A 72,089-nucleotide genomic window follows, 5' to 3' on the forward strand; every position below is an offset into this window, starting at 1 on the left:
TGACTGGTTATTACAGGTTTCCTGATCATAGCAAACATGTTAACTCTGTTCCTCAAATGTAGTTCATCAATCTTATCAAGTTGCCCATCACCTTCTTGCTTTTTTCTAGACAATTTCCACAGTCCGATTTTACTTGGAGCTGCAAACATGATGCAGCTCTCTCTTCCTGCGGTGAGCTACACTTCTCTAACAGGAAGTGTCTGTAACTTCTCCAGAGTCCAGCCTCCAACCTTCACTTCAGCATGGCCACTGCCATCATCCTTGGCCACCTCTTTCCATCCACTCATGGGGAGTGCCTACCTGTGCCAATATTCTACCACAACCATGTGGGCAGGGCAGGCTGCACACAGCCATAAATCTCCAGCTCAGCTGCCTCCTATTCCAGGATTTGGGAATGGGTCATGCTAGGCCACAACACTGTGACTCTCACTCACTGGGGCACAGTGGTCTATCAACTTTGACTGGCCAGTACTCAACATGTGCACATGCCAGAGCCATAGTCTCTTCTTATCCATCACTGTCTCCCAGCTTCTCCCATGGGAAATAAAGAGGATAGTCTGTCCCCTTCCTCTTGGGAAAGAAGCCAAGGCTGTTGCTATCACCCCCACACACTGGGGCCCCTGGTCACTGGAGAACTCAGTCCCTGCCTGTAGCCTTATGGCTCTGTGTCCTACATGAGGACACAATCAGAAATGGTGATGGAGCTCAAGGATGCAGCCCAAAAAGGATTTACCACCAGTTTCCACCTCCAGAATGTGCTATTCTGAGACTGGTGAACCCATTGCAGTAATACACGTTCAAGGTGAGTAAGAGAGCCAACAGAAACTGGATTTGCAACATCCAAAAAAAGGGTCTCTTTGTTCTTTATGTAAGCAATGATGAGGCCATAGATAGATAGAGTGGAAGTCCTGAGCCACAACCAGTACCTTCACTACATCCTTTCCATGATTTGACATGAGGAAGAGCAGACTAACAGCAAGGCTTAAGTGATAAAGCTTTGACTTAGAAAGCACAATGTTCTGTGTACAATGCGCAGTACTAAGAAATTATCCATTAATTATTAAAGGAGTAACTACGAAAACTTTCATGGCCATGTGAACTGCAGGAGATGACCATAGGCATATAAAAAGGAAGTGATGCTTTTTACTCTCCTTGAAAAACCACAAGACTGGAATTATTCCCAATCATTGATTTGTTAATGTGGGTTCTTTGAAAAATACCTCAAAACTTTGGGGGTTGTGACAGTTAAATTTTCCTTGTTTGTAGATGCAGTTAAATGCAACGAGGCTCTGGATATGTGCTTTGTGTGTATTTAAAGTCTTCTTACTGGGTTCCAGTGGCTAATGCCTGTATTCCTAGCTACTTAGGAGGCTGAGGTCAGTGTATATTTAAAGCTAACTTTGGCAAACATGTTCTTGTGAATCTTGTTTTCAGTTAACCAGCCAAAAGTTGAGGAATGGCTCAAGAGGTTAGAGCAACAACATTGAGGAAAAGGCACAAGCCAGAGCACAAGGCTCTAAACTAAATCCTTAATGTCAATGTCCATGTGGACATATACATACATGCGCACACACACAAACATGTAAACTCACATGCACACACACAGAAAAACACAAAAGGAATACATTAAACATTCTTTTTTCTTTCTTGGTCCGTGAAGGAACATGAGACATGTTATAATAACAGGACAGTGACAAGCATACAGAACCCTGCAGTGGAAGTAAGAAATTAATTGTGTGTTGTAAGTTTAAAGATTGAAATGTTGGTCTGTGTTATCTTGAGAAAGGTAAAGTCATCTTCTAAATAAAATAGCCAAATTCTCATGAGGCATCAACTAAAACATATTAGGGGCTGGACATCGGTAGCTCATCTCTATAGTCCTAGCTACACAGGAGGTTGAAAATTGACCCTGAGTCAGAGTAATCTTTGTTATACATAAGTCAAGCTAATAAGCCAAAAGCCAGAATGAATCTGTGACTCAAGTATTAAAGCACCAGTATTGTGTGAAAACTGAGAACACATTAGCCCTTCTATCACAACTACTGACATATCATACACATAACACAGAGTACCAACTCCTACAGATATGAGGTATCTAAGATTAGTCTTGGGACAGTTAAATATAAAATATGGGGGAAACTTCCCACAGAGATGTCAGTGCTCAAGATTATCCTGGTGGCAGAGGCTAACGTGGGGTCTTAGCCAAGTAAACTTTCACAGCACAAAGTCTACCCAGAACATGGCTGACCATAATTATCATGTATTTTCTCAACATGTATGCTCAGAGCAACAAGATGTACAACTTCAATTAACCTGCAAACACATTAGTCCCTATCACACTTTTACTTTACTAGTGAGGTACAGCAGTGGGCTGGGATCACATTATAGGCAAAGGCTTATTATGGCCTCCATTTTAGGGCTGAGTATCTGAAGACCTCAGAGATTGCAAGTGCTCCTAGGTGTCCAACTTGGTGTTCTGAGAGCTTAATCAGACCTTGTAGGTGAATGAGATCAAACATCTGAAGGGGCCTACCTACAGAATAAGGAGCCACATCCTTCTTCCCTCATGCTGGTGGGTACTTCCTTTCCTGACCATTCTTACCAAAGAAGCACAGGAGAAAATTCTGCTGCCAATGTCCATTTCAACCCATATTACTAAGTGTTTGCACATATGCAGTGGTTCACCCTCCAAGCTGCAGTGGCCTGAGCCCTTCTGCAGACTTGAATCAAGGTACAGGTAAAGGAAGAGTAGATGGTAATGATGGAAGGTGGGAAAGTATTACAGAGTAGGAGAAGGAGATTGGATGGAGGGACACCTTGTAAAAAGTAAGTTGTGTTTTTAAAAATTTGAGATGCAATTCCTCAAATTCCTCATTTAAATGTACAGTTAAGTGCTAAGAACCATTAGAGAATATTCTCTAAAAGAAAACAGCTCTATTCCTCACTTTGTGCTTGGATGGCACCTGAACTCAGGATCTGGACACTTCCCTTCAGCTTTTGTACACTAGGCCAGCTCCCTTCCACTCAAGCCACAGTTACACTCCCTGAATTTTCCTGAATTTTGCTGGTTAATTAGAAATAAGAGTCTCAGGGATTTGTTTGTGAACCTGACATGGATCTTGGTCCTTAGATCTCAGCCTCCAGAGGAGCCAGGCTTACAGACATGGCTGCCAGTGCCTAGATACTGTCTCACTTCTGAACTTCTGAATGAGACTCATACTTATCATTAGTAGTATGCACAAAGACTTTGCCACTGAATAAACTGATAGAAAAACCCAGAGTTATTGAATAATGAACAGCATAGATAACTATAACAACAACAATAACAAAACTGTTTTAATTGTAATGTGCATATTTTAAGACCTTTAGGATGATATTTTCTAGGGTTTGAGAATGAAAATAGAAAATTTCAAAATCTTTTTGAAGACTTTTGTGTTTATGCTTATATTAAAATAACTGTCAGGAGCTATTATTATCTATAAATTGGTCTATAATATTAAGAGAAATATGAGTGTGTATAAAATAGGATTTGTTTATATTTATAGTACTCTGCTTATTTTTGGGTTTTATGCTATTTTGTCCAAACTGATCTCAAACATTGCCACACAATTGGTGCTCCAACCACTGCATGCCACATGCTAGGAATACAGAAGTTTCTGGCTATCTACCAATTTTTATTAAAATATTGCACTACATTAATTATGACTTTAAAATTGAACATTAGAGCATTTTGCTGCTTTTTCACATAGTTTTTACAAATATAGTTTTCCTCTCAGTATATAGTGGTTCAAGTGGTAGAGCACTAGCTTTAAATAAAATGTTCAGGGACATTGCCCATGTTGAGTTCAAGCTCTAGGACCAGCATTAAAGAAAAAAAAGAATGCTCTCCGAAGTAGTAAGCTGGGCATCTGTGGCTCCTTACTGTAATTCTAGCATACACAGGAGGCTGAAATCTGAGGATTGCAGTTCAAAGCCAGCCCGGGCAAGAAAGTTAGATAAGACCCTTATCTACTCAGAAAAAGGCAGAAGTGATGCTGTGGCTTAAGTGGTAGAGTACTAGCTTTGAGCAAAAGAAGCTCAGAACAAAGCTCAGGCTTAGAGACCAAGCCCCGGAACACCTCCCTCACCAAAAAATGCATAGTAATGTACTGAATAAAAAATAAGCTTGGGGGGGGGGTGAAGGGAGGGAGAACGTGGGCAGGTGGGGAGGAAGGGATGGTAGGGGAAAAACAAAGGAGGAGGTAACATTGCTTGATTGGAAATGGACTCATTACCTTACTCGTGTAACTGTAACCCCCTCTGTATATTATTTTTACAATAAAATATATTTTTAAAAAGTATAACCAAAGGGGCTGGGAAGGTGGCTCAGTGGTAGAGCACTAGCCTTGAGCTGAAGAGCTGAGGGACAGTGCCCAGGCCCAGAGTTCAGGCCCCACGACCAGATTCCCCCCCTCCCCCCCGCCAAAAAAAAAAGTATAACCAAAGGGCTGGGAAGGTGGCTCAGTGGTAAAGTGCTTGCCTTGCATGCCTGAGGCCCTGGGTTCGATTCCTCAGCACCACATAAGCAAAAAGAAAAACCCCAGAAGTGGCGCTGTGGCTCAAGTGGTAGAGCGCTAGCCTTGAGCTGAAGAACTGAGGGATAGTGCCCAGGCCCAGAGTTCATGCCCCACGACCGGATCCAAAAAAAAAGTATAACCAAAATTGTATTGGTTCAAAAAATTGGATCTAAATAGAAAAAAAAATCTGGCTAGAAAATGATCAGCAATAAATCTTATGAATAATCAAAAGAGAAGTAAGGATATTTAAAACAGCAGTTAAATAGTTTATACTAACAAAATGTGTCAATTTCTGGTAGAATGCTTTATACCATACAGGGGTGTGCATATTGCTAGTCTTGAATTAAAATCTGAGAGAGAAGTATAAGGGTGGGGGTAGGGTGATGACTCACATGTGTAATTCCAGTTGCCCAGGAAACTAAGATCTGAGATGAATTTGTGAGAAAGGAGGGATGACTGGATTAATTGGTAGGCAGCTATTCTAGAAGAAAGCTTAATAGGTAAGAAAAATCCAGAAAAAGAGTTAAAAATGAGGGAGGACAAAATAGGAAAGATTCAAAGAATTAAGGAGTATAAAGACAATTTGTGAAAAGAGGTGGTTTGGAATGGAAGGTTGAAGAAAAACAAAGATTTTTAAATCAACACAAAAGAAGCTATGGGTTTTTTTTTCTCAGTTGACTCAGAATACAGATGATGCTGGACATTGAAAAGTGTGAGCCAGGGCCTTAGCCTTTTCTGTTTCAGTTATGTTTACTGGTCTATGTGGGAGTTTTAACTCAGTCCGGCCTTGAACCATGATCCACCTTCTAATGCCTCCCTTGCATCTAGATCACAGCTATGACTCACCACATGGGGTTCATTTGATCCAGATGAGGTCAAATTAACATTTAGGCTAAAATGGCACCGAACCTATACTTGCTGTTTATCAAGTAGTTAGGTTTACAGTTGCTGAGTCGAGCCTTGACATTACTTAAGAATCTTTTAGACATATATGTTAGAAATAACTCATACTATAAACATACCAAGAAAAGGGATTAAACAAAAGGCTGGGAAACAGCATTTTCAGTATTATTTTTTATTCTGATTTTAAACTTCATGGATTTTTGTTTTAGTTTGTAGGTCTTGAGGCCTAAACTCAGGGTCTGGATACTGTAGCTGATCTGTTTGGCTCAACGCTATTATTCTTCCACTTGATCCTCAGCTCTCCTTCCAGCTTTTCCATGATTAATAAATGTCTAGGACTCTCTGACTTGGCTGGCTTTGAATTTCAGTCCTGAGATCTCAGCCTCCTGAATAACTAGGATTATAAGTGGTAGATAACAGAGCCAGAATAGCCAGGCATAGATTTTTTTGTAGTGAAGTACTTCAAGTTTCCTTAGAAGTAGATTCAAGTAAAAGCTGGTTTTTAATTGTTAAAATAATTTCCCACAAAAATCCATTCTTACTAAGACCTACAGCTTAAACTTCTTTAAGGATATAAAGCAAAACAATCCCCATATCTCTAGTTTGACATTTTTCTAAATCAATTTTTATGTCAGTTTGGACATTCTAAATTTAAAAGTGTTATTTGGGGCTGCATGTACCACAGGGTTATACTTCAGGCTTAATGCATATTAGGCCTTGATCATCTCTTCAAGATAGAGCATAACAACAATAATAACATTAATAGTAAAGCTGATTCAACTGGATTCTAGAGCTGGTTATTGTTCACACTTGTGGGGTGATATTTTGCTCATGTTGAAGATGAATATAAGGTAGGATTTGAGAATGAATATTCATATTAAACTTCATAATTTTTAGATTAGCAGCTTCTGTTTATATTAATGAAAATATCAATTGAGAAGATTGATATTGATTATTGTGAAATATAAAGAGAAATATAGATGGGTACAATAAAAATTCTTTTAAATGTATTAACTTCCTTTCAACTGTACCATTTTTTCTTGTTGTTCCTCTGCTTTGCTTATTTTTTCTTTGCTATGTCCCCAAACAGGTCCCAAACATTGTGACACAATTGATGCTCTCGCCTCATCATCCCCAACTGCTAGGCATACAGACGTGCCCAGCTGCCTACCCATCTCTACAAAACTTGTGACAAATTAAGAATTTGCGTTTAGTGCATAGTACTGCTTTTTACATACTTTTTTTTTCCTTTGGTCAGGTCGTGGGGCCTGAACTCTAAGCCTGGGCGCTGTCCCTCAGGTCTTCAGCTCAAGGCTAGCGCTCTACCACTTGAGCCACAGCGCCACTTCCAGCTTTTTCTGCTTATGTGGTGCTGAGGAATTGAACCCAGGGCCTCAAGCATGCAAGGCAAGCGCTCTACCACTGAGCCACCTTCCCAGCCCTCACATACTTTTTACAGATATAGATTTTTTGTCCATATATAAGTGCTACAAATTGATTCTAAAACAAGCCAAGCGGGTAGCTTGTAATTCAAACGTGCACAGAATATCCACTACTGAAAAGGTTAAAGTGGAAGATTAAAAATTGTAAGCAAGCTTTGGCAACATACTGACAAATTATCTCAAAAATACATCTTAGCAAGGCACTGATGGCTCAAGCCTGCAATCCTAGTTAATAAGTAGGTTGAAATCTAAAGATTAGTGTTCAAAGCTAGACTGGGCAAGAATCACCATGAGACTCTAGCTCACTTAACTACCACAAAGTAAGAAATGGAACTGTGGCTCAAGTGGTAGAGCAGTAGCCTTGAAAATTATAGTGAGGAACAATACTCAGGCCTTGAGTTAATGGTCTAGGACCAGCACACAACCACAAAAATTCTTAATTATTACTTTCCACCTTTGTGCTTGTTTTGGACTAAAATGAAGTCCATGATGCTCATTTTTCATCATATGGCATGTGTGCTAATATAACTTCATTTAATATCTATACGATATTTGGATGCTTTACACATATCCAAATTTTCATATTTTATATTTTTTCTGTAAGTCATATTTTTCATTTTTGTATACTCTGCACCATATACTGTATCTTCCCACATCATGCCACTTTTATTCATTATCAGTTACTAACATCACTATAATTATTATTTTTACTCTATTACTGAGGGGTAAATGGAAGCCCAGAAAGTTTAACATTTTTCTTGCTAAAAGCACTTCTTGAGAACCTACTTCTCAGGATGTATTTGTGACTTTGGATCAAAATCAGTTGTGAAGACCTTAAACAATTCTTCTTTATTTAGCATCTTGTCTGTGCTTACAGTAAACTCTAGAACATGGCAAGTGAATTGCACAATTTAGAGAGACCCAAATAACAGTAATGGAAATATTAACACTGTTTCATTTGTGTTTGTGTGTATGTGTGTGTATGTGTGTGTATGTGTGTGTGCCAATGCTGTGTGTTGAACTCAGGGCCTGGTTCCTGAATTCAAGGCACAGGTCCCTTTGTTTTTGCACAAGGCTAACACTATACTACTTAAACCAAAGCTCCACTACTGGCTTTCTGCTAGTGAATTGGAGATAAGGGTCTCAGATCTCTCTGACCTGGCTAATACTCAGATCTTAGTCTACAATACAATGACCAACATGTACTGCTTCTCACGAGTAACATCAATTGCTCTATAGGAACATTTGTATTTCTCCCGAGTTGTGGTCTTTGCTCAGAACACAGAGTCTGTCATAGGTGTCAGGCTCAGGAACCTGATACTAATGTTAGCATTATGGAAGAACCTGAACCATCAGGCTCAGCTCTGACCCTCAGTTTGTTCATTCCTCAATTGGTGATGTTGGAAGTTCTCTAAATATATCCTACACCCGAAATACTTCTATATAAGAACATAATCATGATGTAGTCCAAGTGAAGACTCAGGAGATGAAGAAAAAGGAATGAAGATGCCTGTTTCTCACCTAGGCAATAACACATAAGCCAGATCACTTGGGGTCTTCAGTTGTCCAGCTTGCAAGGGTTCATCAAAAGAACACCAAATGGCTCCCACCACTTATCACCATGCTAAACTGAATGTTGATATGTCAGTGATGATTGGTATTAGAATGTTCTTGATCAGAGTAAACTTAAAATAACCCTTTTCATCCAAGGAAGTGAGACTCTATCAAGCTCATCAAATTTTCCATTACCTTCTTCCTTTTTCCAGGTAATTTCCACAATCCATTTTTACCTAAAGCTGCAAATGCTCTGAAGCTCTCTCTTCCTGTGATGAGTGACATTTCTCTAACAGGAAGTGTCTATAACTTCTCCAGAGTCCAGCCTCCAACCTTCACTTCAGCATGGCCACTGCCATCATCCTTGGCCACCAATTTCCATCCACTCATGGGGAGTGCCTACCTGTGCCAATATTCTACCACAACCATGTGGGCAGGACAGACTGCACACAGCCACATCTCCACTTCAGCTGCCTCCTATTCCAGGATTTAGGAATGGGACATGCTAGGCCACAACACTGTGACTCTCTCTGACCAGGGCACAGTGATCTCTTTGTCAACTTTGACCAGCCAGTACACGACATGTGCACATGCCAGAGCCATAGTCTCTCCTCATCCATCACTGTCTCCCAGCCTGGTTCAGGTGACCCCAGCTCCTCACATGGGAAATGAAGAGGATAGCCAGTCCACTCCCTATTGGGAAGGAAGTCAGGGCTGTTGCTGTCACCCCCACACATTGAGGCCTCTGTTCTCTAGAGAACTTGGTCCCTGCCTGCAGCCTCATGAGGACACAATCAGAAATGGTGATGGAGCTCAAGGATGGTCAGCCCACAAATATTTTACCACCGATCTCTACCTCAGTTATCTGCTACTCTGCGTCTGCTGAACCCACTGAAGGAACAAGTGTTCAAGGTAGAGCATCTAGAGTAATATAACTAAGAATCCAAAAAGGAGGTGTATTGGCAGCTGAACATTGATGAGTCAATAGATAGGTAGAGTGGAAGTCCTAAGCCTTAGTCACTACTGTCACTCTGTCTTCTCCACATGCAGCCCCTATAAAAGGCAAACAGGGTTGAGGACATCGCTCAAATGGTATAGCACTGGTCTAGTAAGCAAAAGGCCCTGGATTCAAACCTCACTACTATCTTAATTTTAATTAAGTGAGAAAAGATGTCAACACCATTTGAGCTGCACTTTGAGCTGAACTCCCACTGAATGCATGATAAGGATATGCATGTTTCCAAAACTGTGCTCAAAACCCCATCCACTGTAATGACGCCATTCCTTTGCATTCTTGGGAAAATACTTCAGAATTGAGGTAGTGACAGTTACATTTTTTTTGTGCTCAGAAATCATGCTCAGCCTATGACTTTTCTGTGTACTTCATGAACAAAAATTCTTCTCTTGAGTTGGGTGCCAGTGGCTAATGCCTATAGTCGTATCTACTTAGGAAACTGAGACCTGAGCAAACATATCCTTGTGACTCTTGTTGCCAGTTAGCCAGCCAAAATCTGAAGTAGAGACATGACTCCAGTAGGCAGAGCATAAATAATCAAGAAAAAGAGCCAAGGTTATACACACACGAATACAAAAAACAAGTGAGAATACACAAAATTATCACCTTTCTTTCTATTTGTCTTTATGCTGAGAATAAGGTATACCCACAGGAAAATGGCAACAATTGAGTACCATCTGTGGGACAGAAATGTTAGGCTTTATAATACATTTTTTAAGTTTGTGGAGGATACTTGAATTTGAACCTAGTGTCAAGGGAATAGTAAAAAAGTGCTCAACCACTGAGTCTCACCCTAACTCCAAAACATTTCATTTTTTTTTTGTTTTGTGTTTTTTGTCGATCATGGGGCTTGAACACTGGGCTTGGGCGCTATCCCTCAGCTCTTCTGCTCAAGGCGAGTGCTCTACCACTTGAGTCACAGTGCCACTTCCACATTTCATGTTTTTAAAATAACTTTCCATTTTCTTTGACTTCCAATAATAGTCTGAAATACAAAGATGTAAAAAAATGGCATTATGTTATATCACATATGGCAACTAGAGCCCTAACCATCCCTATCACAAGATTCTTGTTCATCATTCTAATGTGAGCTCACAGAAACACATTCCTTAGTGTTGGCAGACACCCGCTTAATAGGTGAAGAGGTAGAGGAAATCACTAGCCAGGGACTAATTTCTTCCATTCAGGGTTAGTGATGGAAACTTTCCTGGAGACAGATATGTCCCTAAGAATGTGACCTCCAATCTATACATGATGTATGCAAGACAGTGCCAAGATCTGCAGGAACATAAATTTTTAATAAATTGAGAGTATCCACCCATTTAGTTAGGGCACATTTGAATAATAACTGCAATCTAAGAGGCTCCCAATATCTCAAGTACAGTCTAGCTCCAAGTGAGTAACAAAAGAAGAAAAAGTATTTGGGAGAAATTAAAAGCAAGCTTCTGAAGCTTCTGGATGCCTTCAAGATCTCTATAGAAAGCCACAAATTTCCATGATTTCCTTTAACAATCCATGACATTCTTCAGCTTCTGGCCTTCATGAATCTTTTGGGCCAAGGGGAAAAGTCTTTCAGTGATAGGACCAATTGGGAAAAGAGAAGCCTGAGTTTGGATGACCAAAAAACAATTGAAAAGGGAATTGAATGTGGCATGATCTTGCAGACATTGCGACCCTGAGGTACAACATTTACTGTAATTTTAAATATATCTTAATTTTAATTTAATTAACTCATTGGCAGATTTTGACAAGTTGATAGTTGACACAACAAACCAAGTAAAAAGTATAAGAACCATCAATGTCACCCCAGTGTAGGAAAACTCAAGTGTCAGCAATCGTCCCACTGTTCAGGAAAGAACAATCATGAAGGTTATTGAGGTTATTAATGATACTCCTAGGGCCAAAGTCCAGCGTCAGAACCCAGAGCACCTGTTGGAGAAAGAAGTGGTTGTGTGCATCCAACGAGGCAGTGTCAGGACTCCTGTGAACACAGTCAAGCACTCAAGTAGCAAACCTCCTAATGTGGCATCCAGTAGGGCCAGAAAAACTAAGAGCCATGGTCATGAAAACACAAAAGCATGGGAGAAAACCACCCAAAGAATGGTGGATCAAAGAAACATTCTGGGAACAAATTGAAATCAGAAGAGAAGACAACTAGTACAAAGAAAAGGCACAAGCAAAACCAAACCAAGCCTTACCAAGAGTCCTTGAAAAGGCCTCAAAGCAACCTAGCCATGCATATGATGGAGTCAGTGCAGGTTTTTCACGCACTGGGGAAGAAGAATGAGAGGAAAACTGGGCTGCTTTCCTCCGGGGCCTGGGGTAATGTAAGCAACTCCAAAGACACCAAGTTTTCTCAAGCTAACCAATCAAGACCGGATTCTACTCCTGTGAAAGTCCTAAGAAATTTCTGGTAAAGAAAACAAAGAGGCTTTTGTTCTCAGCCGCCAACCTGTCATCCAGACTGAAGAAGACCCAGAAACTTCAGGGCCATGTGAGCCATGGCCACGGCCGCATCGGCAAGCACTGGAAGCACCCAGGAGGATGTGTTAACGCTGGTGGTATGCATCACCACAGTGTCAACTTTGACAAATATCACCCAGGTTACTTTGGGAAAGCTGGGATGTGGCATGACCACTTAAAGAGGAACTAGAGCTTTTGTCTAACTGTTAACCTTGATAAATTGTGGACATCAGTCAGCGAGCAGACACGGGCAAATGCTGCCAAAAACAAGACTGGAGTTGCTCCCATCATTGATGTGGTTCGATGGGGCTACTACAAAGTTCTGCGGAAAGGAAAGCTTCCTAAGTAAACTGTCATTATGAAAGCCAAATTCATCAGCAGAAGAGCTGAGGAAAAGATTAAGGGTGTCAAGGGTACCTGTATCCTGGTGGCTTAAAGCACATAGAAGTAGCTTCATTAAATGCTTAACATTCTTTGATTTGTGGTTTGAGTGCAGGTTTTAAAGTGGCATCTCTCCCTTCCTGTCTGTATATTGGGATCCTGTCAGATGGATCTTAGAAATGAGGGGTGTGTCCTCTGCTGATACCTGTCGACAATTAAAATTTGTTTTAAAAAGAAAAAGAAAACAAAGAGCAGTGCAGAAAACCAGTGTCCCTCCCCATGCCAGAGTGAACTGCTGCCTCCACCTTGGAAGGTCAAGTTGGTGCCTTTGACTTTTCTCTCCCCAGAGAAGCCTCGAGTTCGATCTGTTTCTCATAGGCCACAGTCTCTGGCCTCCCGCAGACCCACTGGAGCTGACCCTGCCCGGCCTCCTCCTAACACAGCCCAGCCTGTTCCAGTCAATGCAGCCCAACCAGCTACTGACAACTCATGTCTGATAGTTCCAATCAAACCACCTTGGCCTACTTTCAGCAATTCCACTCTGGGGGCAATCAACCACCCTCCTCAGTCTGCTCTTTCTAGGAGGCCTGCACCCTACAAAACCTCATCCTTCACATCTCTGCAGTACAATCCCCTTTCCACTACTGCCACCAAGCTCAGCTCAATACCTAAGCCTCCACACCAATATCTCCTGCAAGACTTCAGCTTGAAACCCATTCCATGGAGGAAATCTCATGTTCCTGGGCCAGTAGAGTCAGATTCCATCAGCAAGGAACAGAGGCCAGAGCGCAAAGCCATGAAAAGGTGGGCTAAGCAAGAGCGTGACAAGGCTGCCAAAAACACCTTTGTGGGGAAAATCCCATTTTACCAACAGAGACAAACAGACATGGAGATTACCCAATACTATGGTTATGCAATATGAGATCTGCAAAGACTGTGAGTTCCACATTATTTACTAGATGTTTTCCCCCATATATATGAAGAAAATATAGGCATTTATATATATATATATATATATATATATAAAAATACATTGATACAGACAGTACTGATAACAAAAGTCTTCTCTACCTGATATATTTTTAAACAACAAAACCGAATAAAAGAATATAAAGCAACTGATTTAAAAATGGTTAATAAAGAAGCTATTTACATTTTGAGTAATTCTTAAGGCTTGTGGGGTATTTTTTTATTGTGAAAATACTGTACAGAGGGGTTACAATTACATGGGCAAGATAATGAGTACATTTCTTATCAAGCATTGAAGCCTCCTTGTTTCCCCTTCCCATCCCTTCCCATCCTCCCTCTGCCTTAGGTAGAGGTTGTCGTTAATGTTTGCACTGGAAAGAAAAACAACGTTGCATGGTAGAACAGGGCAGAGAATGAACATCATTAACTACAGGAGAAGGAATATATTCCAGGAATAAGAAGGTGCAGAGTATCTGGAGCTTATAAAGAGGACAAGATCAAACATCTGAAGAGGTCTAAATACAAACGAAGGGCTGCCACCTCCACTTGTGCCACCTCCCCTAGCATTCCCAGTAATGGAACAAAACGAACAAAATCTGTGTCCATTCCCACCCAGAGTAAGGTGGGGGCAGGGAGGAGCATGCATACATGCGCAGTGAGTCGTCCCCCAAGCTGCAGAGGTCTGAATCCTTCTGTAGGCTCAAATCAACGCACAGCCCGAGATGGGTAGAGGGAGGATAGAGTAAGGAATCATGGAAAAACAGCATTTTAAAAATTATTTCTTGAGATACAATTAATCAAATTCAGCATTTTAGGTGTACAATTCAGCGTGATCATAGAATATTGCCCACAACTAAACACCACGATTCTTTATTATTTGTGCTTATGGAGGGCTGCACTCAGCTTCTGGTTTCTGTCCTTTAGGTTTTCATTCAATACCAGCACCCTTCCACTTATGCCTCAGCTCCACTCCCAGCATCTGGCTGGTTAACAGCAGATAGGAAATTCAATGATTTGTCTGTGCTACCTGGTATGGATGATTTTCCTCAGATCTCAGCCTCCTGAGCAGCTAGAATTATTGGCATGAGCCACCAGAACTTGCTTAGTTCCTAACTTCTAAATGGCCCTCATATTTACTGTCAGTAATCTTCACAAAGATTTTACAACTAAACAAACTGATAGAAAAGCTCAGTGTTTTGAAAGAGATGAACAAAGGAATGAAGGGAGAAAGGAAAAGAAATACCACTAGCTTTAACAATTTCAGAACAGTAGCAGTCTAACCAATGCTGAATAAGCAAACATTTATAATTCTGAAAAATGTTCCCTAATCAAAAAGTCCAATATTAGTAAGTTGTTAATTAGGAAAAGAAAAAATAGAATTAGCAGAACCTAGTTTGGAAGTTTGTAATTAGGCTAACTCAAAATTTGACTTTACGTTATTAACTATTCTTTTGAAATGTATGAAAATATTTGATAGTTACATAGTGGTCAAAAGTGTCTCAATATTTTAAACCTAAATGATGCATATGAAATTGGTCATAAGTAAGGCAGAAACCAAAAATTCTAAATTTGCCTTGCACTTGACATTTGCCAAAAAGACATAAACTTACAGAGAAAATTAAGTTATGTTTGAAACAAGAAATCCAGATCAGAGCAGAACTGAGTTTCTAGAAAGTATGGCAAAGAGTATCTTTTGTATAGAAATAGTTCTACTGAGATTAAAAGAATTTCTCCATCAGGTGCCAATGGTTCATGACTGTAATCCTAGCTACTCAGAAGGCTAAGATCTGAGGATCAGGGTTCAAAGCCAGCCTGGAAAATAAACTACGTGAGCTTCTTATTAAAAAAAAACAGATAGAAGTAGAAATATGATTCAAGTTGTAAAACACTAACTTACACAAATAAGTTCAGAGACAGCACTCAAACCCTGATTTCAAGCTCCAGAATCAGTAAAAAAGAAAAGAAATGACTTCGCAATTACATAATACTGTATTGAACAGAGCATAAATGATCAAGGGATATGTGGAACAACATAAGTTAAATGCTTTACAGTAACATAATCAGTCCAGCTATGGTAGAATGCCCCAACCATAACTAGATATAAGGGTTTCTGGTCTTGAATTAAAATCTAAGAAAAGCCAGCACCGGTGGCCCATACCTGGAATCCTAGCTACTAAGGAGGCCGAGATCTGAGGATTGAGGATTGAGGTTTGAAGCCAGCTGGGGAGAAAAACTTGTGAGACTCTGATTAATCACAGAAAATACCAGAAGTGGGGCTGTGGCACAAGTGGTAGAGTGCTAGCCTTTAGCAGGGATAGTGCGCAGACCCACAGTTCAAGCCCCAGAATCAGCAAATTAATTAGTTTTTTTTTGTCTGTCATGGGGCCTGAACTCTGGGCCTTGGCGCTGTCCCTCAGCTCTTCAGCTAGAGGCTAGTGTTCTACCACTTGAACCACAGCACCACTTCCAGATTTTTCTGCTTATGTGGTGCTGAGGAATCGAATCCAGGGCTTCATGCATGCAAGGCAAGCACTCTACCACTGAGCCACTTCCCGGTCCCAATTAATTAATTTTTTAAACCTAGGAGAGCAGGACTTGGTGGCATAACAGTTCAAGCATGTCATCTCATCTACCTAGGAGGCTGAAATCTGAATATTGCAATTCTAAAAATCGCAGGCAAGTAAGACTATGAGATTCTTCAATAAACCACCCAAAAGCCAGAATTGGAACTCTGGAACATCAGAATTGGATGCTTGTCTTGTGCCTACCTAGAACATAATTTTTAAAAATTATTAATGGGCTCTCACCTTGTTAGCCAACCTCTGTGGAATGCTTCCCGAGGTCATTGATTGCTGCCATGATATCTAATAGAAAATATTTCTTCTGTAGAGTCTTTCTGGATGGAATCCACTCACCTTGAATGGTCCCTAGAAATTATTCATTTGGCTTGTATTTATAATTTGGCCTCTTAAGTGGTGACTTCAGTTTTTATGACTGAGTTTCACATTATGAGTTACAAGTTTTAGTCCTTAAAACTAGGAAAACAATGCATAGATAAAACAGAACATATGAAAATAATGAAGAGTCTATACATATACACCAATCAATAGCATAAATGAGATATTTGACATAAGGGCATGTAATATGTAATTATAATATTTACTATTAGGACATGAAATATGAGAAAACTGTAAATGACTTTATTCATGAACATGTAAAAAACACTAAGATGATATCCTCCATATAAGAGCTGTATAGTAAAGGGAATGCTATTTCTGTCTTGTAGGACAGATATCCCTAGAGGCCAAATATTCAGGAGCTATTAGAGATCTCCTGCCATTCTCTACCCAATCCCATTATCTTCTTCAGATTCAGATCTTGTGATTGGCCACTTCAACCCATTAAACTGCACTAATGTATGACATCATTCTCCCACCTAACCTATCACCACCTAGTAGAATCTTGATGTTTCCATGGAGTTGTCTGTAAAAAAAACTTGGACCCTTGCATGTGACCAGTGGACAGCAAGCAGTGTCCAGTGAGCTTCATACTGGACATGTGTGCAATTTAGTTTTAGCTACCCACACACTTCTCCTGTCATCCCCTCTCTCTTCTATCTCCATTTGATGTGAATCATCTCACAATGTCAGGTAAGAAGATAAACTTCTTAAGGTTTGTCTAGTAGATATTCCTGACCCTTAAATTCAGTAGTAGAATCAAGTCCGCTTCTATTAATCAAGGGCAATACTGAATTAGAAATCTGGAGACTTAAGTTCAGATTGGGCTGTGATAATTACTAGGTTTGTAAAAATACATGGCTTAATATTTCAAAAACCTGTTGCTTCATTTGCCACATAAGGACAGAGGATTGCCCATCCTCTAATTCCTTCATAATTGTAATACTGAGTCTTAGAAGATATGTGGGTATAGAGACAGAAGATACAGGCTCCTTCAGAGTGTCGATATTATCCAAATTAATTGAGAAAGATACCTAGGTGAACCAGAAAACAATATACCAACATACTTAATGTAACACTCTCCTTCCACTAATAATTCCACTTAAGGATTTCAATTTTAGAACTTCGAAATATGTAAATCAGTTTTGAAGTCAGTTTGGGTTTTCTATATGTAAAAGAATTGTTTGGCATTGGGACGTAGCTCATTGTCACAGTTCATGCTCAATGTATACAAGGCCTTGGTCCCTTCCCAGTGAAGATAATAATAAATAACAACAACTACAATAATAAAGCTATTTTAATTCTAATGGTGCCTATTTTTTAGGACTTTTTGGATGATATTTTCTAGATGTTAAAGGTTTGAGAATGGATATGGAAAACTTCAAAATCTGTTTGAAGACTTTTGTGCTAGTTGTGTTTATATTAATTAAAATACTAGCAGGTACTATTAATATCTATGAATTAGTGTGTAACATTAAGAGAAATATGAATGTATATAAAAATAGGATTTGTTTACATTTGTTGTACTCTGCTTTATTTTTTGGTTTTATTCTGTTTTGCCCAACCTGATCTCAAACATTATAACACAATTTGTGCATCCCACACTCTAGGAATATAGATTTACCAATCTTTATTAAAATATGGTTCTACTTTATGACTACTTAAAATCTAGCATTAGAGGGAGCTGGGAAGGTGGCTCAGTGGTAGAGTGCTTGCCTTTCATGCATGAGGCCCTGGGTTCGATTCCTCAGCACCACATAAGCAAAAAAAAAAAAAAAAAAGCCAGAAGTGGCACTGTGGTCAAGTGGTAGAGCGTTAGCCTTGAGCTGAAGGGCTGAGGGACAGCATCCAGGCACAGAGTTCAGGCTGGACCAGACTCTTCCCCCGCCCCCCAAAAAAATCTAGCATTAGAGCATTTTGCTGCTCTTCACTTATTTTACACAGATACACTTTTCCTTTCAGTATGTACTGGCTTGGAATTCATTCACACCAAGCCAAGTAGGTGGCATGTAATTCCAAGTTACTTGGAATTGAAGCTACTCAAGAGGTTCAGTTGCAAGGGTACAAATTTGATTCTAGCACTGGCTATTTAATGTTCTCAAATGAAATTCTTAGCCGGGTGCTGGTGGCTCACATATGTAATCTTAGTCACGAGGCTGAGATATGAAGATCTCAGTTCAAAGCCAACCCAGGCAGGAAAGTCCTAAGAACCTTATCTCCACAATTAACCATCAGAAGTGGAAGTGTAACTCAATAGGGAGAGTGCTAATGTTAAACCAAAAGTTCTGAGACAGCTCTCAGGTCCCAAGTTCAAGTCCTAGGACTCACACACACACATACACATGCACACACACACACACACACACACACACACACACACACACACACACACACAATTCTTAACTTACAATTACCTTCTAATTGTGTGCTTGTTTCTGGCTAAAATGAAGTAGATAATGATCATTTTCATACTATAGCATGTGTGACACCCTGTCCTCAATTATTAGTAAATATACATACTTGAATACTTGAAACATATACAAATTTTCATTCATATCTTTTTTATTTTATTTTTTACAGTATTTTTTATTGTGAAAATACCGAACAAAGGGTTTACAATTACATGGGCAAGGTAATGAGTGCATTTCTTATCAAGCATTGTTGGCTCCTCCTTTGTTTCCCCTTACCATCCCTTCCCATCTCCTCTCCCCCTCACCCCCTCACCCTGCACCAAAGTTGTAAAGTTCATTTTTGACATAACATCTTGTATATTTCATTGGTGCAATGGGTCCACTTGTATCCCTATTTAAACAATTTGTTTATTCCCTTCCCCTCCACAAATTATACCAACACCAGATACAGTGAAAACAGGGGTTATACCATGGGGGAGGGACATACAAAGCAACAAAGAAATAATCTTATAAATATGTTAGACACAATAACAAGAAAGAAAAAACATTTGAGTCCTTAACTTGGGGTTCATTTCTCTTAACATCAACTTATCTGACCATTTCTGCTTATCTCAGTCATATACTCTTTATTGCAAATAAGGGAAACCATGGGACCTGTGTTTCTTTGGGCCTGGCTTATTTCACTTAATATAATTTTTTCCAAGTCTTTCCATTTCCTAACAAATGGGGCAATGTCATTCTTTCTGATGGAGGCATAGAATTCCATTGTGTGTATATACCATATTTTCTTGATCCATTCATCTACTGAGGGGCATCTGGGTTGGTTCCATATCTGAGCTATGGAAAATAATGCTTTGATAAACATAGTTGTCCTGGTAGCTTTAGTACGGTCTTGTTTGTGATCATTTGGGTAAATGCCCAAAAGTGGGATTGCTGGGTCATAGGGGAGCTCTATATGGAGTCTTTTGAGGAACCTCCATACTGCTTTCCAAAGTGGTTGAACAAGTTTACACTCCCACCAACAATGCAGTAGGGTTCCCTTCTGTCCACATCCCCTCCAGCATCTGTTGTTATTAGAGTTCTTTTTTCTCTTTTTTATTTATATTTTATTGTGAAAATACTGTACAGAGGGGTTACAATTACATGGGCAAGATAATGAGTACATTTCTTATCAAACATTGTAGCCTCCTCCTTTGTTTCCCCTTCCCATCCCTTCCCAGGCTCCCTCCATCCCCCCACCCAATCCTCCCCCCCCCACCAAAGTTGTAAAGTTCATTTTTGACATGACAACTTGTACTTCTCATTGTTGCAATGGGTCCACATGTATCCTTATTTAAACTACTTGTTTTTCCCCTTCCCCTCCACAAACTATACCAACATCAAATACAGTGAAAGCAGGGATTATACTGTGGGGGAGGGACATACAAAGCAACTAAGAAATAATCTTATAAGTGTGTTAGAAACAAATTCATGAAAGAAAAAAACATTTAAATACATATCTTAGGGTTCATTTTCCTAACATCACCTTATCTGACCTTTTCTGCTTGACTCATACATATACTAGATATTACAAATAAGGGAAACCATGGGACCTATGTTTCTTTGGGCCTAGCTTACTTCACTTAATATAATTTTTTCCAAGTCTTTCCATTTCCTAACAAATGGGGCAATGTCATTCTTTCTGATGGAGGCGTAGAATTCCATTATGTAAATATACCCTATATTTTTGATCCATTCATCTACTGAGGGGCATCTGGGTTGGTTCCATATCTTAGCTATGGAAAATAATGCTGCGATAAACATAATTGTGCTGGTAGCTTTAGTATTGTCTTGTTTGTGATCATTTGGGTAAATGCCCAAAAGTGGGATTGCTGGGTCATAGGGGAGCTCTATATGGAGTCTTTTGAGGAACCTCCATACTACTTTCCAAAGTGGTTGAACAAGTTTACACTCCCACCAACAATGCAGTAGGGTTCCCTTCTGTCCACATCCCCTCCAGCATCTGTTGTTATTACAGTTCTTGATTTTTGCCATTCTAACTGGGGTGTGGTGGTATCTCAGTGTTGTTTTGATTTGCATTTCTTTTATGGCTAGGGAGGTTGAGCATTTCTGCATGTGTCTATTGGCCATCCTTTCCTCTTCAGAGAAGTTTCTCTTTAAGTCTTTAGCAGTTGTTTCTTTGAAGATTTGTTGTTGGGGAATTTAATTTTTTGAGTTCCAGGTATATTTTAGATATGAGACCCTCTTCCATTGTATGGCTAGTGAAGATCTTCTCCCAATCCGTAGGCTTTCTATTGATCTTACTAGCTATGTCCTTTGCCATGCAGAAGCTCTGCAATTTCATGCAGTCCCATTTGTCCAACCTTTTTCTTTGATTTGTTGTGTTTCTGAGTCTCTTTTATGAAAATTTCGGCCTGTGCCAAGGAGATCCAGGGTTTCTCCTATTCCATCCTATAATGTTTCCAGAGTGTCTGCTTTCATATCTTTATATTTTTAGTTCTATAAATCATGTTTTAATTTTGTCTATTTTTCCAGAACCTAGTATATCTTCCTATCTGTCCTGTATAATATGCCATCTTTATTCAACTATCACTGCTATTATCATAATAACTACTATTATTTTTACTATATCACTGATGAGTAACTAACTAGAAACTGAAACAGTTTCTTTTTTTTTTTTTAACAAAAAGTATTTCTTGAGAAATTAACTCCCGTGGAGTCGTTGTGAATTTGGATCACAAGTCAGACATGAAGAGGTTAAACAATGCCGTTTAATTGAGATATTGTCTGGGTTTTAAGTGACCTCTGCAAAACAATGTGTGACTTGCACAAATTAAGACCACAACAATACCTATGAAAATCATAGCCTCTTTGATTTTTTTTAAAGTGCCAGTCCTTTGGCTTGAACTCAGCACCTGGGTTATAAGCCTGACATTTTGTGCTCAAAGCTTAGGCTCTACTGCTTGAGCCAAAGCACAGCTTTTGAAACAGGATTATCACAGTTTATTTTGCTGAAGCTGGCTTTGAAGCACAATCCTCCAATCTTCCACTCCTGTGTGGCTAGGATTATAGGCCACTGAAGCCAGGGGTGAATTTTTTTTAAATGACATATTCTAACTTTCATGAGAAGTTGATTTCTAGTAAGAGGTGCTTCTTATCTTTACAATAAGTCTTTAGTAAAACAAAACATGAACCCTAAAGATCATTGATACTGTTTTAGTCCAAAAAGACAAAGAAAAATATTTCTAAGGATGAAAATCAAAAGTTAATCTCCATATCTCTAGTTCTACACGAAACTAAATCAATTTTTTGTTTCAGGTTGGATTTCTAAATTTAAAAGTACTATTTTGGGCTGGGGATATACTTCAGTATCACAATTTAGCTCAACATAGATAAGGTATTGATCATGCCCCAGGACAGATAATAGCAATAATAGTAAATTAATGAAAAAGTTGATTAAATTACATTCTAATGCTGGTTATTTTTCAAATTTTTGGGGTAATATTTTGCTCAACTTGAAGATAAGTGTGAGGTAGGCTTTCAGAATAAATATAAATATGAAAAGACAATGTATTAGACTTTTATGATGCTTCTTATGACTATATTAATGTTTAAAAGCTATCTAGTAAAGTTGATATTTATGACTTGGTCTGCAATATTAAGACAAATATGAATGTTTCAATAATCGAAGTCCTTTAATTTATTAATTTGCTATACATTCTTATCATTTTTTGTTTTTTTGTCTCTACTTTGCTTATTTTTTGTTTTCATGCTCTCTTACCAAAACTGTTCTCAAACATCATGCCATAATTTATTCTCCAACCTCAGCCTCCCATATGCTAAGAATAAAGAAGTACCCAGCTACCTACTCATTTTTATTAAAATATTGATCAATGTAAATTATGACTGCTTAAAAACTAGCATTTATTACATTTTCCTGTTCTTTACTTTCTTTTTACAGATATGGTTTTCCTGTCAATATGTACTGGCAAGAAATTCATTCCAAAGCAAGCCTAGTGAGTTTCTTATGTTTCAAAATGCCAGACATTTCAGCTATCAAAATGTTGAGGTAAAAGATTCCGTGTTGGATACCAGCCTTGGCAATTTACTGACACATTGTCACAAAAAAAATCTGGTAAAGTCACATCAGTTATCCTAGATAGGTAGAAAGCTGATAAATGAAGATCATGGTTCAAAGCCAGCCTGAGCACGAAAAGTCATGAGACTTTAATCTCCAAATAACCACCAAAAAGCCAGAAGTTGAACTGGGACTCAATAGTAGACTACTAGTTTGCATCAGAATTTTCTGGAACAACACTCAGGCTCTGAGCTAAAGTCCCAGGACCTGTATATAGACACACTAAAAAAATTCTTAATGCACAAACAGTTTCTACTTGTGTGCTTGTTTTGGCTAAAATGAAGTAGATAATATTCATTTTTTCATAATATGGCACATGTGATGATCTAATTTCTTTAGTAAATATAAAATACTTGGATGCTTGACACATTCAAATTTTCATTCATATCTTTATATTTTTTAGTTCTATAATTCATATTTTAAATATTGTACACCTTTGCAGTATATACCATATCTTCCTCCATGAGTCCCATATATGATATTTTTATTCATTATAAATTATCATTATTATTTTTACTCTTATTTTTGCTATATTACTGATGGATAACACAGGCTCACAAAGTGTAACACTTTTCTTGCAAAAAACATTGCAATGTCTCAGGGAGACACTGTGATTTTGGATCAGAAGTCATATCTGAAGAGGGTAAACAATGCCCATTTATTTAACACCATATCTGTGTTTAAAGTGAACTCTAGAATGTGGTGTGAGTTGCACAAGATTAAAACTCAACAATATCCATGAAAACACAAGCAATGTTTCCTTGTGTGTGTGTGTGTGTGTGTGTGTGTGTGTGTGAGAGAGAGAGAGAGAGACAGAGAGACAGAGAGACAGAGAGAGAGAGAGAGAGAGAGAGAGAGAGAGACAGAGAGAGAGACAGAGAATGCTAGTTTTATGTGTTGAATTCAGGGTCTGATTTCTGAATTCAAGGCACAGGTTCCAAAGTTTTTTGCACACAAGAGGATTCCAGATTTCGACCCAGGCTGGGATTGAGAAATGCTACTCAAATCTCAGCCACTGAGTAGGACTGATTTTATTTTTGAATCACCAGCACCTGGTGATCACTGTTTCTCATGAACAAAACCAACTGCCCTATGTGAAAAGCTGCATCTTTCCCTACTTCCAGTGTTTTCTCAGATTGAAGTCCTGGCAAAGGAAGCAGGCTCTGGAACCTGGTGCTGATACTACCACCGTGGAAGTACTTGAATCAATCAGGCTGACCTCTGACAATCAGTTTCCTCACTAATGAAGTGAAGTTACAGTTTTTGTAAACATATCCAAGGGAAGATGCAGGGGAAGATAAAGCAGTGACAGAGACACTTGCTGGTGTCCCAGACAACAGCACATGAACCTTGTCTTGTCTTCAGTTGCCCAATAAAGGAAAGTTCATCAGAAGAATAGCAAAGGTCTCTCTGCATTTATCACCCAGCTAAACTGAATGTTAATATGGCAGTGATGATTAAGATTAGAGGGTTTCTGATCCAGGCAAGGGTAGAGAAAGTCCATCAATCTCATCAAATTTTCCATCATGTTCTTGCTTCTTACAAGATGAACACTCCATACTTACATAGAGCTGTAAATTTGCAGCTCTCTCTTGCTGTGGTGAGCAATGCCTCTTCTCTAAAAGGCAATGCCTACAACTTCTCGAGACTCCAGATTCCAGCCTTCACTTCAGCCTGGCCACTGCCATCACCCTAGGCCTCCTCTTTCCACCCACTCATGGGGAGTGCCTACCTGTGCCAATATTCTACCACAACCGTGTGGGCAGGGCAGGCTGCACACAGCCACATCTCCACCTCAGCTGCCTCCTATTCCAGGATTTGGGAATGGGACATGCTAGACCACAACACTGTGACTCTGACTCACCAGACCACAGTGATCTCTTCGCCAACTTTGACTGGCCAGTACACAATATGTGCACATGCCAGAGAGATAGTCTCTCCTTATCCAAACTGTCTTCCAGTCTCGTTCAGGGCACCCCTGTTCCTCCCATGGACAATGAAGAGGATAACTGTCCCCTCCCTACTGGGAAGGAAGCCAGGACTGTTGCTATCACCCCCCAAAACTGGGGCCCCTGTTCTCTGGAGAACTTGGTCCCTGCCTGCAGCCTCATGGGGAGTAGGCCCTCTACCCCTCAATCAGACATAGGGATGGACCTCGAGGGTGTTCATCCCATCAATGTTTTTCCACTGGTCTGCACCTTGGGAATGTACAACTCAGGGACTACTGAGCCCATCTAAGACACAAATGTTCCAGGTGAGTAAAAAGAGCCAATAAGAGTAAACTTGGGAACACCTATTCTATGTTTGAGCAAGGATAATTACACACACAAGTTGATTGGACTCCTGAGCCACAACCACTACTTTCACTACATTCTCTCAAGCTGTACACTCCATTTGAGGCAGTGAGGACTAAAGATATGGCTCAAGGGGGCTGGGAAGGTGGCTCAGTGGTAGAGCGCTTGCCTTGCATGCCTGAGGCCCTGGGTTCGATTCCTCAGCACCACATAAGCAAAAAGAAAAAAGCCAGAAGTGGCGCTGTGACTCAAGTGGTAGAGCGCCAGCTTTGAGCTGTCTTAAGAGCTGAGGGACAGCGCCCAGGTTCAGAGTTCAGGCCCCACGACCAGACTCCACCCCCCCCCCCAAAAGATATGACTCAAGGAGTACAGCATTGACCAAGAAACAAACTGTCCTAGATGCAGAGCTCAATACCAACACAAAATTGAGCAATCAATTATTAAGCGAAGGAATATTGGAATGATAATGGCCATTTGAGCTGCATGTAAGAGAAGATCACAGGCACATACATGGAGGTGATGCTCTTACCTCTACTTGAAAAAACGCTGCAATGGACTCTTCCCATTCATTGATCTGTTAATATGGATATTTTGGAAAATACATCAATAATTTTGGGCAAGTGACAGTTATATTTTCCTTGTTCAGAGATGCCGTTAAATACAACAAGGTTCAGGATATGTCCTATCTGTGCGTGTAAAGTTTTTTCTTATTGGGAGCCACTGGCTAATGCCTTGAAGCCTAGCTACTCAGGAGGCTGAGATCTGACCATTGATAATCAAAACTAATCCCAGCATACATGTCCTTGTGATTCTTGTTGTCAGGTAACCAGCCAAAATAAAAAAATAGAGGATTGGTCCATGAGGTTAAGAGCACCAAAATTAGAGGAAAATGGCCAAGCCAGAGAGTAAGATTCCAAAAGGAATCCCAAAAATCTACCAGCATATGGAGTTATATGCACACACACACACACACAGTGAAAAATTAAAAAAAAACAATACAGAAAGCATTCCTTGCTACTCAATGTTGGAATATAAAACAGGTATTACTCACACGACGGTAACAAGAATTCACTATCCTCTAAGAGAATACCTGCCCTTCCACTATGTTTGGCTTACCTCCATAGGGGATGACTGGGTTTGAACCCAGAGCCAAGAGAATGGCAAACAGATGCTCAAACATTGAGTCACATGCCAAGTCAGAAATGTTTCATGTTCTTTCAGTCACTTTTATTTTATATTCCATATAATGAATGACTAAAGTAACACATGGAAAGAAACAATGACATCACATTGTCACCATTGATAGCTAGAGCATTCAGAACCCAACTGAAACACAGGGTCCTGCCCGTGGTCCAAATGTGGGCCCACAGGAGGACATGCCCAGTGTTGGCACAGACCTGCTTCATTGGCTGGAGAGAAGGTGGGACATCTCACTTGCAGGGGACTAACTTTTCCTTCATTTCTTGGAATTCATGGAGACTCTCCAGGAGATGGACACGGCCCTAGCATGGAGGCCTCCCATCCTCACACTGTGTCAGCCAGACATTCCAGACTAGGCCAAGGCCTGCAGGAAGGTAAGTGCTAAATCCACGGAAAGCAACAATCCACCTAGCTTCAACACATTTCAATCATTATTCCAGTCTAAATCACTACCATTTTCTAGGCCTTGCTTCCAGGTCTAAGCCAGAAACAAAACGAAGGTAAATGTTTAGGAGATTTTCAAACCAACTGTGCAAAGCCTATGGATGTTTCTCAGATCTCTGTAGAATGGCATGATCCTTTAAGAATCCACAATATCATTCCCTACTGATTGGCATGTATGAGTCAGTTGGGCCAAGAAATACAGGCTTGTGATTTGGTCCTTTTAGAAAAGATCAGCCTGAGCCTTGAAAAACTAGACATCTTTGAAAAGGGAATTAAATGGAACATTGCTCTTGCTCACATTTCTTTGCTGGGGGAGGGAAATCATACTATTTGGATTCACTTTAATCTAACATTGAATGTTAGTGTCAATTCACTTTAATTTTTAATTCATTGACAGACCTTATGAAATTGAGAGTCGACACAACAACCCAATCCCAAAATATCAGAACCCTCCAAAGGACCCTGAAAATGAAGAATCCAATTGTCAGCAAAGGTTCCTCAGTTGAATGAGGAAAGAACAAGCATGAAGCCCTTGAGCTTGCTGATGAAGCTCCCAAGGCCAAAGTCCAGCGCCAGAACCCAGAGAAGCAAATGGAGGAACAAGCAGTAGTGTGCACTCTCCCACCCAGTGACACTGGAAATTTATGCAGGCCTTCTACCAAGAAACGGCCAAAACCACCACACAGCAGCATCAGCAAAACGAAGACCCAGGGGCATCAAAAGAACAAACAGGTTAGAGAAAACAACAGGAAGAGAATTGGAACGACCGAACAGTCAGAGAACCAAGTGCAAACCAAGAAGACCAGCAATACAAAGGAAAGGCGTAAGAGAAACCAACCTGAGCCTTCCCAAGAGGCCTTGAGAAAGCCTCGAAGCCACCTAGCCATGCACATGATGGAGTCAGTGAAGGTTTTCACGCACTGGGTGACAAGAGTGGGAAGAAAACGAGGCTGCCTACCTCCAGAGCCTTGGGAAAGGAAAACAATTCCAAAGACACCAGATTTTCAACAGAGACTCAATCAAAGCTGCATTCTAAAAGTCCTCAGAAATTTCGAGTAAACAAAACAAAGAGCAGTGCAGAAAACCAGTGTCCCTCCCCAAGCCAGAGTGAGCTGCTGCCTCCACCTGGGAAGGTCAAGTTGGTGCCTTTGACTTTTCTCTCCCCAGAGAAGCCTCGAGCTTGATCTGTTTCTCACAGGCCACAGTCTCTGGCCTCCCGCAGACCCACTGGAGCTTACTCTGCCCGGCTTCTTCCTAACACAGCCCAGCCTGTTCCAGTCAATGCAGCCCACCAGCTACTGACAACTCATGTCTGATGACTCCCATCAAACCACCTCGGCCTATTTTTAGCAATTCCACTCTGGGGGCAATCAACCACCCTCCCCAGGCTGCTCTTTCTCGGAGGCCTGAACCCTACAAAACCTCATCCTTCACATCTCTGTGGCACAATCCCCTTTCCACTATTGCCACCAAGCTCACCTCAATACCTAAGCCTCCAAACCAATATCTCCTGCAAGAATTCAGCTTGAAAGCCATTCCATGAAGGACATCCCATGTTCTTGGGTGAGTAGTGTCAAATTCCATCAGGAAGGAGCAGAGGCCAGAGCGTGAAGCCATGAAAAGGCGGGTTCAGCTAGAGGGTGACAATGCTGCCAAAAACACCTTTGTGGGGGAAATCCCATTTTTCCATCAGAGAAAAACAGACATGGAGATTGCCTAATACTATGGCTATGCCGTATAATATTTTTATGACTGTGAGTCCCATTTTCACTACCTGCTTGTTTCTTTAATCCCTTGTATGAGATAAGAGTTATACAAACTACAAAACTTATAGAAATATATAGATATAGTCTTATAGCTTCATGGTTAATGTACACTAAAATTCTCTCTATATGTTAATAATTCTTCAAAGTGAACAATGGAACATTGTAAAATTAATAGATGATTAATAAAGGAACCATTTCTGTTTTCACATGCATCTAAACTTTTGTTCTTTTTGGGTATTTGAGAAACACTCTCATAGCTTACACCACTCAGTCTTTATTGTTAGAAGGACCCATAGAATAAGGTTCCATACCATAAGGACTAAAGGTTACTTGTCTTGAAATGTAAAGGAAAGGGATTGGAGGAGGAGTGGGCAATGATTCACCCATGTCATCACAGCTGAACAGGAGCCTAAGATCTCAGGATCAGTATTCCAACAGAGTCTGTGTGTGCAGGTAAGTCCATGAGACATTGATCTCCAAAGAACCAGCAAATGGCAGGCAGTGGAACTGTGGCTCAAATGTCAGAGCACTAGTCTTAAGCAAAACAATTCAGGGATGAGATCCAGAACTTGAATTGAAGCCACAAAACTGTCACAAATCATCTAAAAAGCAAACAAAATCCTAAAAGAAGAAGAGAGGACCTCAGGAATAGAAAGTCTGCTTAACTTATGCCCAGGCAAGTTCCAGGTGCTCTGATGAAAATGAAATACAGAAGTGCATCCCTGTGAAATAGAGGTGTGGCTTCATAAGTAGAGCAGTAGGCTCGATAAATAGAGCACAAGGACATAGCCCATTTTCCAATCCATACTCTAGAATCTGAGGGAGCACATGCAAACACACTGAAACACTCACAATAGGTAAGACTGCATCCTAGAATTCAGAGGCTATAAGTATTAAAAAAAAAAAAAAGAATTAACTTGGTGCTTGACTGGTAACCATAGCACATCTAGTTGCAAGTAGTGCATTCAGATATAATAGGTGCCACTGTGATAGACAGACAGGGACCATTACTATTTTATCCATTGGGACCAGTAAAGCCAGGAAAAGAGCCAACCCAATGGCCATTAAGCATCCTGCAGCTCTGAGTATATGTCAGGTATTTCTTCCTATGTTGGGACACTGTACCCTCCTAACTTGGTCAATTTGTGATATGATGCTCTATGGTCTTGGGGACAAGGCTAAAGAAAATATCTGAGGCATCAGAGTTGGCCTCCTGTCTTGCATGTCCCTCTGTCATCACTTTTAGAAATCACTCATGGATTCCTATCTTGTAGCCAACGTCTGGTATATGCTGCCTGTGTCAGTGCTTGCTGCCGTACTATCAAGCAGAAACAATTTCTTCCATATTCTTGCTCTTACTCATACAAATGATCAGAAACTCACTCACTTTATCACTGCCCTTATTGCTGAATAGTAAGAAGAGAAGTCACAATCCTGACAGAGATGGGCTGGACACAAAATGTCTTCCTTACCCTTGTGTGTACACTACCTCCTCAAATAGTGCGTGTTCTCAAAGACTTAGTGATGGGTTTTTGTTTCTCTTCAAAAAATCAACCTTTGTTTCTTTTTGTTTGTTTTTTAAATGTTTTTTTCTTTTAAAATTAGTGGCAGGATAAGAAAGTGGCAAAGTTTGTTCACCGTTCTTCAAATATTACTTTGATGAATGGGAAGTCCTTTGTACAACTATTTAAAGACAATGTACATATGAAAATACAAACTAATAATTACATGTCATTGGAAGTGTAGCTATGGCTCAAGTATAGAAAACAGCTTTTAAAAAAGAAAACACACAAAATCTAAGCATCAGTACTAGGATGTCAGTTCAATCCCAGTTAAAACATGCCACCAAAATGAGAGTTTTACAGATGGCAATGAGAACAGCCAATATGGCTAGCTACACAAGGAGTTAAGATACCAGGATAAAAGTCCAATGCCAGACCAGCAACCAAGTCCATGGCACTCTGATAAACAATTGACCATGTCTCCCAAAGACAGTTGTAAATTAAAATGTAGTTGCGATCCAAAAGTTGTGGGATCACTACATAAAGCTGTACATCAATACATATACATATATATATATATAGTAACTACTATCCATTTATAATTGTATATATAACAATGCAAACCCATATATATATATATTCATCATGTATCTAAAAATGGATATAAACATACCCTTTCACACACTATGAATGAATAGTGTTGGATTCCACAAAAATAAAACAAAAGGCATAAACAAAATAGAACCTCTGAAAAACAAACCATAGAAGACAAGCATACTATCCAATGGCATAAATACTCATTTTTGGACTTTTATCCTTTAAGTGTATACAGTGGATAAAAGATTCAGAACAAAAGGGCTGAATTGTATACTTGGTAATACAAAAGACTGTGGTAAGTGGAGTAAGCCAGGCCCAATGAAACATAGGTCTCATGGTTTCCCTTATTTGCAGTAATTAGTATACTACAACACGTAGTATTCTACAACACGTAGAAAAGGTCAAAAGCTATGTGCATATGAACATATAAAGCTGATGTTAAGTGAACCCCAAGAAATGGAAACAACTTTTTTCTTGCTATTGTTTTAGCTTATTTAAATTGTACTATGTGATTTTTTGTGCTTCTTTTTTATGTGCTTCCCTCACTATATTGTTACAATGAGATGTACAAAACTATGTTGAAAATAAACCTTACACCTTGTAGGGAGGCTAGAGTTGGGGAGGTGGAAAGAGGAGGGATGGTAGAGGATAATCAAAGGAGGAGGTAACAATGCTCGATAGGAAATGTACTCATTACTTTACTCTTGTAACCGTAACCCCACTGTACACTATTTTTTAAAAAAATCATTACAAACGGTTGACAAAAGAAAAAAAAAGAAGTTGTTTTGAATTGAACAGAAAATTTGAAAAAAAAAACAAAATTAACCTCCATAGAAATCTTTTTTCTCCTACCCCTTCACTTTCCCTGTGTTCCAGTGAGTAGTGTCTCTATTTTACTCTCCATTTTTCCTGACTTTCTATCTGGGCCCGGAAGAATGTAAGAGACCCCAGATTCCATAGTGGATGTTATTAAGAGGAAGAAGGATACGATAAATGCCACACTGGTTTTATATTTAGAAGCAGAGACAAATTGTCCATTAGGCTTCTGACATGTCAAAGTCCCAGAAGGTGGGTGTTTGCATGGCCCAGAATCACAGGCAGAAATGGTGGGTAAATAAATGTGTCCAAACACAGTAAGAAGAAAGTTTTGAGGGCACCTGGACCTTCGTCCTCTCAGTTTTTTATTCTAATGAGGTGAGACCATTTTTCAAAGCCTGAGAGTGCTGCAAAAGATGCTGCTTGAAGCAGTTGACATCCAGAAACCTAACAATGCAATACTACCAGGAAACTTAGAACTGACACCTATTATCACCGACATGCTGGAGATTCTTATCTGAAGATATTGATTGCAAGACAGGCAAGGCAGGAATATCTGTGACTTTTTTTAACTTTCATTATTCTTATTAGTTACAGCAAAGTGCCCACTAACAAAACATTTTATGAATACAACAATATCACTCCTTTCCACATGAAACACTTAACTTCAATTAACAACAAAGCAGAAAAAATGGAAATGGTTATTAAAGTATGAAAGCTCAATCCCTGAGCAAAAACAAAGTCCTAGAACAGTGCCCTGTGCTGAGTTCAAGGCATAGGACCAGCAAAAATCAAAATAATAAGAAATAATGCATACCCAATGTTTGTCTGAGAAAATTACCAAAAGGTGGGAGAGAAAAAAAGATGAGAAGAGTGGTCCAAGTACCTACTGGAACAGTCAATCCCTGCTCAGACGTCTCAAGTGGAAAAATCGACACGGGAAGTGCTTACAGCACAAGATTCACTACAAGGTGCCTCCAGTGAAATGCACTCTACTCTTCACCCAAGCCATAAGAGCTTTTGAATTCTTCCTTTGGAGTTTGAAAGTTCATCAAAGTTCAGTGATTGAGTGAAATTACCACAACTATTTTCAATCTCAAAGTCCCTGTCCTTCTTCCCCAAGCATATTAACTGCACAAGGAAAATCTAATTTTAATATTCATTATGAGAATGTACAATATATTGAAAAGTGTATACAAATTTTATTCACAAACACAAAAGAAACAATGAGATGAGGTCCTCAGCCTAAGAACTGATGGGAAAGCAGATGCCATATCTGACTTTCAGACCTCAATTTCCCAGAGCTCAACCACTCAGGAGCTGTTAGAGGTCTTACCCAATCCCATTTTCTGGTTCACAATCCAATCTTGTGATTGGCTACTTCATGCCTTTAAACTGCTCTAACAGATGACATCATTCTCCCACCTAGCCTATCACCACCTAGTAGAATCTTGGGGTTTCCATGGAGTTGTCTGTAAACAAACTTGGATCGCAAGTGACCAGTGGACAGCTAGCAGCATCCAGTGAGCGTCCTACTGGACACGTACTCTCTTAGCTTCAGCTATCCACTCTTCTTCTTCTAATATCTCCTCATCCATTCTATCTCCATTTGATGCAATCTCTTCTCCCACAATGTCAGGTAGGAAGTGAAACTCTTTAAGGTTTTCCATCAGATATTCCTGTCCACTTAATTTAGTAGAAGAAACCAAACAGCTTCAGATAACTAAGGGAAGCATTGATGTGAATTTTGGACAACTACCTTCACTTTTGGCTGTGATGTTTACTATGTAGGTGATGTATCCAGTAGGTTCAGTCTCTCACAAAATTGATTGCTTCACAGGCCACATGAGGAGAAAGAAGTGCCCCAACTCAGGTCCTTTCATATTTCTAATACAGAGTCTTTAAGGATTTTGGATAAAGACAGGGAGACCAGGGGTTTCTTCTCAGTGTCAATTTAACCAAACTAATTCAGAAAGAAACCTATGTGGGAGAGAATATATACATCACCTGAAACGGTCTCTTTCCACTAATATGTCCACATAAGGATTCCACACGTAGTACTGTTCCAAAAATAAGACTTTTGAACTCTCTGTAATATTTTTTATTGTGATTTATCTGTAAATCATTGGAAAAGGAAAGATTAGGAGTAAGGAGGGAAGACAGGCAGATATGCTAGAAGAAAGCATTCAACAGGAAGCAAAGGGCAGTAGAAAAGTAACAGATAAGGATATATGAGCAAAGAACCCAAAGAAAGAACAGCATGGAGACATTTCTTAAAGAAAGTGATGGTTTGGAATGGAATGTTGCATCAATGTTAAATCAAGACACAGAAAGCATAGAGTGAACTCTACTTAGAGCAAGCAAAATGAAGTTAGTATGAGCCAAAGCTTACATTAATGGACTAGAGAGAAAACGAAGGATAGAAAAGAGCATTAGTAAGAGCAGTTTCAGACAAGGTGGTTGGCGTCATTCTGTATGTTGGCTTTGTTGTGGACATTTTCAGTTACACATGATGCTGACAGATTCTTTGTTCATAGCCCAGTTCATACTTGTGTATCAGAGCATGGCAAAACTTGAAGCCGTGGCCATAGCCTTTTATTTGTCAGTTATTTTACCAGGTTTGTTGGGGAATTTTAGCTCAGACAACCCTTGAAGCTTGATCAACCTATCCATGTTCCCCTATATCTGGGACCTCAAGGATGATACACTACATGGGGTTCATTTCATTCACGTGAGATCTCATCTAACTGAGAATGGCCTGGAATTCTCTCTTTTTCCCAACTAGTTAGAATTATAGCTACTGAGCCTTGCCTTAACAGTTCTGAATAAGCACCATATATATTTGAAGGAATTCCAACATATACACATGCTAAGATGTATACAGGGGCTGGGAAACAGCACTCTCCCTATTCTATTTTATTCTAATTTTTAAACTTCATGGATTTTCTGTTATGCCAGTCTTGGATCTTGGAGGGAGGGGACTAGTTGCTGTTCTTGAACTTTTCAGTTCAAGGCTAGCATTCTACCACTTGGTCCACAACTCTACCTCCAGATTCTCAGTAGGTAATTCGAGATTAATTTTTCTGGGATTCGCATAGCCGAGTTGGCTTTGAATTGCAATCTAGAGGTCTTAGCCTCCTGAATGCCTAGGATCACAGCTCTGATCCTGAAAAGTCCCACATCAATATTTTTTCACCAAGTAGTCTGTTTCTTTAGAAATAGCTTTCAACTAACAGCTGCTTTTTATCTTCTCGACTAATACAACACATAGTTACTAGGAGTCAGAAACAAATACTTAAGTATAAAAAGCAAAATTCAATCTCCATATCTCTAATTCTATAGTTACCTAAACTATATTTTGCAATTTATCTTTTCTACATGTAAAATAACTGTTTGGGTCTGGGGATGTACCTCTCTGTCACAGCTCTGGCATAATATATACAAAGCCTTCGTTACCTCTTCAATACAGATATTTATGATGATGATAATAATGATAACAGTAATAGTAATTCTAAAATTGGTATAATTGGTTTGTAATTATTATTATTATTTTTTTTAATTTTATTTTAATTTATTTGAGAACATACTGTACAGAGGGGTTACAATTACATTGGCAGGATAATGCATACATTTCTTACCAAGCATTGCAGCCTCCTCTTTTGTTTACCCTTCACCTCCCTTCCCAGCCTTCCCCCTCCCCCCCATGTAATTATTATTTTTAAGACTATTGTGATGATAGTTATTAAGTGCTGAAGATATAAGCTAAATTTTGAAAATGAATATGGAAACTTTCAAACACATTCTAAAGGCTTTCAACTATGGGTATATAAATTAAACTTCCTTTCAAGAACATATGTTATGACAGGAGCTGTTTAAATGTATTGATTTGATGTCTACCATGTCAGTTTATGTAGTTTGATACTTTGTTTCACTTTCATTTGGATATGTTTATTCTGTCGAGCCTGAGCCTTGAACTCAAGATATGGGTACTATGCCTGAGTGCTTTAGCTCAAGGCTAGATAGAGTTCTACCACTTGGAAACACAGGGTCACTTCTGTTTTCTGGTGGTTCAAAAGAGATGAGTCTCACAGACATTTTTGTCCGGGATGACTTTGAACCACAACCCTCATGTCTCAGCCTCCTCAGTAGCTAGGATTGCAGGTATGAGCTTCGAGCACTAAGCCCTGTTTGTGTTTTTCATGTACTTCCCTTACTATTTGTGTTTATGCTCTTTTGCCCAAACTGGTCTCAAATACCATGAAATAATGATTCCTGAAACTCAGCATCCCATGTGCTAGGAAGACAGAGGTGATTCACTTCAAAACCAATTTTTGTTCCACTCTCACGATAGGTAAATGATGACTGCTTAAATACTGGTAATTCCTTCAGGTTAAAGCTTTTCACATACATTTTACAGATATATTCTGTCAGTAAGTACTGGGAAGAAATTCATTCAAAAACAAGCCACATGAGTGGCTTGTAATAACATGCAAATTGGAATTGAATCTACTGAAAAATTGAGTTGGAAATTTTCAAATTTAATGCCAGCATCGCGAGTTTCTGTAAAAGTTTTTCCAACATGCACACACACACACACACACACACACACACACACACACACACACACACACACACAAACACACACACACACATCTACCTTTAAAGCAAGCTACAACAGGCTGACATTTGTAATCTTGTTTACTCACAAGACTGAGATGTGAAGATCACAGTTTAAAGCCAGTCAGGGCAGGAGAGTCCCAAAAACCTCATCTACAATCAACCATCACAAAGTCAGATATGAAGCTGTGAATCAAGAGGAAGAGGGCCAGCCTTAAGAAAAAAAGCCCTGGGACAGCACTCAGGTTCCAAGTTCAATGCCCAGCACCAGAACACCTCACAGAAACTATTCTTAAGTCACAGTTATTCACTCATTGAAGCCTGTTATTTTTTTTTTTGGTTGTTGTTAAAATGAAGTAGATTTGTTCCTTTTCATAAGATTGCAAGTGTGATATATATTTATTAGTAAATATAGAATACTAGAATGCTGGACACATATCCAAATTTTCCTTCATATCTTTATGATTTTAGTTAGATATTTCATAGTTTAGGTTTTTTTTGTCTAATGTTACAGAACTCATTTTTATCTCTCGTCATATCAGTCCTGAAGTAAATCCCACTATTATACATTATCTGTGGTTTTCTTTTATCATGGTTACTAGTATATTCATCCATCACTGATAAGTTACTAGAAGTTCAGAAATTTAACCATCTTTCATCCAAAAGTCTTTTCTAGAGTAACTCACTCTCAGGGAGTCATTGCAAGTTCAAATCATAAGTTAGACCTGAAGGGGGTCAAATACCCCTTTAGTAATCATCTTGTAAAGCAATTCAACAGAACTGTGCAAAATGGTGGGAGACTTGACAGGGTGAGAACCAAACAATGCTATTGCAAATATCAGCCCTGTTTACATTTTAAATGCCTTTCATGTGGCTCCAACTTGTGGCCTGGATGCTTCCATGACCTTTTGTGGTTAAGGCTTGGGTTCTGATTCTTTTGTCACAACCTCACACCTGGCTTTGCAGTGGTGACCTAGAAATAGAACTCACAGATTAACAGAGCCAGGTGTCTTTGACCTGTGATCCTCAGATCTCAGTCTCCTTGTAGCTAGGAATACAGGCATGTCACTGGAGCCAGGCACAATTTTGTTTATCCTTATGCAATATTTTAACTGTATAATAATTTTCAGAAAAATGCATGCTTAATAAAAGTCATGGATTTTAGATAAAAACAATGTAGATAAGTTTAATTTTAATATCTGAAATAATTGACATTTCTTAAATACGACGTTTATCTAAATCAAGTTTAATATCAGTTGAGGTTTTCTAAATTTAAAATTGTTATTTAGGGCTTGGGTTATACTTCAGTATCCTAGTTCACCCAGAATACACAGAAGCTTTCCTCATGGGCCGAAAACTGATCATAAGAATAATAATTACAATAAAGTGGATTTAACTGGACTCTAAAGCTAGTTATTGTTCATACTTTTGGGGTACTCTTTTGCTCAAGCTAAACAGGAATATAAGGTAGGCTAGAACATGAGGAAAATTATGTGAATTTTCACAAGTTTTTCAGTTTAGTTGTAGTTTCTGTTTATGGATGAATTAATTAAATATCTGCAAAATTACTATTTGTTACTTGGTTAGTAAGATAAAGAGAAATATGAATTGGTCAACTAAAGAATTATATTTATTAAGTTCCTGTGAATTGATCATTTTTCCTTGTTTTATATTTTCCTGCTTTGATTAGTTTGTGTTTTAATGCTATATTGATCAAACTGGTCTCAGAGGTAGTGATATCATTGGGGCTCCCACTAATTGGAGATAAGTGTCTCATGGATCTTTCTTTGTGGAAACATACTCAAATCTCAGTCCACATAAAGCTAAAGCTTTAGGCAAGCAGAGCCAAAGTTCTCTGCTTCCTCATGAACAACATCAACTGCCCTGATGCAAATTGGTATTTCTACCGAGTTCTGGTCTTGGTTCAGATACAGAACCTTGGCATAGGAGTCAGGCTCAAGAATCAGGTTGACCTCATACGTCTCCATTTCCTCAATCCTAAAATGAGGCATATCTTAGTAAAACACCTCCCTGCTAGGACAATCACCAGTTACTCCAAAAGATAACAAATTACATTAAAAAACTATTTCTCGAGATACTATTGGTCAACTTCATTCTTTGAGGGATACAATTCAGTGGGATCAGCAATCAGAGATTATTTCCTTCAAGAAAACACCTCTCTTCTTTACAATGGTGTGCTTGTAGGGGCCTGAACTCAGCACCAAGGCTCTGGCCTTTAGCAGTTCTACACGAAGCCAATGCTCTTCCGCTTAAGCCACAGTTTCAAACCATCCCATTAGCTACTTAATTGGAGATAAGAATCTCAGGGATTTCTCTATGAACCTGACATAGATGGTGATCCCTAGGTCTCAGTCTCCTGAGGAGCTTGTCCTACAACCATGGGCTGCCAGTGCCTAACACCTTTCTCACTTTTGAATGAACTCAGAGTCACCATCAGGAGTATGCACAAAGATTTTTCCCTGAATAAACTAATAGAAAATTCAGAGCTTTGAATAATCAACAAAGTAATCATTGAAGAGGACCATTGACCCATAGACAGAAACTCACTCACTTTAATACAACCCAACGAGACGTACTGAGTAGTAAGGAGAGAAGTCACAGGAGAAGTAGTAATAACCAGGGCATGGAAAGCACACACAATCCTGACAGAGGTTGGCTGGACACAAAATGTGTTCCTTACCCTTGTGTGTGCAGCACCACCTCAAACAGTGTCTGTGCTCAAAGATTTAGTGATGGGTTGTTGTTTTTTTTATTTTTTTATTTTTTTTAAATTTAATTTAATTTTATTTGTGAACATACTGTACAGAGGAGTTACAATTACATGGGCAGGATAATGCGTACATTTCTTACCAAGCATTGCAGCCTCCTCCTTCGTTTACCCTTCACATCCCTTCCCAGCCTCCCTCCTCCCCCCATCCCAATCCTTCTCCTTCCCCCCTCTCCCCCCCCCCCCCGCACCGACCTTGGAAAGCTCGTTTTGGACATGACAACTTGTACTTCTCATTGTTGCAACAGGTCCACCTGTATCCTTAAACAACTGGTTTTTCCCCATCTCCTCCACAAGTTATCCTGACATCAAATATAGTGAAAGCAGGGGTTATACTGTGGGGGAGGGACATACAAAGCAACAAAGAGATAATCTTATAAATGCATTAGAAACACATGCATGAAAGAAAAAAACATTAAAATACACATCTAAGGGTTCATTTTCCTGACATCACATTATCTGACCTTTTCTGCTTGACTCATACATATACTAGATATTACAAATAAGGGAAACCATGGGACCTATGTTTCTTTGGGCCTGGCTTACTTCACTTAATATAATTTTTTCCAAGTTTTTCCATTTCCTAACAAATGGGGCAATGTCATTCTTTCTGATGGAGGCATAGAATTCCATTGTGTATATATACCACATTTTCTTGATCCATTCATCTACTGAGGGGCATCTGGGTTGGTTCCATATCTTAGCTATGGTAAATAATGCTGCAATAAACATATTTGTGCTGGTAGCTTTCGTGTGGTCTTGTTTGTAAGCATTTGGGTAAATGCCCAAAAGTGGGATTGCTGGGTCCTAGGGGAGTTCTATGTGAAGTCTTTTGAGGAACCTCCATACTACTTTCCAAAGTGGTTGAACAAGTTTACATTCCCACCAACAATGAAGTAAGGTTCCTTTCTGTCCACATCCCCTCCAGCATCTGTTGTTGTTAGAGTTCTTGATTTTTGCCGTTCTAACTGGAGTGAGGTGATATCTCAATGTTGTTTTGATTTGCATTTCTTTTATGGCTAGGGATGTTGAACATTTCTTCATGTGTCTATTGGCCATCCTTCTTTCTTCTTCAGAGAAGTTTCTGTTTAAGTCTTTAGCCCACTTATTTATTGGGCAGTTGTTTCTTTGAGGATTTGTTGTTGGGGGGTTTAATTTTTTGAGTTCCAAGTATATTTTAGATATGAGACCCTTGTCCGTTGTATGGCTAGTAAAGATCTTCTCCCAATCTGTGGGTTTTCTATTGATCTTGCTAGCTATGTCATTTGCCCTGCAGAAGCTCTGCAACTTTATGCAATCCCATTTGTCCAACCTTTCTTTGATTTGTTGTATTTCCAGGTCTCTATTCAGAAAATTTTGGCCTGAGCCAAGGAGACCTAGGGTTTCTCCTATTCCATCCTGTAATGTTTTCAGAGTGTCTGCTTTGAGTTCAAGGTTTTGATCCATTTGGAGTTGATTCTGGTGCAGGGTGATATATAAGGATCTAGCTTAAGTTTTCTACATGTAGTTAACCAATTTTGCCCAGGACCAGAACACCCCATATAAACTATTCTTAAGTCACAGTTACTCACTACTTGATGCAAAACTTCTCAACAAAATTTTGGCCAATCGACTTCAACAATTCATCCAAAAAAATCATACACCATGATCAAACAGGATTCATTTCAGGGATGCAAAGCTGGTTCAATATACGCAAATCAATTAATATTATTCATCACATCAACAGGAGCAAGAATAAGAACCACATAGTTATCTCAATAGATGCAGAAAAAACATTTGACAAGATCCAACACCCCTTTATGATGAAGGTTTTGGAAAAATTAGGAATCCATGGAACATTCCTCAATACAATAAAGGCTGTATATGACAAACCTACAGCCAGCATTATACTCAATGGTGAAAAACTAAAGCCATTTCCTCTTAACTCAGGAACAAGACAAGGATTCCAACTCTCTCCACTTCTCTTCAATCTAGTATTAGAATGCCTAGCTACAGCAATAAGACAAGATGCAGACATAAAGGGGATCCAAATAGGGAAAGAAGAAATAAAACTCTCCCTCTTTGCAGATGACATGATCTTGTATTGAAAGAATCCCATAGACTCCACTCCCAAATTACTCAAGCTGATTCAAAACTTTGGCAAAGTAGCAGGTTATAAAATTAACCCCCCAAAATCAATGGCTTTTCTGTATGCCAACAATGAGAAAAGTGTGGCTGAAATTAGGAAAGCAACTCCATTTGTAATAGCCCCACAAAAAATAAAATACCTAGGAATTAACTTAACTAAAGAAGTGAAGGACCTCTATGATGAAAACTTTAAAATCTTAAAAAAGGAAATCAACACAGAACTTAAAAAATGGCAAAACCTCCCATGCTCCTGGATTGGAAAGATTAACATTGTGAAAATGGCAATTCTTCCCAAGGCTATCTACAAATTCAACGCAATACCTATCAAAATTCCAACCTCATTCTTCAATAAAAGACCCCGAATAGCAAAAACGCTCCTCAACGGAAAGAACACTGCTGGAGGAATATCAATACCAAACTTCAAACTCTACTATAAAGCCATAGTAATCAAAACAGCTTGGTATTGGCATAAGAACAGACCTTAGGACCAATGGAATAGAATTGAAAACCCAGAAATGAACCTACAGACCTATAGCCATCTAATCTTCGATAAGGGAGCTAAAACAATAGAATGGAAGAAAGACAACCTCTTCAGTAAATGGTGCTGGCAAAATGGGTTGTTGGTTTTTTTTAAATAAATTCAACTTTTATTTTTTGTCTGTTTTTTACAGTTTTTTTTTTCTATTAAAATTAGTAGCAAGATAGGAAAGTGGCAAAGTTCATTTATCACTCTGCAAATATTGCTTTGGTGAATGGCAAGTCCTTTGTACAACTACTTAAAGATAATATAAATATGAAAATACAAATAACAGTATCATGTCATTGTAAGTGTAGGTATGGCTCAAGGAATAGAAAACAGCATAAGAAATGCACTCATTACCGTGCCCAAGTAATTGTAACCCCTCTGTACAGTATTTTCATAATAAAATACACAAAAAACAAAAACAAACAAACACACACACACTAAACATCAGAACTAGAATGTCAGTTCAAACCTGGTTAAAACACTCCAGCAAAATGAGTGTTTTTCAGATCAAAATGAGAAAGGCCAATATTGCTACCTACACAGGGGACTAAGATACCAGGACAAAAGTCCAAAGCAAGACCAGCAACCAAGTCCATGGCACTCTTATGAACAATTGACCATGTCTCCCAAAGAGACTTGTAAATTAAAATGTGGATGTGAGCCAAAATTTGTTATGACACTGTGTAGATCTATCTATCTATCTATCTATCTATCTATCTATCTATCTATCTATCTATCTATCTATCTATCTATCTATCTATCTTGTAACTACTATATATAACTGTACATATACCTATGCAAAACTATATGTAAATACATTTTGTATCTATTATATTTATGAATAAACTCTTATACTATGAATCAATAATGTTGGATTCCATAAAAATACAACAAAAACCATAGACAAAATAAAACCTTTGAACAACAATCAATACAGGACAAGAATACTAAAAGCAATGACATAAATGAGATATTTGACATAAGACAGTCTTTAAATATTCATTTGTGGGACTTTTATCCTTTAAGTGTATACAGTAGATAGAAGTTTTAGAACAAAAGGGCTAAATTGTATAATTTTTAATACAAAAGACAGTTGTAAATGAAGTAAGCCGGGCTTCAAAGAAACATAGGTCTCATGGTTTCTCTTATTTGCAATAACTACCATACATCAAGGACAAGCAGAAAAGGTCAAAAGCTATGTACGTATGACTATATAAGCGGATGTTAAGTGAAATGAAGGACAAGAAAAGGAAACAACTGTTTTTATGTGGCCTGCTATTGTTTTTACTGTATTTAAATTGAACTATATGATTTTTGTGCTTCTTTTGTATGTGCTACCCCACTGTATAACCACTGTTTTCACTGTATATGATGTCGGTGCCCTTCCTCTTTGTATGTACATTTTTCTAATTTGGGCAGAAGAAGGGAATAAAATGCTGCAATAAAATACAGGCTTACCCATTGGAACAATGAGATGTACAAGACTCTATGTCGAAAATGAAATTTACAACTTGAGAGGGAATTAGAAAGTCAGGAGGTGGAGGTAGGAGGGATGTTAGAGGATAAACAAAGGAGGAGGTAACAACACTCGATACAAACTGTACTCCTTACCTTACTCTTGTAGATGTAAACCTCTGTATACTATTTTTGCAAGAAGAAAAACATTAAAAAAAAGAAGAAAAAAAGGACGTTGTTTTGAATGTAAAAGAAATGTAGAAAAAAGCCAAAATTAACCTGCACATAAATTTCTCTTCTCCTACCACTTCTTTTCCCTGTGTTCCTCCAGTGAGTAGTGTCTCTATTTTACTCTCCATTTTTCCTGACTTTCTACCTAGGCTCAGCAGACAGAGATTATAAAAGGCCCAAGATTCCATAGTGGATGTTAATAAGAGGAAGAAGGAAGCATAATTGTAAAAGGCCCAAGATTCCATAGTGGATGTTAATAAGAGGAAGAAGGAAGGATAATTGCCACACTGGTTTCATATTTAGAAGAAGAGACAAATTCTCCATTAACTTCTGGCATAACAAAATCCCAGAGGGTGGGTGTCTGCATGGCCAAGAATCACAGGTAGAAATGATTGGCAGAGAAATGTGTCCAAAGACAGGAAGAAGAAAGTTCTGAGGGCACCTGGACCTTTGTCCTCTCAGCAGAGGCCATTTGTCAGAGCCTGAGAGTGCTGCAAAAGAAGCTGCTTGAAGCAGTTGACATCCATAAACCTAAAAATTCAATACTACCAGGAAACATAGAACTGACACCTATAATCACCGACATGCTACAGATTCTTTTTTTTTTTTTTTTAATGTTTAAATTTATTCTTTATTATAAGGGGGAACATGAGATATTCTTTAATCTTTATATATTTTTAATATATATTACTTGATACATTTTGCATATTAAAGTTTATGTATAGCATAAAACTATGAATATTTTTACATATAGAAAACTGTCCCAAACTCTTATCACTTGCTTTTGCCTTTATATACGAATATACAATTCATAAATTATATATAATTTACATATTAAATATAGATATAACTTAGGACTCAGATCTTTTAAACCATTTATAATTCTCATAATGTGAAATATTAAACCATCTGAGGATTTTTATTTGGGACTTTGATTAGGCATTATAAGGATTTTTTTTTTTTAAATTGTATTTTATTTTATTTGAGAACATACTGTACAGAGGGGCTACAATTACATGGGCAGGATAATGCATACATTTCTTACCAAGCATTGCAGCCTCCTCCTTTGTTTACCCTTCACTTCCCTTCCCTGCCTCCCCCCTCCCCCCACCCAATTTTACCCCCCTCCCCCCACCCAATTATACCCCCCTCCCCCCCCACACCGAAATTGTAAAGCTGGTTTTGACATGACATTTTGTACTTCTCATTGTTGCAACAGGTCCACCTGAATCCTTAAACGACTTGTTTGTCCCCATCTCCTCCACATGATATACTGACATCAAATATAGTGAAAGCGGGGGTTACACTGTGGGGGAGGGACATACAAAGCAACAAAGAAATAATCTTATAAATGCATTAGAAACACATGCATGAAAGAAACGAAAACATTAAAATACATATTTAAGGGTTCATTTTCCTAACATCACATTATCTGGCCTTTTCCGCTTGACTCATACCTATACTAGATATTGCAAATAAGGGAAACCATGGGACCTATGCTTCTTTGGGCCTGGCTTACTTCACTTAATATAATTTTTTCCAAACCTTTCCATTTCCTAACAAATGGGGCAATGTCATTCTTTCTGATGGAGGCATAGAATTCCATTGTGTATATATACCACATTTTCTTGATCCATTCATCTACTGAGGGGCATCTGGGTTGGTTCCATATCTTAGCTATGGTAAATAATGCTGCAATAAACATAGTTGTGCTGGTAGCTTTAGTGTGGTCTTGTTTGTAAACATTTGGGTAAATGCCCAAAAGTGGGATTGCTGGATCATAGGGGAGATCTATGTGAAGTCTTTTGAGGAACCTCCATACTGCTTTCCAAAGTGGTTGAACAAGTTTACATTCCCACCAACAATGAAGTAAGGTTCCTTTCTGTCCACATCCCCTCCAGCATCTGTTGTTATTAGAGTTCTTGATTTTTGCTGTTCTAACTGGAGTGAGGTGATATCTCAATGTTGTTTTGATTTGCATTTCTTTTATGGCTAGGGATGTTGAACATTTCTTCATGTGTCTATTGGCCATCCTTCTTTCTTCTTCAGAGAAGCTTCTCTTTAAGTCTTTCGCCCACTTATTTATTGGGCAGTTGTTTCTTTGAGGATTTGTTGTTGGGTGGTTTAATTTTTTGAGTTCCAAGTATATTTTAGATATGAGACCTTTGTCCGTTGTATGGCTAGTAAAGATCTTCTCCCAATCGGTGGGCTTTCTATTGATCTTGCCAGCTATGTCATTTGCCCTGCAGAAGCTCTGCAATCTTATGCAATCCCATTTGTCCAACCTTTCTTTGATTTGTTGTGCTTCCGGGTCTCTATTCAGAAAATTTCGACCTGAGCCAAGGAGACCTAGGGTTTCTCCTATTCCATCCTGTAATGTTTTCAGAGTGTCTGCTTTGAGTTCAAGGTCTTTGATCCATTTGGAGTTGATTCTGGTGCAGGGTGATATATAAGGATCTAGCTTTAGTTTTCTACATGTAGTTAACCAATTTTGCCAGCACCATTTACTGAAGAGGCTGTCTTTCTTCCATTCTATTGTTTTAGCTTCCTTATCGAAGATTAGATGGCTATAGGTCTGTAGGTTCATTTCTGGGTTTTCAATTCTATTCCATTGGTCCTGAGGTCTGTTCTTATGCCAATACCAAGCTGTTTTGATTACTATGGCTTTATAGTAGAGTTTGAAATTTGGTATTGATATTCCTCCAGCAGTGTTCTTTCCGTTGAGGAGCGTTTTTGCTATTCGGGGTCTTTTATTGTTCCATATGAATTTTTGGATTGCCTCCTCTATTTCCTTGAAGAATGAGGGTGGAATTTTGATAGGTATCGCGTTGAATTTGTAGATAGCCTTGGGAAGTATTGCCATTTTCACGATGTTAATCTTGCCAATCCAGGAGCATGGGAGGTTTTGCCATTTTTTAAGTTCTGTGTTGATTTCCTTTTTCAAGATTTTAAAGTTTTCATCATAGAGGTCCTTCACTTCTTTGGTTAAGTTAATTCCTAGGTATTTTATTTTTTGTGGGGCTATTACAAATGGAGTTGCTTTCCTAATTTCAGCCACACTTTTCTCATTGTTGGCATATAGAAAAGCCATTGATTTTTGGGGGTTAATTTTATAACCTGCTACTTTGCCAAAGTTTTGAATCAGCTTGAGTAATTTGGGAGTGGAGTCTATGGGATTCTTTAAATACAAGATCATGTCATGCTACAGATTCTGATCTGAAGATATTAGTTGCAAGCCAGGCAAGGCAGGAAAGTCTGTGAGACCTTTTTCTTTTTAACTTTCATTATTCTTATTAGTTGCAGCAAACGTCCCATTAACAAAACATTTTATGAATACATCAATATCACTCCTTTCCATGTGACACATTAACTACAATTAACAACCAAACAGAAGAAATTGAAACGCTTACTAAAGTATGAAAGTTCAATTCCTGAGCAATAACAAAGACCTAGAACAGGGCTCAGGTCCTGAGTTCAAAGCACAGAACCAGCATTAATCAAAAAAATAAGAAATAATGCAAACCCAATGTGTGGATGAGAAAAATACCAAAGGTTGGTAGAGAAAAAAAGATGAGAGGTCCAAGTACAAACTGGAACAGTCAAGGCCTGCTCAGATATCTCAAGGAGAAAAATCGCCACAGGAAGTGCTCACAACAAAACATTCACTACAAGGTGCCCTCTGAAATGCACTCTACTCTTCAACCAATTCATAAGAGCTTTTTAATTCTTCCTTTGGAGCATGAAAGTTCATCAAAGTTCAGTGACAGAGTAAAATTTCCACAACAATTTTCAATCTCAAAGTCCCTTCCTTCTTCCCCAACCATATTAACTGCATATGGAAGATCTAATTATAATATTCACTATAAGGATGTACAATATATTCAAAACTATACAAATATATTCATGAACACAAAAGAAATAATGAGATCATGTGTTCAACTTAAGAACTAATGGGAAAGCAGATGCCATATCTGACTTCCAGACCTCAATTCCCCAGAGCTCAACCAGTCAGGAGCTGTTAGAGGTCTTACCCAATCCCCTTTTCTGGTTCATAATCAGATCTTGTGATTGGCTACTTCATGCCTTTAAACTGCTCTAACAGATGACATCATTCTCCCACCTAGCCTATCACCACCTAGTAGAACGTTAGGGTTTCCATGGAGTTGTCTGTAAACAAATTTGGATCATCGCAAGTGACCAGTGGACAGCAAGCAGCATCCAGTGAGCTTCCTACTGGAAACTTGCTCTCTTAGCTTCAGCTACCCACACTTTTACTCCTGATATCTCCTCATCCCTTCTATTTCCATTTGATGCGATCTCTTCTCTCGCAATGTCAGGTAGGAAGGGAAACTCAAGGTTTCCCCTCAGATCTTCCTGCGCCCTTAATTTATTAGAAAAATCCAAACAGATTCTGGTAACCAAGGGAAATATTGATTTGAATTATGGACAACTACCTTCCCTTATGGATGGGATATTTACTATGTAGGTAACATATCTAGTAGGTTCAATCTCTCACAAAATCAATTTATTCACAGGCCACATGAAGAAGTGCCCAAACTCCCTTACTTTCATATTTCTGATACTGAGTCTTGAAATGTTTGTGGGTAAAGAGAAGAAGACCATGGGGTTCTTCCCAGTGTCATTTTAACCAAATTAATTCAGAAAGAAACCTATGTGGGAGAGGATATACTTCACCTGAAACTGTCTCTTTCCACTAATATGTCCACATAAGGATTCCACACGTAGTACTGTTCCAAAAATAAGACTTTTGAAATCTCTGTAATTTTTTGGATTGTGAGTTGTCTGTAAATCAATGGAAAAGGAAAGATTAGGAGTAAGGAGGGAAGATAGGCAGATATACTAGAACAGGAAGAGATGGCGGCAAAAAAGTAACAGATAAGGATACATGAGCAAAGAACGCAAGGGATGAACAGCATGGAGATGTTTTTTAAAAAGAGTGATGGTTTGGAATGGAATATTGAAGAGAACCAAAGATTTTTAAATCAATATACAGAAAGCATGGGGTGAACTCTTAGAGCAAGCACAGTGAAGTTAGTAATGGACTAGAAAGAAAACTAAGGGTACACCAGAGCATTATTAAGAGCACTTTCAACCAATGGATTTGCATTGTTCTGTATGTTGACTTTGTTGTGGATTTTGTTCAGTTACAGATGATGCTGACAGTTCCTTTGTTCATAGCCCAGTTCATACCTGGGTATCAGAGCATGACAAAAGTTGAAGCCAAGTCCTTAGCCTTTTCTCTGTCAGTTGTTTTACCAGGTTTGTTGGGGAATTTTAGCTCAGACCAACCACCCTTGAACCTTGATCCACCTACTAATGCTTCCCTTGTATGTGGGACATCAAGGATCATCCACTACATGGGGTTCATTTCATTCAGATGAGGTCTTGCTTACATCTAGAGGAAAATGGCACAAATGCTCTCATTTCCCAATTATAGTTAAGATTACGGCTACTGTGCCTTGCCTTAACAGATCTGAATAAGAACCTTCTAGATATATATTTTTGAAGGAATTCTAACATTCACATACTAAGAAAAGAAGTATACATAGGGTTGGGAAACAGCACTATCCATGTTCTACTTTATTCTGATTTTTAAACTTCATGGATTTTCTGTTATGCCTGTCTTGGGTCTTGGAGTAGGGGTCTCTTTGCTGTCCCTGAACTTGTCAGTTCAGGGCTAGCATTCTACCACTTTATCCACACCTCTAACTCTAGATTCTCAGCAGGTAATTGGAGATCAATTTTTCTGGGACTCTCCTAGCCTGGTTGGCTTAGAATTGCAATCCAGAGATCTTAGCCCCCTGAGTACCTACCATCAGGCTATGATACTGCAATACCCACATGAATTTTTTTTCACCAAGTAGTCTGTTTCTTTAGAAATAGCTTTCAACTATCAGCTGCTTTTTATCACCATAATAATTTCTCAGCTAGTACAACATATTGTTACTAAGAGTCAGTTGTTTATAGACCAAAACTCAGAAACAAAAACATAAGTATACAAAGCAAAATTCCATCTCCATATCTCTACTTCTATAGTTACCTAAATTAGTTTTGGCAGTTTGAGTTTTCTACATGTAAAAACTGTTTCCGTCTGGGGATGTACCTCTGTGTCACAGCTCAGGCATAATAAATACAAAGCTTTCATTAACTCTTCAATACAGACATTCATGATGAGGACAATAATGATAACAGTAATAGTAATACTGAAATGGGATCATTGGATTTTAATGGTTATTATTTTGAAGACTATTGGGATGATAGTTATTAAGTGTGAAAATATGAGCTAGGTTTTGAAAACGAATACAGAAACTGTCAAACTCGTTCCAATGACTTTCTACTACTTTTGCTTATGGGTATATAAACTTTTTCTAGGACAAGTAACATCTATAAACTGGTCTATAATATTATGAGATATCTAAATGTATATAATGACAGTATTTGTTTGAATGTATTGATTTGATATCTACCATGCCATTTTGCCTTGTTTTTAAGCTTTGTTTTGCTTTGCATTGGATGTGATTTTTCTGTTGGTCCTGATCCTTGAACTCAAGAAATGGGTGCTGTGCCTGAGCGTTTTGCTCAAGGCACGAGTTCTACCACTTGGAACCACAGGGTCACTTCTGTTTTCTAGTAGTCCAAAAGAGATTGGAGTCTCAAAGACTTTTTTGCCCGGGCTGGCTTTGAACTACAGCCCTCACGTCTCAGACCCCTCAGTAGCTAGGATTGTAGGCATGAGCCACAGCACCCAGCTCTGTTTGTGTTTACAATATACTTCCCTTACTATTTGTGTTTATGCTCTTTGCACAGATGGGTCTCAAACACCATGAAATAATGATTCCTGAAAGTCAACATCCCAGGTCCTAGGAAGACAGAAGTGATTAACTTCAAAACCATTTTTGTTCATCTCTCACGATACATAAATTATGAATACCTGCAATACCTGCAGGTTACTACTTTTCACATGCATTTTACAGATATATTCTGTCCGTATGTACTGCGTAGAATTTCATTCAAAAACAAGCCAAATGGGTAGCTTGTAATAACATGCTAATTGGAATTGAAGCTACTCAAAAATTGAGTGGGAAGATTCCAAATTGAATGCCAGCCTTGGCAAGTTTCTTCAATGTTTCTCCAACATACACACATACACACACACAAACACACAAAGACATACACATACACACACAAACATATACATCTAAGTTCTTAGCAAGCTCAAAGAAGCTGACATCTATAATCCTACTTGGTCATGAGACTGAGCTATGAAGATCACAGTTTTCAAGTTAGTCCAGGCAGGAGAGTCCCAAAAACCTTATCTACAACAAACCATCAAAAAGTCAGATATGAAGCTGTGAATCAAGAGGAAGAGGGCTAGCCTTAATAAATAAGGCTCTGGGACAGCAAGCAGATCCCAAGTTCAATGCTGAGGACCAGAACACCCCACACAAACTATTCTTAAGTCACAGTTACTCACTCCTTGAATCATGGTTTTGTTTTTTCTTTTTGGTTGTTGTTAAAATGTAGTAGATACATCCCTTTTCATAAGATTGCAAGTGTGATATATATATATATATATATGTATATATGTTAGTAAATATAGAATATGAGAATGCTGGACATATATCCAAATTTTCATTCATATCTTTATGATTTTAGTTAGATATAACATAGTTTAGATTTTTTGTCTAATGATACAGAACTTATTTTATCTCTCTCCATGTCAGTCCTGAAGTAAATGCCACTTTTACACATTAGCCATGGTTTTATTAATTCACCGATACTATTATATTCATCCATCACTGATTAGTTACTAGAAGTTCAGTAAGTTAAACATCTTTAATACAAAAGTCTTTTCTGGAGTAACTCACTCTCAAAGAGTCACTGTAACTTAGAATTGTAAGTCAGACCTGAGGGGATCAAATACCCTTTTAGTAATCATCTTGTAAGCACTTCAACAGAACTGTATAAAAAGGTGGGTGACCTGGACAGGGTGAGATCCCAACAATGGCAATGCAAATATCAGCCTTGTTTCCATTTTTAAAATGCCTTCCATGAGGGTCAAATTTCAGGTCTGGATGCTTTCCATTAATTTTTTGTTCAAGGCTTGGGCTCTACTTCTTGGGTCACAACCTCACATTTGGATTTGCAGTGGTGACCTGGAAATATAATTCACAGGTTATCCAGAGCTAGCTGACATTGATCTGTGATCCTCAGATCTCATCCTCCTTGTAGCTAGGAGTTCAGGCATGTCACTGGAACCAGGCACAGTTTTGTTTGTCCTTATGCAAAATATTAACTGTATAATGATGTTCAGAAAAGTTCATGCTTAATAAAAGTCATGGATTTTAGATGAAAACCTATTTGGATAAGGTAAAGAATAAAAATCTAAAGTTCATTTCCATTTCTAAAATTCGAGTTTATTCTAAATCAAGTTTAATTTCAGTTGAGGTTTTCTAAATTTAAAATTTTTGTTGGGGCTTGGGTTATAGCTCAGTGCCCTAGTTCACCCTAAATACACAGATGGCCTTGTTCATGTCCCCAAAGCCGACCATAAGAATTATTATTAGGGCAAGGCTGTTTTCATAGATGCCAATGCAAGTTATTGTTCATACTTTTGGGGTGCTATTTGGCTCAGCTGAAGAGGAATATTAGGTAGGTTTGAAAAAATTATGTAAATTTTCCCAATATTTTAGTTTAGTTGTAGTTTCTATTTATGGCTGTATTAATTATAATATCTAAAAAGATTCCTATCTGTTACTTGGTTAGCAAGATAAAGAGAAATATGAAATGGCCAAGTAAAGGATTATATTAATTAAGTTCCCCTGAATTGCATCAATTTGGCTTGTTTTACACTTTCCTGCTTTGATTAGTTTGTGCTTTAATGCTATACTGCTCAAACTGGTCTCAGAGAGAGTGATATCACTGGTGCTCCACCTAATTGAAGATAAGTGTCTCATGGATCTTTCTATCTGGGAAGATACTCAGATCTCGGTCCACATATAGCTAAAGGTTTAGGCAAGCAGATCAAAGGCTCTCTGCTTTCTCATGAACAACATCAACTGCCCTCTATGCAAATTGGTATTTCTACCAAGTTCCGTTATTTGCTCAGAACACAGAATCCTGGCATAGGAGTCAGGCTCAAGGATCAGGTTGACCTCTCACCTCTCCATTTCTTTACTCCTAAAATGAGGTTACAGCTTCCCTAGGGATATCCTAGTAAAACACATTCCTCTTAGGACATTCAGCAATTACTCCAACTGCTGACTGAGGCGAAGACAGAACGAGAAAGACATGCCTGCTTTAGCCCAGGCAGCGATATCTAACTAGACCACTGGGTGTCTTGGGGTTCCAAGCATGGCTTGGGAAAGTTCTCCAGAATAACACCAAAAGAATCCTACCACTTCTCACCATGCTAACGTGAATAGTGACATGTCAGTGGTAATTGGGATGAGAGGATTACTGATAATAGCAAACTTCAGATAGCCTTGTTCCCAAATACAATGAGAATCCGTCCATCTCATGAGTTTTGAAAACACACTCTTGCTTTTTCCAGATAATTTCTACAATCCATATGTCCTGGGAGCTGCAAACTCAGGGCAGCTCTTTCTTCCTATGGGGAGTGATGCCACATATCTAACAGCAAGTGCCTACAACATCTCCAGACTCCAGGCTCCAGTCTTCACTTCAACATGGCCACTGCCATCACCCTCGGCCTCCTCTTTCCACCCACTCATGGGGAATGTCTATTTGTGCCAATATTCTACCACAACCATGTGGGCAGGGCAGGCTGCACATAGCCACATCACCAGCTCAGCTGCCTCCTCTTCCAGGATTTGGGAATGGGACATGCTAGGCCACAGCACTGTGACTCTCACTCAGCAGAGCACAGTGATCTCTTCATCAACTTTGACCAGCCAGTACACAACATGTGCACATGCCAGAGCCATAGTCTCTCCTTATCCATCACTGTCTCCCAGCCTGGTTCAGGGAACCTGGGATTCTCCCATGGGACCTGAAGAGGATAGCCTGCCCCCTTCCTACTGGGAAGGAAGCCAGGGCTGTTGCTGTCACCCACACACACAGGGGCCTCTGTTCTCTGGAGAACTTATTCCCTGCCTGCAGCCTCATGGCTCTGTGTCCGACATGGTGTGTAGGGGCTCTACCCCTCAATCAGACATAGGGAAGGACCTTGAGGTTATACATCCCACCAAAGATTTACCACCAGTCTGCACCTTGGAAATGTACTACTCAGAGACTGCTGAACCCGCCCAAGACACAAATGTTCCAGGTGAGTAAAGAAAGCCAAGATGAGTAAAATTGGCCACACCTATTCTGTATTTCAGCAAGGATAATTACACACACAGGTTGACTGGACTCCAGAGCCACAACCACTACATTCACTATATTCGCTCAAGCTGTACCCTCCACTTGAGGCAGTGAGGGATAAACACATGGCTCAAGGGGTACAGCATTGACCTAGAAACACAGTGTCCTGGATGCACAGCTCAATACCAAAGCAAAATTGAGCAATTAATCATTAAAGGAAGGAATATGGAAAGACCATGGCCATTTGAACTGCATTTAGGAGTAGAACACAGGTAAATACATGGAGGCTATGCTGTTATCCCTTGAGAAAACACTGAAAGGGAACCAACCCAGTTCATTGATCTATTAATATGGGTATTTTGGAAAACACCTCAATAAATTCGCGGGAGTAGTAGTTATATTTTTCTTACTCAGAGATGCAGTTAACTGCAACAAGGCTCAGGATATATCCTTTCTGTGCATGTAAAGTTTTTACTTGTTGGGAGCAAGTGGCTAATGCCTGGAAAACTGGATACTCAGGAGGCTGAGATCTGAGCATTGATAATCAAAGCTAACCCTGGCACACATGTCCTTGTGATTCTTGTTGTCTATTAACCAGCCAAAATCTAAAAATACAGGATTGGTCCAAGTGCGTAAGAGCACGAAAACACTAAAACTAGAGGAAAAGGGTCAAGAAAGAGTAAGATTCCATAAGGAATCCTAAAAATCTCAGTTCATGGGCAGTTATGTATACTTACACACAAACACCACCCCCCCCCACACACAAACAAACACACATACACAATGAAAAATTGGAAAAGAGAATACAGAAAACATTCCTTGCTGTTCAAAGTTTCAATGTTAAACAGGTATTACTTACAGGTTGGGACAAGAATTGACTACCCAATAAGAGAAAGCCTGGCTTTCCACTACTGTTTTGCTTACCTCCTTGGGGACTGAGTAGGTTTGAACCCAGAGCCAAGAGAATAGCAAAAAGATGCGCAAACATTGGCTCACATTACAAGGCTGAAATGTTTCATGTTCTTTCAATCACGTTTACTTTTATATTCCTTATAATGAATGTCTAAAATAAAAGATGGAAAGAAACAATGTCAACACATTGTCACCATTGATAGCTAGAGCATTCAGAAACCATCTGAAACACTGGTTCTTGTCCATGGTCCAAAGGTGGGCCCACAGGAGCACATGCACAGTGTTGGCACAGACCCGCTACATTGGTTGGTGAGAAGGTGGGACATCTCACTTGTAGGGGACTAACTTTTCCTTCATTTCTTGTAATTCCTGGAGACTCTCCAGGAGATGGACCCGGCCCTAGCATGGAGGCCTCCATTCCTCACATTGTATCAGCCAGACATTCCAGACTAGGCCAAGTCCTGCAGGAAGGTAAGTACTAAATCCACGGAGAGCAACAATCCACATAGCACTGGCACATTTCAATCATAATTCCAGTCCAAAATCACTACCATTTTCTAGGATTTGATTCCACCTGTAAACCAGAAACAAAAGGGAGGTAAATGTTTACGAGGAATTCAAACCAACAGTTCAAAGCCTTTGCATGTCTCTCAGATCTCTGTAGCATGGCAGGATCTTCATAACTTCCTTTAACAATCTACCACATTCCCCAATGATTGGTATGCATGAGTCAGTTGGACCAAGGAATACAGGCTTGTGATCTGGTCATTTTAGAAAAGATCAGCCTGAGCCTTGAAGAACTAGACATCTTTGAAAAGGGAATTAAATGGAACATTGCTCTTGCTGACATTTCTATACTGGGGGAGGGTAATCATACTATTTGGATTCACTTTAATCTAACATTGAATGTGAGTGTCAATTCACTTTAATTTTTAACTCATTGATAGATCTTATGCAATTGAGAGTCGATACAACAACCCAACCCCAAAATATGGGAAGCCTCCAAGGGAGCCTTCAAATGAAGAACTCAATTGTGAGCAAAGGTCCCTCAGTTCAACCAGGAAAGAACAAGCATGAAGCCCTTGAGCTTGCTGATGATGCTCCCAAGGCCAAACTCCAGCGCCAGAACCCAGAGAAGCACTTGGAGGAACAATTAGTAGTGTGCACTCTCCCATCCAGTGACACTGGAAATCTATGCAGGCCTTCTACCAAGAAACGGCCAAAACAACCACACAGCAGCGTAAGCAAAACGAAGACCCAGGGGCAGCAAAAGAACAAACAGGTTAGAGAAACCAACAAGAAGCACATTGCAACAACCAAAGAGTCAGAGAACCAAGTGCAAACACAGAAGACAAGCACTACAAAAGAAAGGCATAAGAGAAACCAACCTGAGCCTTTCCAAGAGGCTTTGAGAAAGCCTCGAAGCCACCTAGCCATGCACATGATGGAGTCAGTGCAGGTTTTTCATGCACTGGGTGACAAGAGTGGGAAGAAAACAGGGCTGCCTACTTCCAGGGCCATGGGACAGGCCAACGCTTTCAAAGACACCAGATTTTCAACAGAGACTCAATCAAAGCTGCATTCTAAGAGTCCTCAGAAATTTCGCGTAAACAAAACAAAGAGCAGTGCAGAAATCCAGTGTCCCTCCCCAAGCCAGAGTGAGCTGCTGCCTCCACCTGGGAAGGTCAAGTTGGTGCCTTTGCCTTTTCTCTCCCCAGAGAAGCCTCGAGTTCGATCTGCTTCACGCAGGCCACAGTCTCTGGCCTCCAGGAGACCCACTGGAGCTTACTCTACCCGGCCTCCTCCTAACACAGCCCAGCCTGTTCCAGTCAATGCAGCCCAACCAGCTACTGACAACTCATGTCTGATGGCTTCAATCAAACCACCTAGGCCTATTATCAGCAATTCCACTCTGGGGGCAACCAACCACCCTCCCCAGTCTGTTCTTTCTAGGAGGCCTGCACCCTACGAAATCTCATCCTTTACATCTCTGAGGCACACTACTGCCACCAAGCTCTGCTCAATACCTAAGCCTCCACACCAATATCTCTTGCAAGACTTCAGCTTGCAACCCATTCCATGGAGGAAATCCCATGTTCCTGGGCCAGTAGAGTCAGATCCCATCAGCAAGGAGCTGAGGCCAGAGCGCGAAGCCATGAAAAGACGGGCTCAGCAAGAGCGTGACAAGGCTGCCAAAAACACCTTTGTGGGGAACATCCCATTCTTCCACCAGAGACAAATAGACATGGAGATTGCCCAATACTATGGCTATGCCATATAATACCTTTAAGATTGTGAGTCCCATTTCCACTACCCAATTTTGCTTTAATCCCCTGTATATTATAAGAGTTATAGAAACTACATAAACATATACAAATGTATTGATATTTTCACATAGCTTCATAGTTAAAGTACACTAAAATTCTTGCTTTCTATATTTTAATAGTTCTTCAAAGGGAACAATGAAACATGGTACAATTAATAAATGATTAATAAAACATATCTCTTTTCCCATACAAGTAAACTTGTGTTCTTTTCAGGTATTGTTAAGCATCAAAAGCTGTGATGGCAAAAGAAAATAGTGTGCTATGGGAGAACAAGGAAGAGGCAGCAGGACTAACCCATAGGAAGGCAAAGATTCATCAAGGAAAATGGAGGCCAGAAAGGAGAAAGGCTCTAGGTTTTGTAGAAGAATCATGAGTCAGCCTCACAACAGAAGGGGGAAATGAAATATGATGTCCATGTTCAAAGAACAACAGTTAAATCAGTTGGAAGGCAGACTTAGTGGATCTTGAGAAGTGTAAACATTCTCCTGTAGATAATAGTGATATGTCTCAAAAATCACCAGCTCAACTCCTGTAGGAGACACACTGAGAGCCCACCTACAGAATACCAGGTAAATAGGAGACTGAAAACAGGATCGGTGACTTTGTCAGTAGGATAGGGTAATCCTTCTTACACTTACGTGACAACCAGCCAAAAGCCAGAAGTAGACTTGTGACTCAAGTATTAAAGCCCCAGCATTGAGCGAAAAAAACGTGGCTTCTATCCCCACTACTAGAACACAATATCCACAACACCCTCCACTCCTCCATTCCCCCCCCACACACACACATGTGATTCAGTATACAACTCTTATAGCTCTGACTTATCTAAAATGATTCATGGGAGAGTCATATATATAACTGTGGTGGAAACTTCACACAGAGGAGGCAAGGATTCCAGGTTATACTGACAGCAAGGGCTAAGCTAAGGCCTGGCCCACTAACTAGAGCAGCGTGAACGCCAGCCAAAATGTGGACTGACCACGTACCATTCATTTGCTCAACACCCATGCCCATGTCAGCAAGGTGCACTACTTAAATTAAACTACAAATACACAAGGCTATAACACCACTCTACTTGTCTAGAGAGAGTCAGCAGTTGTCTGGGATCCCACTAGAGGCAAAGACTCACAGTGTCTTTTAGAGGCACCAGTCTCTGAAGATGTCAGAGATTACAAATGCCCCTGGTGTCCAACCTCTCCTTCTGGGCAAAGGAATCAGACCTTGTGAGTGGAAACGATCAAATGTCACAAGGGGTTGAGGGACAAAACGAGGTGGAGCCTACCTTCCCAACCATTCCTAGTTATAAAGCACAGGCGATAAATCTTCTTCTAGTTTCATTCCCACCCATGTTGTGTAGCATCCATGCTGGTGCAGCTGGTCACACTCCATAATACAGAGTACTGGCCTGAGCCTTTCTGCAATTTCAAGGTGCAGGTGAAGGAATACTGGATGGGCAGTACTAAGAATAGTTACGAAAGTGGGAGGAGAAGGATATGGTGGAAGGACATTGTCAAAAAAACTAACTAATTACATTTAAAAATATTTCTTGAGAATACTATGGATCAAATTCATCCTTTGAGGGACATAATTCAGAGTTATCAACTATCAGAGATTATTTTCTTCAAGAAAACACCTCTCTTCTTTACATTTTTGTGCTTATAGGGGCCTGAACTCAGCACCAAAGCTATGGCCTTTAGCAGTTCTACACAAGGCCAATGCTCTTCTGCTTAAGCCCCAGTTTCACTCTTGCCTTTTAGCTACATAAAAGGAGATTAGAGTCTCAGGGATTTCTTTATGAACCTAACATAGATGGTGAACCCTAGGTCTCAGCCTCCTGAGGAGCTTATCCTACAACCATGGGCTGCCAGTGCATAACACCTTTCTCATTTCTGAATGACCTCAGAGTCACCATCAGGAGTGTCCACAAAGATTTTTACTACTCCATAAAGAATAGAAAACTCAGAGCTTTGAATAATGAACCAAGAATCAATGAAGGGGCCCATAGGAAGACTATGAACTTTAACAGAATGAACAAAGTCATATTCTAACAAGCTTCCATGAACACACATGAACAACTATGAAAAGTCATCCTTAATTGGAAAAGGTTACTAGTGGAAATTGCTCATGAGAAAAGGAACAAAGAGTTATCATAATAGAGTTTGACAACTTATAAGCAAGCATATTTAGCTTGAATTTATATCAAAAATCTTTTGGAAGATAGGAAAATATTGGGTAGGCTCATAGTGCCCCAGTTTACAAAGAGGTCTGAATGGACATGAAGCGGGTCATGAATAGTCCAGAAAAGACAAACCTAAATTTGGCTTGCATTTCAAATTTGCTATCAAATCACTTACTTGGCATGAGAACAAGCTCAGTTATGTTGAACAATGCAGAATCTACATGACAACACAAGCCAATTTCCACAGGGCATAGCAAAGTACATCACTTTGTGTGGAAGCAGGTCTACTGAGAGGTAAAAGAATGTTATCACAGCCAGGGTTTGTTGGCACATATCTGTAATACTGAGAAGGCAGAGATTTGGGGATTGCTGTGTGAAGCAAGGCTGGCCAGGAAAGTCCCTAGACTTAGCCCCAACTAAGCACTGAAAACCAGAAGTAGAACTGTGGCTCTAGTGGTAGAACACTGGTTTAAAAATAAACCTTACAGACATTGCCCATGTCCTGAGTTCAAGACCCAGGTCCTGGATAAAAAAAGATACAATTCCTTCTAAAGACATAGTAATATACTGACTGGAAAATCAGAAGCCAGCATTTTTAAAGTGAGAAAGACTCACATAGCTTACAACAATGAAATCAGTCTTTTGTTGTTAGAAGCACCCATATGGTTTGGGGTCCCAAACCATAGGGACCATACTTGTCTTGAAACTTGAATGAGAGGGATTGGAGGAGGAGTGGGTGATGACCCACCTATGTCATCACAGCTGAACAGGAGCCTAAGATCTGAGGATCACTATTCCAAGAGAGTCCATGTGTGCAGGTAAGTCCATAAGACATTGATTTCCAAAGAACCAGCAAATACCAGGCATTGGAACTGTGGCTCAAATCTTAAGCACTAGTCTTAAGAAAAACAATTCAGGGACAAGACCCAGAACTTGACCTGAAACCACAAGCCTGTCACAAATCCAACCAATAAGCAAACAAAATCCTAAAAAAGAAGAGAGGTCCTCAGGAATAGAAAGTCTGCTTAAGTGATGTCAATGTAAGTCCCAGGTGCTCTGATGAAAATGAAATACAGAAGTGCATCCATGTGAAACAGAGGTGTGGCTCCACTGTTGGGCCAGAAGGCTTGATCCATAGAGTCCAAGGACATAGCCCATGTTGCCAATCCAAACTCTAGTACCTGAGGGAGCACATGCAAACACACAGTAATACCTTACAGTAGGTGAGACTGCAGCCTAGAATTCAGAGCTATAAGTATAAAGAAAAAGAATTAACTTCATGCTTGACTGGTAACCAATGCACATCTAGTTGCAAGTAGTACATTCAGATTCAATATGTGCAACTGTGATAGACAGACAGGGACCATTACCATTGTATTCACTGGACCAGTGAAGCCAGGAAAAGAGTCAACCCAATGGCTATTAAGCATCCTGCAGCTCTGAGTATGTGTCAGGTCTTTCTTCTTATGTTGGGATACTCTGCCCTCCTAACTTGGTCACTTTGGGATATGTTGCTCTATGGTCTTAGGGGCAAGGCTAAAGAAAATATCTGGGGCATCAGAGTTGGCCTCTTCTCTTGCATGTCCCTCTGTCATCACTTTTAGAAAATACTCATGGATTCCTATCCTGTAGCCAACATCTGGTGTTTCCTGTGTTCAGCTCTTGCTGCCATACTACTGAGCAGAAAAGATTTCTTCCCAGCAGTGTGGCTCTTCCTCATACAAATGATCAGAAACTCACTCACTTAATCACAGCCCAAGCAGTCGTACTGAGTAGTAAGAAGAAAAGTCACAGGAGAAGTAGTAACCAGGGCATAGGAAGCACACACAATCCTAACAGTGGTGGGCTGGACGCAAAATGTGTTCCTTACATTGTGTGTACAGCGCCACCTAAAATAGTACCTGTGCTCAAAAATTTAGTGATGGGGTGTTGTTTCTTTTCAATAAAATCAACTTTTCTTTCTTTTTGTCTGTTTTATAAATATTTTTTTCTTTTAAAGTTAGTGGCAGGATAGAAAAATGGCAAAGTTTGTTCACCGTTCTTCAAATATTACTTTGATGGATGGCAGGCTTTTTGTACAACCACTTAAAGATAATATAAATATGAAAACACAAACGAACATTCACATGTCATTAGAAGTGTAGTTATGGTCCAAGAGGTTGAAAACAGAGTTTCAAAAAAAAATCACAGAAAATCTAAGCATCACTGCTAGGATGTCAGTTCAAACCTGGTTAAAACAATGAGAAAAGCCTATGTGGCTAGTTGCACAGCTGCTAAAACACCAGGACAAAAGTCCAAACCCAAATCAGCAACCAAGTCCACTGCACTCTTGTAAACAATTGAACATGTTTCCCAAAGAAAGGTGTAAATTACACTGGAGTTGTGACCCAAAATTTGTTGTGACATTTTATATAGATATACATGAATATATATATGATAACTACTATACATATATAATTGTATATATAGCTATACAAAACTATATATATATATACATTATGTATCTAATAATAGATATAAACATACCTTTCCACACACTATTAATGAATAGTGTTCGATTCCATAAAAATGAAACTAAATGCATGGACAAAATATAACCTCTTAAAAGCAATCCATAAATAAATTATATTAAGTGAAGTAAGCCAGGCCCAAAGAAGCATAGGTCCCACGGTTTCCCTTATTTGCAATATATAGTATAGGTATGAGTCAAGCGGAAAAGGTCAGATAATGTGATGATAGGAAAATGAACCCTTAAATATGTATTTTAATGTTTTCGTTTCTTTCATGCATGTGTTTCTAACGCATTTATAAGATTATTTCTTTGTTGTTTGAATGTCCCTCCCCCACAGTGTAACCCCCGCTTTCACTATATTTGATGTCAGTATAACATGTGGAGGAGATGGGGACAAACAAGTCGTTTAAGGATTCAGGTGGACCTGTTGCAACAATGAGAAGTACAAAATGTCATGTCAAAACCAGCTTTACAATGTCGGTGTGGGGGGGGGAGGGGGGTATAATTGGGTGGGGGGAGGGAGGAGGCGGGGAAGGGAGGTGAAGGGTAAACAAAGGAGGAGGCTGCAATGCTTGGTAAGAAATGTATGCATTTTCCTGCCCTTGTAATTGTAGCCCCTCTGTACAGTATGTTCTCAAATAAAATAAAATAAAATTAAAAAAAAAAAGTCAGATAAGGTGATGTTAGGGAAATTAACCCTAAGATATGTAGTCAAATGTTTTTTTTTCTTTCATGCGATTGTTTCTAACACATTTATAAGATGATTTCTTTGTTGCTTTGTATGTCCCTCCCCCACAGTATAACCCTGCTTTCACTGTATCTGATGTCGGTATAATTTGTGGAGGGGAAGGGGAAATAAGGGGAAATAAATAAGGATACAGGTGGACCCGTTGCAACAATGAGAAGTACACGTTGTCATGTCGAAAACGAACTTTACAACTTTGGTGGGGGGGGGGGAGGATGGGGGGGACGGGAAAGGGATGGGAAAGGGAAATAAAGGAGGAAGCTACAATGCTTGATAAGAAATGTACTCATTATTTTGCCCGTGTAATTGTAACCCCTCTGTACAGTATTTTCACAATAAAAAATAAATTAAAAAAAAAAAAAAGCAATCCATAGAAGACAAGCATACTAACCAATGGCATAAATAAGATTTTTTTTTAATATTATTTTGTTTTATTTGAGAACATATTGTACAGAGGGGCTACAATTACATGGGCAGGATAATGCATACATTTCTTACCAAGCATTGCAGCCTCCTCCTTTGTTTACCCTTCACCTCCCTTCCCCGCCTCCCCCCTCTCCCCACCCAATTATACCCCCCTCCCCCACCCCGACATTGTAAAGCTGGTATTGACATGACATTTTGTACTTCTCATTGTTGCAACAGGTCCACCTGAATCCTTAAACGACTTGTTTGCCCCCATCTCCTCCACATGTTATACTGACATCAAATATAGTGAAAGCGGGGGTTACACTGTGGGGGAGGGACATACAAAGCAACAAAGAAATAATCTTATAAATGCGTTAGAAACATATGCATGAAAGAAACGAAAACATTAAAATACATATTTAAGGGTTCATTTTCCTAACATCACATTATCTGACCTTTTCTGCTTGACTGACGTAAGAAAGTTTTTAAATATTCATTTTGGGGACTTTTATCCTTTAAGTGTTTACAGTGGATAGTAGTTTCAGAACAAAAGAGCTGAATTGTATAAGTTTTAATACAAAAGACAGTTGTAAGAGAAATGAGCCAGGCCCACAGAAACATAGGTCTGATGAGCTGAATTGTATAAGTTTTAATACAAAAGACAGTTTTAAGAGAAATGAGCCAGGCCCACAGAAACATAGGTCTGATGATTTTCCTTATTTGCAATAACTAGTATAAGTCTAGGAAAAGCAAAAAAGTTCAAAAGCTAAGTACATGTGAACATATAAGTGAAATGAACCCCAAGAAATGGAAACAACTCATTTTTTCTTTCTTGCTATTGTTTTTAGCTTATTTAAATTGTGCTTCTTTTGTATGTGATTTCCCCATTGTATAAACCTTGTTTTTACCTTATTTGATGTCGTGCCCTGCCTCTTATATATACATTTTTATAAGTTGGGTAGGGGAAGGGAAATAACAAAATGCTGAAATAAGGATACAGGATTTCCCATTGTAACAATGAGATGTACAAGACTCTATTTTGATAATGAATTTCACAACTTGAGAGGGAGGTTGGAGTCGGGGAGCTGGAGAGAGGAGGGATGGTAGAGGATAAACAAAGGAGGAGGTTACAACACTCGATAGGAAATGTACTCATGACCTTGCTCTTCTAACTATAACCCCTCTGTATACTATGTTTAAAAGAAAAATCATTAAAAAGGTAGAAAAAAGGGAAAAAAGTTGTTTTGAAAGTAAAAGAAAATTTGAAAAAAGTCAAAATTAACCTCTACAGAAATGTTTCTCGTAACCCTCACTTTCTTTGTGTTCCTCCAGTGAGTAGTGTCTCTATGTTACTCTCCATTTTTCCCTGACTTTCTTCGTGGGCCTCGCAGACAAAGAATGCAAGTGGCCCAAGATTGCATAGTGGATGTTAATAAGAGGAAGAAGGCTATGATGACTGTCACACTCGTTTCATATTTAGGAGAAGAAACAAACTGTCCCTTAGGCTTCTGGCATATCAAAGTCCCAGATGGTGGGTGTCTGCATGGCCTAGACACACAAGTAAAAATGGTGGGTAAATAGATGTGTCCAGAGGGCCTCTGGACCTTCGTCCTATTAGCTGTTTATTCTAATGAGCAGAGGCCATTTTTTCAAAGCCTGAGAGTGCTGCAAAAGATGCTGCTTGATGGAGTTGACATCCATAAACCTAACAATGCAATACTACCAGGAAACATAGAACTGACACCTATAATCAACGACATGCTGGAGACTCAGATATGAAGATATTGGTTGCAAGTCAGGCCAGGCAGGGAAGTTTGTCAGACTTTTTTTTTAAAAGTTTTATTATTCTTATTAGTTGCACTGAAGTCCCCACAAATAAAAGATTTTATGAATACATTAATATCACTCATTTCTATGTGACTTGCTTAACTTCAATTAACAACCAAACAGAAGAAATGGTTACTAAAGTATTAAAGTTTAATCCTTGAGCAAAACAAAGTCCTAGAACAGTGCCCAAATCACAGTTCAAGGCATAGGACCAGCAAACATCATAATAATAATAAATAATGCAAACCCAATGTTTGTCTGAGAAAATTACCAAAGGTTGGTAAAGAAAAAAGATGAGAAGAGAGTTCCAAGTACAAACTGGATCAGTCAAGCCCTGCTCAGACATCTCAAGTAGACAAATCGCCACAAGAAGTGCTCACACCACAACATTCACTACAAGGTGTCCTCAGTGAAATGCACTCCACTCTTCAACCAAGTCATAAGAGCTTTTTGATTCTTCCCTTGGAGTTTGAAAGTTCATCAAAGTTCAGTGATTAAGTGAGGTTACCACAAATATTTTCAAAGTCCCTGTCCTTCTTCCCCAAGTATATTAACTGCATAGAGAAGGTCTAATTATAATATTTACTATGAGGATGTACAACTTTATTCACAAACAAAAAAGAAACAATGAGATGATATCCTCAACTTAAGAACCTATGGGAAAGCAGATGCCATATCTGACTTGTAGACATCAATTCCCCAAGCTCAACCACTCAGGAGTTGTTAGAGGTCTTACCCAATCCTGTTCTCTGGTTCACAATCTGAGCTTGTGGTTGGCTATCATGCCCTTAAACTGCTCTAACAGATGACATCATTCTTCCACCTAGTCTATCACCACCTAGTAGAATCTTGGGGTTTCCATGGAGTTGTCTGTAAACAAACTTGGATCATCGCAAGTGACCAGTGGACATTGAGCAGCATCTACCTGCTTCTTAGGTGCAGCTATCCATATCCACATTTGCACTCCTGATATCGCCTCATCCCTTCTATCTCAATTTGATGCCATCTCTTCTCTCGAAATGTCAGGTAGGATGGGAAACTCCTTAAGGTTCCCCATCAGATGTTCCTATCCATTTAATTTAGTAAAAAAATCCAAACAGCTTCAGGTAACCAAGAGAAACATCGATGTGAATTCTGAACAACTACCTTCACTTTTGGCTGTGATGTTTACTATGTAGGTAAGATGACCAGTAGGTTCAGTCTCTCACAAAATCGATTGCTTCACAGACTACAGGAGGAGAAATAAGTGTCCAAACTCTGGTCTGTTCATATTTCTAATAGTGAGCCTTGAATGTTTTCTGAATTGAGAGGAATACCATGGGGTTCTCCCCAGTGTCATTTTAACCAAATTAATTCAGAAAGAAACCTATGTGGGAGAGAAGATATATGTCATCTGAAATGGTCTCTTTCCACTAATATGCCCACATAAGGATTCCACACTTAGTACTCTTCCAAAAATAATACTTTTGAACTCTTTGTAATTTTTTTGATTGTGATTTATCTGTAAATCAACGGAAAAGGCAAGATTGGGAGAAAGGAGAGATGATAGGCAGATATCCAAGAAGAAAGCATTCAACAGAAAGGAAATGGCGGCAGAAGAGTATAAGATATATATACATGAGGAAAGAACCCATGGGATGAACAAGATGGAGATGTTTTTTAAAGAAAGTGATGGTTTGGAATGGAATGTTGAAGAGAACCAAAGATTTTTAAATCAATACACAGATAGCATAGAGTGAACTCCACTGAGAGCAAGCACAATGAAGTTAGTTTGAGCCAAAGCTTACATTAATGGAAGTTGGATTTGTTGTGGACTTTTTCAGTTACAGATGATGCTGACAGTTAGTTTGTTCTTAGCCCAGTTCAGACCTGGGTATCAGAGCATGGAAAAAGCTGAAGCCAAGTCCTTAGCCTTTTCTCTGTCATTTGCTTTACCAGGCTTGTTGGGGAATGTTATCTGAGGCCACCCTTCAAACCTGATGTACCTATCAATGCTCCCCTTGTATCTGGGACCTCAAGGATGATCCACTACATTTCATTCAGATGAGGTCTTGCTCACATCTTAGAGAATGGCCTGAAATGCTCTCTTTTTCCCAAGTAGTTAGTATTATAGCTACTGAATCTTGTCTTAATAGTTTTGAATAAGAAACTTCTAGATATATATTTTTGAAGGAATTCTAACATACACATGCTAAGAAAAGAAGTATGCAGAGGGCTGGGAACCAGCATTCTGCCCATTCTATTTTACTCTCATTTTTGAACTTCATGGATTGTATGTTATGCCAGTCTTGGGTCTTGATGTCAGGGTCTACTTGCTGTCCCTGAACTTTTGAGTTCATTCTCGCACTTGATCCATACCTCTACTTCCAGATTCTCAGTGTGAAATTGGAGATCAATGTTTCTGGGACTCTCCTAACCTGATTGGCTTTGCATTGCAATTCAGAGATCTTAGCCTCCTTAGTACCTAGGATCACGCTATGATACTACAGAGACCCAAATCAAGTTTCTTCATCAAGTATTCTGTATCCTTAGAAGTAGGTTTCAACTAATAGTTGCTTTTTATCTTAATAATAATTTCTCAGAACTAGTATGGAGGTACCTCAAAAGATTCCACATAGAGCTCCCCTATGACCCAGCAATCCCACTTTTGGGCATTTACCCAAATGTTTACAAACAAGTCCACACTTAAGCTACCAGCAAAACTATGTTTATTGAAGCATTATTTACTATAGCTAAGATCTGGAACCAACCCAGATGCCCCTCAGTAGATGAATGGATCAAGAAAATGTGGTATATATACACAATGGAATTGTATGTCTCCATCAGAAAGAATGACATTGCCCCATTTGTTAGGAAATGAAAAGACTTGGAAAAAATTATATTAAGTGAAGTAAGCCAGGCCCAAAGAAACATAGGTCCCATGGTTTCCCCTATTTTCAATATCTAGTATATGTATGAGTCAAGCAGAAAAGGTCAGATAAGGTGATGTTAGGAAAATGAACCTTAAGATATGTATTTAAATGTTTTTTTTCTTTCATGCATTTGTTTCTAACACATTTATAAGATTATTTCTTTGTTGCTTTGTATGTCCCTCCCCCACAATATAACCCCTGCTTTCACTCTATTTGATGTCGAAGGGGAAGGGGAAAAACAAGTCGTTTCAATAAGGATACAGGTGGACCCGTTGCAACAATGAGAAGTACTTGTTATCATGTCCAAAACAAACTTTACAACTTTGGTGGTGGGGAGAGGATTGTTGGGGGGCAAGGAGAGGTGGGAAAGGATGGGAAGGGGAAACAAATGGGGAGGCTACAATGCTTGAAATGAAATGTACTCATTATCTTGCCCATGTAATTGTAACCCCTCTGTACAGTATTTTCACAATAAAAATAAATTAAAAAATAATTTCTCAGCTAAAACAACACATTGTTGCTAAGAGTCAGTCATTTTAGACAAACACTGAGAAACAAAAACTTAAGAATAAAAAGCAAAATTGCATCTCCATATCTCCACTTCTATAGTTATCTAAATTAGTTTGGGCAGTTTGAGTTTACTACATGTGAAAAAACCATTTGTGTCTGGGGATGTAGGTTGGTGTCATAGTTCATGCATAATATATACAAAGCCTGGGTTCCCTCCTCAATACAGACAGTCATGACAATGACAATAATAATAATAATAGGAATAGGAATAAAAATAAAATTGGTATAATTGGATTGTGATGGTTATTAGTTTTAAGACTATTGGGATAAGAGTTATTAAGTGTTGAAGATATAAGCTAGGTTTTGAAAAAGAATCTGGAAACTGTCAAGCTATTTATAAAGATGATTTACTACTTTTGTTTTGTGTATATAAATTAAAATGCCTTTTTAGGATAATAAACATCTTTAACTTAGTCTATAACATTATGAGATATCTGAATTTATATAATGACAGTATTTGTTTAAATGTGTTGATTTGATGTCTACCATGCCATTTTACCTTTTTTTGATACTTTGTTTTACTTTGGTTTGGATGTGTTTTTTCTCTCGACCCTGAGCCTTGAACTCAAGACATGGGTGCTGTGCCTGACTGACTTTACTCAAGGTGAGATTTCTACCACTTGGAAACACAGGGTCACTTCTGTTTTCTGGTGGTTCAAAAGAGATATGAGTCTCACAGACATTTTTGTCTGGGCTGGCTTTGAATGGTAACCCTCACATCTCAGCCTCCTCGGTAGCTAGGATGCAGGCATGAGCCACCAGCACCCAGCCCAGTTTGTGTTTTTCATGTACTTCGCTTACTATTTATGTTTATACTATTTTGCCCAAACTGGTCTCAAACACCATGAAATAATGATTCCTAAAACTCAACATTCCAGGTCCTAGGAAGACAGAGGTGATTAACTTCCAAACCATTTTTGTTCTACTCTCATGATACATAAATTACGACTGCCTAAATGCTGGCAATTTCTTCAGGTTACTGCTTTTCACATACATTTTACAGATAGATCCTATCAGTATGTACTGGGAAGAAATTCATTCAAATACAAGCGAAGTGGGTGTCTTGAAATTACATACTAATTGGAATTGAAGCTACTAGAATTGAGTTAGAACATAACAAAATCAATGGCAGCCTTGGCAAATTTCTGTAAATGTCTCTCCAGAATGCACAAACTGATACACACACGCACATATGAACACACCCAAACACCTAGCACCTCCCCCCACACACATTTCCCTTCTTAGCAAGCTACAAGAGGCTGATATCTGTGACCTTACTTGCTCACGATTCTGAAACATGAAGATCACAGTTTAAAGCATGTCCAGGCTACAGAGTCCCAAAACCCTTATCAACCATCACCAAAGCCAGATAAGAAGCTGTGAATCAAGGGGAAGAATGCTATCCTTAAGAAAAAAGCTCTGGGACAGCACTCATGTTCCAAGTTCAATACACAGGCCAGAACACCCAACACAAACTAGACTTAAGTCATAGTTACTCACTCCTTGAATCGTGTTATTTTTTTTTTTTTGGTTTTTGTTAAAATGAAGTAGATATGTTCTTTTCATAAGATGGCAAGTGTGATATATATTTATTAGTAAATATAGAATACTAGAATGCTGGACACATGTTCAAATTTTCATTTATATCTTTATCATTTTAGTTCCATATGTCACATTTTATGTTTTTGGCTAATGTTACAGAACTTATTTTGTCTCTCTCCATATGAGGCCTGAAATAAATGCCACTTTTATACATTATCCGTGGCTTTCTTTCTTCACTATTACAACTATTACATTCACCCATTACTGATCAGCTACTAGAAGTTCAGAAAGTTAAACATCTTTCATACAAAAGTCTTTTCTGGACTACTCACTCTCAGAGAGTCATTGTAACTTGCAATCGTAAGTCAGACCTGAGGGCATCAAATAGCCCTTTAGTAATCATCTTGTAAGCACTTCAGCAGAACTGTACAAAATGGTCGGTGCCTTTGACAGGGTGAGATCCCAACAATGCCAATGCAAATATCAGCCTTGTTTGCATTTTATAATGCCTTTCATGTGGCTCAAACTGGTGGCCTGGATGATTTCCATGAACTTTGGGTTCAAGGCTTTGGCTCTACTTCTTGAGTCACAACCTCACATTTGGCTTTTCAGTGCTGATCTGGAGATATGACTAACTGATGATCCAGAGCCAGGTGTCTTTGAACTGTGATCCTCAGATCTCAGCTTCCTTGTAACTAGGAGTTCAAGCATGTCACTGGAGCCAGGCACAGTTTTGTTTGTCCTTATGCAATATTTTACCTGTATAATTATCAGAAAAATGCTTGCTACTAAAACTCATGGATTGCAGAAGAAAAACAATGTAGATAATTGAACAATAAAAACCTAAATTTATTTTCCATTTCTAAAAATTTGATTTTTATCTAAATCAAGTTTTATGTCAGTTGGGGATTTCTAAATTTAAAATTTTTGTTGGGGCTTGGTTTGTACCTCAGGGTCATAGTTCACCCTGAATACACAGAAGCCCTTGCTCATGTCCCCAAAACTGATAAGAATCATTAGAATAAAACTGATTTAATTGGAGTGTAACACTACTTATTGTTCATGCTTTTGGGATGCTATTTTGCTCAAGCTGAAGAGGAATATAGAGTAGGTTTGAAAATGAGGAAAGTTTTCTTTTAGAGCTTAGTTGTAGTTTGTGTTTATGGCTGTATTAATTAAAGTATCTAAAATGATGAATATTTGTTATTTGGTCCGTAAGGTAAAGAGAAACGTGACTGGGTCAACTAAAAGGATTCTTTTGTATTTATTAATTTCCTGTGAATCGCATCATTTTGACTTGTTTTACATTTTCCTGCTATGAATATTTGTGTTTTAATGCTATATTGCTGAAACTCATCTCAGAGATACTGACATCATTGGTGCTCCAACTACTGTATCCCCCATGCTAGAAATGCAGAAAGGTGCAGCTTATTAACCATTTTTATTGGAATATTGCTCTACAAAAATTATGACATTTTACGAACTAGTGTTTACTGCACTGGGCTTCCTTTTACATACTAGTTACAGAAAGATTTTTCCCATCAGTATCTATTGGTAAGAAACTGGCTCAAAATCAAGCCAAATGGGTGACTTATGATCCTAAGATGCTCAGAATTCTGGCTACTCTAAAGGTAGAAGATTAACATTTTAATGCCAGCCTTGGCAACTTATTCACAGAAACATGTCTTAGCAAGGCATTGGTGGCTCAGTTCTGTAATCCAGGTTAATCAGGAGGTTGAGATTTGAAGATTCGGTTTCAAAGTCAGCCTAGGCAGAAATCAACATGTGATTCTTTCTCACTTAACCATCAAACAAGAAATAGAACTGATCAATAATATGAAGAACAATATTCAGGCCTTGAGTTCAAGTCCCAGAACCAGTACACAATCATGAAAGTTCTTAAGTCACAGTCGCCTTCTACCCTGTGCTTGTTTGGTGCTAAAAGGAACTTGATAATATGCATTTTTCAGAATATGGTAAGTGTGATAACCTAACTTCATTAGTAAATGTTCTTGTCTTTGGATATGGGCTTAGCATATATGCATATTTTCAAATTATTTTCAGGGTCATATTTTGCATTGTGGAATACCGCTTTACCATATCTCTTCCTACATCAGCCCTGTATATTATGCCACTTGTATTCATATTCCTAAGTATTTCATTCATGGATAACATTCTACCTCTTTTACCACAGCTCGACGACTGGGGTTTTCATGCTTAATTGGAGATAAGTGTTTCATGGATATTTCTATCTGGCAAGATTCTCACATCTCAGTCCACATATAGCTAAAGGTTTAGGCAAATGGATCCAACACTCTCTGCTGTCTCATGAACAACATCAACTGACTGCTATGCAAATTGATATTTCTACCATGTTCTGGTCCTGCTCAGAACACAGAATCCTGGCATAGCAGTCAGACCCAAGGATCAGGTTGACCTTTCACCTCTCCATTTCTTCACTCCTAAAATGAGGTTACAGCTTCCCTAGGGATATCCTAGCAAAACACATCCCTGCTAGGTCATTTACCAATTACTCCAACTGCTGACACAGGGGAAGAAAAAACAAGAATGACATGCCTGCTTTAGCTCAGGCAGCAGTACCTAATCAGAACACTTAGTGTTTTGAGGCTCCCAGCAAGGCTTGGGAAAGTTCTTC

General features: G+C 39.0%; 1 protein-coding gene across 1 annotated transcript; it reads left to right on the top strand.

Moving 5' to 3' along the window:
* Window positions 1–711: 711 nt before the first annotated feature.
* Window positions 712–13,236, top strand: LOC138810892 (uncharacterized protein C2orf78-like). The gene is made up of 6 exons (XM_069998307.1): window positions 712–802; window positions 8,668–8,884; window positions 9,234–9,367; window positions 11,212–11,281; window positions 11,548–11,797; window positions 12,550–13,236. Exons 1-6 carry the CDS (start codon window positions 712–714, stop codon window positions 13,234–13,236), a joined length of 1,449 nt encoding a protein of 482 aa, XP_069854408.1.
* Window positions 13,237–72,089: the final 58,853 nt, after the last annotated feature.

This window comes from Dipodomys merriami, unplaced genomic scaffold (genome assembly GCF_024711535.1).
Source record: "Dipodomys merriami isolate MVZ:Mamm:240054 unplaced genomic scaffold, mDipMer1.0.p SCAF_51, whole genome shotgun sequence".
Taxonomy (NCBI): Eukaryota; Metazoa; Chordata; class Mammalia; order Rodentia; family Heteromyidae; genus Dipodomys; species Dipodomys merriami.

What these genes read in the sequence shown, in the direction of transcription:
- LOC138810892 (XM_069998307.1), top strand. Translation starts at nt 712, where the DNA reads ATGCAGCCCAAAAAGGATTTACCACCAGTTTCCACCTCCAGAATGTGC. An exon ending in TGCAGTAATACACGTTCAAG is followed by an intron (nt 803 to 8,667) that starts GTGAGTAAGAGA and finishes TCCTTTTTCCAG; the next exon opens with GTAATTTCCACAATCCATTT. An exon ending in CCTCCGGGGCCTGGGGTAAT is followed by an intron (nt 11,798 to 12,549) that starts GTAAGCAACTCC and finishes TGTTTTAAAAAG; the next exon opens with AAAAAGAAAACAAAGAGCAG.